This window comes from Ceratotherium simum, chromosome 3 (assembly GCF_057802395.1).
Source record: "Ceratotherium simum simum isolate JZ-2026a chromosome 3, ASM5780239v1, whole genome shotgun sequence".
Classification (NCBI taxonomy): domain Eukaryota; kingdom Metazoa; phylum Chordata; class Mammalia; order Perissodactyla; family Rhinocerotidae; genus Ceratotherium; species Ceratotherium simum.
Genome location: NC_141902.1, coordinates 41,989,851 through 42,061,939, shown reverse-complemented (window position 1 = coordinate 42,061,939; position 72,089 = coordinate 41,989,851). Strand labels below are relative to the sequence as shown.

Sequence of the window (72,089 nt, the reverse complement as noted above, 5' to 3'; positions counted from 1 at the left end):
GCCATTGTACGTGTGGTGCATCGCACAGTGCCTGGCATATGGTGAAAGCTCAGTAATAAACTTCTCTGGCCAATCTCCCCAAATTGGTAAACTAGATGAGAACTTCCCATTTCTTCCTTTACTTGACATTTCTCCATCAGTGATGCCTCCTTCTCTGAAATTTCCCCCATTGTCTTCCAGGTCCCTTCCCTCTCCTGGAGTTTCTCCTACCTCTGAATACTCCTTATGTCTCCTTTTCAGGCTCCTATCTCCCTATGCCTTAAATTAGGACCACTTTTAGTCTTCATCTCTTGGCTGTATACTCTTGCTGGGTGACTCATCAACTCCCATAAAATCACCTATTATCTATATGATCATAAATGTAATATGGTGTCATGATAACTAACAGGTCTATACTTGCGTCCCAGAGCTTTACTATTTTCATTCATTTGACAAATACATTATGAGTTCCTAACATGTGCCAGTTCTCTAGTCCTCGCTACTGGACATCTCCACTGGAATGATTCACAGGCATCTAAACTCAGCATGTCCAAAACTGAAATTGTCTCCCTAAACACACACACACACACACACACACACACACACAATTATTCCTCCCTCTCTATTTCCTATTTAAGTAAATGACACTACCCATCCACCAAATCAGCCAAGTGAGAAACTTAGTAATAATCTTAAAATTGCTTTTCACCCACCCCCACATCCAAAGAGTCACCATGTCCTATGGATTTTACCTCCTAAATTCTCTAGAATCACTTCCTTCCTCTCCAGTCCACTGGCCCTGCCTCAGTTCACACTTCATACTTTCTCATCTGAATTACTGCAACCACATCTTAACGGGCCTCCCATTTTAGTTTTAGTCCCTGTCAAGCCACTCTCCACAAAGGCCTTTCTAAAACATTGTCTAATAATAGCACTTCTCTGTCTGAAAAAATATAGTGGATCTTACTGCCCCAGGATAAAATCGAAACCCACTAAAGTGCCAATGATCTGGCTCCCAGCTACCTATCCAGTATCACATCTCAACACCCACCCTCCTACCCATGTTCAGTGCCTGTGGTTTCCCATGCCTTCTCATTCCTCCATGACTCTGTACATGTTAGTACCTCTACTCAGACCTCTTCACCCTTCTCCTTGTCTGTCCAGGTTTGCTCACATTTCCAGACTCAGGTCTGCTATCATCTCATCCCTTCTGCCCTTCTCCTCACTTCCCCAGTCTGAATTGGGTGCTGTTTTCTTGGGAATCCCAAAGCATTCTGTACTTCCCTCAACCGTATAAGTTATCATACTTTTGTGATTATTTATTTACTTGTTCATATCCTCTACATTTTAAGCTACATTGTAAGCTCCTCAAGGCCAGGGATCATTGATATTCAGTATCAACAGTACCTATCACAGTGCCTGAAACACAGTACGTATTCAATAAGTGTATGTTGAATAAACGTTTGTAGAAGTGAAAGAATTACAGAGCTTCCCCAGGCCTCACCAGCTATGGCACCAATGAAGTCATATTAACAATAATAACTCAAAGTCCAATGAATCTAGGCCTCATCTTTCATGTTAGATCTCAGACTCTGCAAATACCCACTCACACGCACATGCACACACACACAGCAAAATGTGCTCAGGAAATTGCTTACACATGATTCACTTAGCCTGCAGGCGCTCCGTGTTCCACCTGACCTCACCATGGTCTCCATCAGTCACAGATGGCCCTTTCTGGCACCTCACTGATGCCCCAAAGCCTTCATGATGGTGGTCCTTGGCAAAGGAGGAGACGAGGAAGTAAGCAGAGAAAGCCTATCTCCTCCGTTAAAGGTGCCCCCAAATAATACAGCTTGTGCCACAATTTTATTACACATCTGTGGATAAAACATCTTTTTACCACCACTTTGCACACCCCTGCTCTGCATGGAGCCCCAGGAAGGATCAGTAGGTGTTGATGGCTGAGAGAAATCTGAGTGGTAGACACCGAGCTGACTCAGTTAGTTTTCCTTTCCAACAGTTAGGGCATTCTTCACAGAGGAAGCTGGTCTGCCTGGCTCTTCTATCCCTCTGTCCTGCCCCAGTGGTTCCCTGGATATGGCTGATTCTCACCTACACCAAACAGGGACAACTGTCCTCACCACACCATGCATCAGACACTGTGTTGGCATTGGGCACAAATGGTCAACAGTAGACATGCCATCATGGAGGCAACAGGGCATTAGGTGAAAGGCATGGGTGCTGGAGCTAGACTGCCTGGGTTCACATCCTGGCTCTGCCACTTTCTAGCTTGTGTGACTTTGAGCAAGATACTTTACCTCTCTATGCCTCAGTTTCTCCATCTGTAAAGTGGTGATAATATAGCACCTACTTTACAGGGTTGTTATGATGAACAAGTTAATTCATGTTAAATACCACTGCCTGGCACATAGCAAGTACTCTACAAAAGTTATCTACTATTATTACAGTCTAGTGGGAGATAAACAGTAAAATTAACAGACATAAGCCAAATAATTACTGATTGTAATAAGTGCTAAGAAGGAAATAGAGAAGCATAACAGACAATAACAGGAGCTACGAAAGTGGGTATTTTAGATGGGACCAGAGAAGACTCTCCAAGGAGATAATTTAACCTGAGACCTGAAGGTTGGGAAGAAGCCAGCCACAAGAATAGCTGGGAGAACAAAATTCCTGGCAGGGGGACGGAAGGAAGAGCAGTACAGAGTCCCTGAGACAGAAAGGAGTTTGGTGAATCCTAACACTGCAAGAGGGCCAATGACTGAGCAGAGTGAGCCACGCAGAATGGCAAGGGAGGAGAGAGGGAAGATCAGATTGTGCAGGGCTGATGGGCTGCAGGAGAAAATTTAAATTTCATTCTATGCTAAGTGGAAAGCCATTGGAGGATTTTAAACCAGGGACTGATGTTATCTAATCTACGTGTTTAAGATTACTCTGACTAATGGATTGAGGGGTAAGCAAGAGCAGAAACAGAAAGATAATTAGAAGGCTATTGCATCGTCCAGGATAGAGATGATGGTGGCTGGCACTAGGAGGTAGCAGTGGAAATACAATGAACCAATGGTTTAGAGTGTTATCTGTAGAGAAAATGCAGTGGTCTCTGCAACAGGGCAGAGCTGGCTGCAGCATTAAAGGTTAAGAGGAGGTGAACTAACTTCTCTACTATAACCTGAAAGGGAGAGAGGCCTTTATTTGTAAACACGATTTTCCATGGAAGACATACCATCATATTGCGCACAACACAAAGCAATGATTCACTGAAAGCCCACATGGAATATAGCTCTCGGGTTGGTAGAAATGATTTTTTCCAGGATGGATGCACAGACACCTTCTTTTTCTTCCTGATACATGTCCCTACAACCACTGTTTTTTACGTCATCAAAATTATTTTTATAAATCTTCTGAATAATAAAAAAGCAAACAAAATAGGTATTAGCTGTAATAATCATGAAAGAATTAATTGACGTTTTAGGTCATTTATAAAGCAGTAGGTTTATATTTGATAGGTTATGTGTGTTTTGTAGTTCTCTGTGGGCTCCTCTGTAGTAAATATATATGGTATATTTATGAATATTTTTTAGAAATTGGAATATAATTTTATTTTAAATTAGATTGATTTTATAATATTTTCCTTTGTAAATATTGATGACCATATACATGACTGTTTTTTATGTTACACTCTTAGTCAAGAATGTAGGCCCAAAGAGGGGAATGAAATTTCCTTGAGGAGAGTTTTTAGAAACCCACTCTGGCAACAGCGGGGCCTGCCTGTGGTCTCGATTTACTTTTTCCTGGCTCAGAGTCAAACATAGCAGAAGTTTTAAAGTCATCATTTAGTATCTTCCTTTCTCTGCTTCCAAATAATCGAAGATCTCTCTCTCATAATCTCTTTTGTCACTAAAAAAATCAAATCCATCTATGAAATGTATTACCAAAATATTCCAAGTAAAAGAAAAAATAATCAAATCAAATCTACACGTATTTATCAAATAACTAATACTTGAACTCCCTTCTCTATATATTTCATTTCCAAACTCCATTATTTCATCCCAACTAAAAATAAAGCACATGTAGTACTGGGCCACCTAATAAAGTAAATAGTTTCTTAAATAGAGTGGGATAGAGCTATAGTCAGTGACAAACAAACGAAAATAAAAGAAAACCACCCAAACTTAAGGGCTACTGGCTCCCTGTCCGCTTCTCTCAGGATGGCTCTCAAGATAAATAAGCTCAAGGGAATTAACATTTGTTGAGTGTATAAACTTGGGGAACACTAAGCTAATGACCTTCTGAAGAAGGTCATATTTCTTACCATCCAGAGAACAGGCAAATTCAGCAAATGGGAAGAATGACACAATGAAGAGAATAAGCAGATCCAGCACTGGGAGACAGGACAGAGTTTGTGAGAAGTCAAGCCAATTCTAATTTGTTCAGACAATGCATGGATGAAGATTTGCAGATGGGAAGCCAGCCAATGGACTCAAGGTTAAAATGTATACTTTAAGTTAAACATTATGCAAACAATAACACACAAGCATTTGGCTGTTTAAAAATGTCTGAACTAGAAGGTTCTCAAATCCATTGCTGAGCTAGGAATTCTATATACTAAGTTTATAAACATATAAGAGGGAGGACAGAGGGGCAAGGCAGGGAGAGACTGCATGACTCCAAAATGGTCATCCTTCATGTTTATGTGTGGAGGACGATCTGCCTCTTGGCTGGCTGAGTTGATATTGAAGGATCCCTTTCACCCATTTGGTCAATATCCAAGATGGCAGGCCTAACTGATTGTCTCAGACACTGACTCTTAGGGCCAGACTGGAAAATGGCCAAAAGCACAGGGAAATTATCAAATCTAAATGAAAGCGGATTCAAAATGCTATTTTTAAGTGGGACACATGATTTTTGAAGGCCAAGAAAAAAACAGGTTAGGGAAGGAGAGTAGGAGTGCAGAGGAATGTGGCATTGTTAGAAATCCCAACAGAATAACAGGATGCCCTTTCCCCAAAAAGTTTGAAGAAAGACCCAAGTGGTCTCCCTGCTTTTGCTCTTGTGCCCCTGCAATCTATTCTCAACACAGAATCGAAGTAATCCTATTAAACACAAATCAGATCACGTCCCTCATATCCTCTAAACCTTCCAATGACTTCTGACCTCATTCAGAGTAATTGCCAAATCCTGGAGGGCCCCATGTGATGCTAAATGGTGAGGACCAGAGCAGAAGGCTCCACGGAACATTTCCCCCTCTTTTAGCTCCCCAGCATCTGTACACCCTTCTAGGTTGGGGGAAATCCCCCCATGCTATGGTACTTAGCAGGAGGCAGGGCCTACAGCAGTGGAAGAGGAACTGTTTCCTGTCCCCATTCTTTAACCATCAGAGCAATCATACGACCCAGACTAGGCCAGTCTAGTCTGTGTTTTTGCATCACTCCTTCAAGATTTAAAGACAGAAACTATTTGCAATGATGGAATCAAGGATGCAGCGACTGTCATGTTGCAAACGGTGGCGGCAGCACCACCAACAGCAAGTTGTCCGTCTCCATTGATGCCCACAGGAGCATCCCACCAGACCAATCGTGTGCATGACCCTGGTGACATCTGGCCGGCTGAGCTTTCTCTGGCTACTGTCCATTTTCTGAGCCTAGTTCTACAGCCGCGCCTCTGATTCTGAGAGTTACTATGGCCTTCTAATAAATTCCTTTTTTGCTTAGATTAGCCAGAGTCATTTTCTGTTCTTTACAACGAAGAATCATGATCAGTAAGATGAGCTTTGTTGCACGTTGATGAATCTTTGAATATGGAAAGGAAGGACTAGAGTCTAGTAGGGTGCAGAGAGCCAACTTGCTCTACATAATGAAGTGGACGGAACTGAGTTTCTTGGGGCATGGGAGGGGAGGTGGCCAGGGGTGCAGTCTTGAAGGAGAAAGAAGTGTGAGTAGGAGGGCTGAGGAGCCTATGAAAGAAAGGGACCAGGAAAAAATCCCAATGAGCCACAAGATGAACGGCAAAGGAAAGTGAAATGGTAAAGAAATACTTCGTCAAAAATCTTAATCTAAACAGCCTTACTGTTTAGAATCCTACCTCCTACCCTGCATCTTATCTGTCCACAGTTCCTTGTCTTACTGGAGCACTCTTTGTGAGGTTTGCAGTTGCAAAGCCTTGGGTGAGATGTCATTTGCTACAGCTGAATTTTTTAAAAAATCAAAACCTAAGTAAATCTGACAATAAAAAAAAAATGCAGTGGCATATGGGGCATGCATTATGCTTCTACAGGACTATCAATGGGTTTTGTCGTTTGGTTGAGTAATTAATGTATTTTATTGCTCTCTGGCCATTATTCAGAGGTTGATTCACTGAAACATGAAACTCTGGAAAAATCAACAAAGAATGCTATATTGATGAGGTTTATGAGGTGAGTAGTGATAGGAATTCCATAAGTCCCACATGGAAGTCACTGTATTATCCAATCTCACCTCCTGGATTCCTCTCTGTCCTTGTCTCCATCTCTGTCTCTCTTTTCCTAGTCTGTTCTCCATGTCTCTGTCTGTCTATGTGTGTCTGTCTGCATCTGTCTGTTTCTGCTTTGTCAATTCCTCATCTTACATTTAATAGGGTTTTATTGCATCTCACAAATAAGCATACAATAGAGCAAAATAACAGAGACTTCAGGTAGATGAGACAAGAAAGGAAAAACAAAAGAAAGATACAAGGGGTCAGAAATGAGACTAATACAAAAACGCATCCTATGAAGCCCTATTCATAAGCTATGGGGGCCATAAATTCTTTCTACACTCTCTAGCAGTCATTCCAAAGATGGAAATACAATTCAGTGTCCGTAAGTTAAAATTATACCAATTGCTCAAGCCTCCTAAATCTGCATAGTAACATAATTTACGAAAACGATGCATCACAATGACATAATTTGTCAGAAAATTCCTCCACTCACAAATGGCCCTGCCACTCTTAATAAGCAGAAATAACTGGCAGAAAGTTCACTCACCTTCCCTGGCTGGAAGAGCTGGTGCTTGCTTGATGGGAGTATTACTTCACACAGCAGGTAATAAATTTGTGGAATTCATTACCCCCAGGAGAAGGTTCAGGCAGGAAATAGAAATGGATTCAAAAAGGGTTGGTCAAATTTATAAATGGTGAAGCCATAAATGGCTCTTATCTTGTTTGCATTTAATAACATTTTATACCGTGATTGACCCCATCCCCTTACCAGCTATCCAAAAGTGCATCCTTACAGCATCTCTCCAGTGCCTCTCTCCAGTAAGATTTCTGATGATATATATAACACTTAACATATATTTATGTATAGAAATATTATACTTTTTATTCTTTGTTAGTAGAAATATATTTCAAATTTCAGTGGCTTTGTTTAAATATAGATAAGATGTTTTAACAGTCTTTACATTTTCAGTATATTTTATAACTCTACACAACACATAACTAAATTAATAATTCCAACTTATATCCTGCTTTAGAACAGATTAATTATGCTTTGACAACCCTACTGAAGTAAATCTGGCCCTGGGAACGTTTTGGAAACTTTCTTATTGCTCAAGGCCCAAAAGGGAGTGAGGAAGATAATTGGGATTGGATTAAGCTTGAGCAGCACTTTGCACGGGCCAGGATCAGTTGAGGTTCTGTCGTCTTCTGGAGCAGCTGGTGCCTCTCTATCCTATGGTCCTGCCTCCTGAAAGAGGGGAGATACATGGTCAGTCTTTGCAGCTAACCAGCACGGCTGCTGCTGGCACCACTCCAGGGGTCACCCATCAAGGCGCAGTGTGGCAGTTCTGGGAACCAGGCACTCTTCAGCCAGAGCTGGGCACTGGATATCCTCTCAGAAGTCTCTGAGCATAATAATGAGAGACAGGATTCTGCAGAGCTTCAGGTCACTTTCTTCTCATCAATTTGGGGAAATTCTAGAGAATTTACCCAAGTTTGGAGTAGCTAGGAAAAGGTAGCCAGAAGCCACAGCATCACTGGCTTTTTAGGGAAAGAACTAAAGAACTTCTGGGCACCCAGGGAAGGAATCAATACCAGGTACGTTGTTTATACCAGGAGGCACCGAGGCTCACGTTGCTGGGGTTCTTTGGCCCTTCAGAATTCCAGGAGTTATTCGTTGGGATGATTTGGAGTATGAGGGAATGAGGGTGGTAAAAGTAGTTTTGCAGCAATAAAGATCTGCTCTTTGTTGTGTTGGAATTTTTTATAACTGTTACCAACACAGCAGAGGCAGTTCTCATGACATAGGTACAAGCCAAGGAAAAGTAGCTGAGTGCCCTCCTGCTCTACCTTCCCCTTACTCCTGCTGGGGCTTGCTCTGAGCCCCAGTGAATTGGAATATCACCTTGGACAAATTCCTTACCTGCTCTCCATCTTTTTCCCTCATCCATAAAATTGAACAATTAGACCAGGTTATCTTGAAGACCCCTTCCAGCTCCAAGCTCCTGTCCCTTTGGCCTGGGCTCATGGTTCTGTTGGTGTAAACAGCAGTGCTAAGTCTCCTGTAAAGGGTGCTCCTGCCTGCTACCTGCTAAACTCACATGATGCTCCTAAGTACTGATTTTTCTCCTGTATCCATCTCACCAGAATATTCCTGATTAACCGTAACAGCATGTTTATATACACTAACATATGTGCAAAGCAATAATTGTTTGAAGGTTTTCAGGGACCTACCAGGCGAGAGTTGGGAAAGCAAATGCAAGCTACTTTCTCTTTAAAAGAAGGATGAAAAGGACACCTATCTCAAGGCATTACAAAGATCAAATGAAATCATATTAGCTACCACAGTGTCCTGTGTACACAGGGCTATGAATACAACGGTGAGTGCTACTGTGACGTGGCCATGATTATCTTTGCATAGAAGAAAAAACTAAGGTTCAGAGATGTGAAGAAAATTCCCCAAGGTTATGTAATTAGAACATGGTTTTTAAAGATTTTATTTATTTATTTTTTCCCCCCAAAGCCCCAGTAGATAGTTGTGTGTCATAGCTGCACATCCTTCTAGTTGCTGTATGTGGGACGCGGCCTCAGCATGGCCGGAGAAGCAGCGCGTCGGTGCGCGCCCGGGATCCGAACCCGGGTCGCCAGCAGTGGAGCGCGCTCACTTAACCACCAAGCCACGGGGCCGGCCCTAGAACATGGTTTTTAAACACACAAATACTTGACTCTAGAACTCATGCTCTTAACCAGTATATTTATGAGTTGTTTGGCTTTGCAGTCCTCAATGTGTGTGGACTTTGGAGACAGACAGAGATTTAAAAGCTGATTCTCCCACTCACAAGTGGTGACTCTAGACAACCCAACTAATTTTGCCAGGCCTTAGTTTCCTCATCTGTGAGGATTAAATGAGAATATATATGCAAAGCACGTAACAGATGGGAGGCTTTCAGCAGATGGTGGTTTTGGTCCTGTCGGAGTTTGTAAGTCCCTAAAGCAGACCCTGAGAAAAGAGTTTGGATGCAATAGTTTATCTGGGAGGTGATCCTCAGAAGTGCAAATGAGGAAGGGGGGAATGCAAGACAGGGAAGGGAGAAGAGTCAATAAAGGATATTTTAGTGGCCAGGTAACTGCTGAGAGCAACTGGGGCTCAAACCCATCTAGACCATCTGAGAAAACGTGTGGAAGCCAGCTCAGAAGCATCTCACTAAAGCAGCAGTTCTCAACTTAAGGACACAGCAGAAGCTCCTGGAGGGCTTGTTGACACAGATTGCTGGGCTCCATTCCCAGAGTGTCCGGTTCAGTAGGTGCGGGATGGGGCCCAAGAATTTGCATTTGTAACAAGTTCCCAGGTGATGCCATGTTGCTGGTCCAGGGGCCGCACTTTGAGAACCGCTGCACAAAAAGATGGGAGGGTGGGGCAGCAAGCCACTGACCTGTCTCCTACTGATTGAGATGCCCCATTGTTTGAGGATGTAACTCCCACACACACATTTCCAGGTTGGCTTATAGTGGTGAAGTAAATTTGAGCAGCAACAAATCAAATTTTCAGGCAGAGCAAAAGAGAAACAGGTGCTTAGAGGTAGGAAGCACTGTCTCTCACATCAGTTGATGAACCCAGGTAAGCTGAGGGGTAGGGGCAGGGCATCAACAGTATCTGCTATATTTTCTCTTACCTATTGTGGCTACTTTTGTGGCCATTATTAGTCTCCAAGCTGAAGGGCTGTGGTCTCAAGGTCATTGATGGAGGAATCTCTGAACCCAATGGTTGTGAAGGTGGAAAACTCCCTCAGTTTGAAGCTAATAGCACCCATGAAGGCCTCTTCCCTGGTCAGTAATTTCTTCAGCCAACCAAGGGAATGAGGAGGAGAGAAATGAAGCCAAGACCAGAGCAGTTAACAGTGAGCGACTCTGCAGTGACCAGCAGATCCACTGTGACCCAAGGCAAACTCCTGACCCCAAGAAGGCACTTCCAGGCTGCAAAGAGGACACATTTTACATGCCAATCATGCAGAGCACAGAGCTCTCCCATATGCCCTTTGTGCCCTGTGGAGATAACGGCTAACACTGGTGATAAAATGGGACTGCTCCATTATTCTGTTTCGCAGGTACATTTAATTGTCGACATTGCAATAGCTTTAACTGCAAATAAGCACAATCTCATTGCCCATCAATTCTTTGATGGGAGGAAAACAGGCCATTTGGAGATGATTTTGAGATGAGAAACATCGTTATTATGTTTTTTTATGAGATTTGTTTTCATTCTTCACTTCCCTCACCCTCTCCTCAGTGATTATATTTTTCCACAAATTCAACATCAAAATACTACAGCCAATAAAAATATTCCAGCATTCATCTGAGTCCTGAGCATTTCATTTACTAACTCCAGATATCTGTAGTAGTATTTTTTTTCTTTTCTCAAAACACTTTTATATCTCTTAATCCATTCATCCTCATAACAATGCCTTGAGCTTAGGGAGTTGACAGGAACACTACTTGCAAATGAGGAAACTGAGGCACAGAATAGCAAATTGACTTGTCTAGGAACTGACTGGCAGCGATAGAGCTGATTCCCACTAACCTGCAGAGTGTCGTATTCGACTTTGTTCATGTAGTTAGAAAATCTTTGGACACATTAATCAATGAGTATAGAGAATTCCCCATAGTTCCTATTCTCTTTATTCAAGCTAGTAACAGAGCTTCCTGCCCAGTGCCTCAGGGAAGGTATGTGGTTCAAAAAATAAAATTAGCCCTGGAGAATTCCATGAGTCTGGAGGAAGTAAGAAGGAAAGTAGAAGAGCAAAGATGGGGTGTGGAAAGGTGCTGTAGAGACATGAGAGAATGGAGAAACGTGGAGGAAGGAGATTTCCCCAGACTAGTAAAGGACTCCCTGAGACTTGGGAAGAGTGGAAAGAGAGGGCCGTGTCCCAAATCAGCAGCAATCCAGACCCCACTTCCTGGCATTGCCATCAGGGAGCGGGCAAGAGCCTGAGAGGAAGTGCTATGAGGAAAATCTTTGGACACATTAATCAATGAGTATAGAGAATTCCCCATAGTTCCTATTCTCTTTATTCAAGCTAGTAACAGAGCTTCCTAGAGGGTGCAAGACCCTCTAGGTACAGACTCTGGACTCAGTAATGATTTTCAGAGCCCCGGCATGTTCACAAAGTCACGGTGTCCCGACACCCAAAAGGACCATGAGGACAAAGACATAGGATGTCTCAGCTTAGAGACAGATGACCGATCACCAGAGGTCCCCCAAATTCCCCCCTTGCCCTGAACTTGGCCCTGAGTAATACCTGGAACATTGACCCAAGTCCATGAGGCAGAGGCTGGGGGTGGAGGATGTGTAAAGGGAAATCCTCAGAATGACTGAGTATTAATCTATCTGAGGACAAGTGCCTCTGAATTATAGGATATAAAATAAGTGATATTTCACACCTGAGTTTGGAGCTGAACTTCAAACCTGTTATGCTTATTTTGGCACCAGCAACATTCTTGAGCCAAGGAGAGTCTTAGGTAAAAGTGAAGATTTCCCTGGACTCCTCCATCCTGAATGCTGGTGCCCCCTCCAGATCTTTCTTCTGCTGCCTCCTGGCTCCAGGGCTGCATCTTCCTGGATGCTTGCTCAAGACACATCTTCCACTACCATCATCAAAACACCACCCTGTAGAACCAACTAGATTATCTAATCATCAGCAGCAGTCTTCTCCCCACCGAACCCCACACACAGCACAACTTCCATCAGAAACAGCAGATCACTGCAGAAATTCTCAGATGAGGAAGTAGGAGTGGGGAATGCAGGGATCTAAATAGAACGTTAGGAAGAGAGGTGAGGTCTGAGCTTCTTACGTTTACCAAAATGGACCTGGGTTTGAATGCTATCATCCTAGCACAAGAAGAACACCTTCAAAATCTGAGCATGGCTGTTCGAGTGCTGCAGACCTATGAGCCATGAAAGACAAAACGTATAGTACCACCGCATTTTGTTAACTCATAAGAGGCTCTGGACCTATGGAAAGCCAGAAGAACAGGGTAGATCCAAGTTCTACCACTTACATCTGTGCGAGTTAGGACAAGCACCTTAGAGAATTGTTATCTCACAGGGCTACACTAATAGTAGCAGCAGCAGCACCTCTTCGTCATCATCTCTACTACCAAAATTTACAGCTAATACTTACTGCGAATTTATCATGGAACAGGTATTGTTTTAAGTGCTTTTCAGCTTCACACAAACTGTTTGTAGTATTATTTTTATCCCTAGTTTCATAAGAGTAAACTAAGGCACAGAGAGGTTAAATGGCTTGCCCAACAAGATAGTCAGTTGCAGACAGACAGAGCAAATGCTGTAGTGTGAAGTGAGAGCTCTGAACCACTCTGCTATTCTGTGCATTGAGGTTTTAGGAGGATCATAGGAGACAATCCAGGACTGTGTTACATATGTTACAAAGCCACGCAGAGGGGATATAATCATGCGAAAACCAGGTTCCTTCCCAATTCATGGTGTACTGGTCAAGGTTCTTGATGGCAAATAGGCAACATATCTCTGGTAAACCTCGCCAGAAAGGGAATTTACCCAAAGGATATTGAGCGACTCAGAATCATAGAAAGTTTGGTAAACAAGACTTGGGTGGACAAAGGACGGTGAAGCATGGTGAGACCCTTGCATAAGAACAATCCACTCAGGAGCCACCTCCAGTTGACTCCAAACATTGACCGTAGCTCTGCAGGGCTTTGCCACCCCAGACATTCTCTGCCATGCTGCCTGACTCTAACTCAGTCACAGTCACCATGAATAATGTCTGTCTGACCACCCCCCATCTTTTGCCTGTCCTTCAAGTTCTAAGGGCTCCATCAAAAGCAGTTGATTGGCCACAGTTAGGTCACAGGCTCACCTCTATCTTGCTAGAGATCTATAGTAGTCAGCTATTGCCACAGTAATGCTGCATAACAAACTACCACAAAACTCAAGGGCTTATAACGAGAAGCATTTACTTTTCTAGCTCTCTACAGGCAGCTGGGGTAGCTCTGCTTCAGACTGCAGGTCACCTGGGATCAGGTCTGCTCCACGAGTCTGTCATCCTCCTTGGACCAGAGGCTGTAAGGGGCATGTTTTTGTTGCGTACAATGTTATCAGGGCAACAGCGTAAGCTGAAACACATGATGCCTCTTGAGACTTTGGCTTCAAATTAGCATTCTGCCACTTCCACCTATACTCCACTGGCCAAAGCAAGTCGGTGACCAATCCCAACATAATAGAGTAGGGAAATACACTCTCCTCACTCTAATGGGAGGGACTGCAAAGTCACACGACAAAGGGCATGGTTGTATATCATTCTAATGAGGGAGAGTGTAGTGAATTGTGAATTCACTCTATCACATGACCAAAAAGAAAGAATGTGTTTCCATTCCCCAAAAAGTAGAAAGAGTGTTCACCTTCTACTCAGCCAAGGTCAAGCAAGTCCACTACTCGTTTCAAGGGAGAGGCCTCCTGGAGACAAGGGGATCAGACTGAGGAACCTCAGAAATGAAGAATCCTCCCACTTCACATAGTGAGTTACAATCACAACACAAGGTCCAGCTTAGGGTCAAGATTCTATTTCAAGTTTTTGAAGACGTGTACTTAATCGGTATGTTTCAGCCTGTGATATCCATCAATCAGGTTATTTCCCTGGATGATTTTTTTCAATTTTTATTAGAAATGACAGCTCTTTTATTAAAAACCAGGAAATATTATATTGAAGAAAAATACAAGCAACAGTAATCAGGTTCTAAAGGATATGAAAGTCCTATCTTGTGATAGAGAAGAACTAACTACATCTTTAGAGGATTTGCAGTTTGAGTGGTTTATTAAACCTGACACCATGCCTGCAATTACCACCAATTATTTGGTCATAGTGTCAGTTCCATTTAAAGTGAGAAAGTTAGTGATGGCAACAGCTTATTTTTAATAACTGATTTCAGAGAAAACCATTTTGTGTCCAATTGCTACTTCCTGACCTCCTGATCTCCAAATAAAAGACTTGCACCTGTGGGGTTACTGGGGCAAACCCCAACCCAGGAGAGCAGTCACAGATGCTATTACATGTTGACAGTAAGTTATATATTCACTCAACTGCTCATCCACCATACAAACACATAGGTGCAGCCACCAGGTGCTAGCCCTGCAATAAATTCCCTCTAAACAAGCTGCATTCAACTAAAATGTTGAACTTGAAAAATCCTACCCACATTACTAAGATGGTCTTCATCCTCTAAGCAGGAAAAGATTTCATAGTTTCCTGTGCTGTGGTGATTATGTGTAAGGAAATGCATTCTTCTAGGTCTATAAATCAACCCCCTCTTTACTCATTTAATAGAGTTAGGTGGATTTGTTTGATCCCTTTCACTTAAATTCATGGTCCTTGAGATGAATGAATGGCTCTCAAGTGCCAGGAACACTGGCAGGACAGCATTTTACCCCTCACAGTTTAGCCCATGCCATTGGGGGAGTAATTCCAAATATAAAGTCGCCAGACTTAAATGAAGTCACTTTTTTTAAATCCACATTTCTTTCTATTTCAAGGCACAATCTCCCACAAATTACAACAAATTTATGTAATGTAGGGACTAAGTATTTTAGATCTTAAATCCTTCTCTTCTACTTCTAGGTACTTGTGTTGAATATTATGTTCAAACCTCCCCCCTCCCCAGGTTTTTTGCTTCATTTGGCTTCTTTTTCTCCGTATTCCCTTAACTTACTATTATGATCCTGGAATCTAAGCAATAGCCACCACAAAAACCCAGAAAGAATAACTTTAAGATGTTTTAACCATCCAATCAACCAAGGTGTCTAGATAAATAAAGTCTTTAGATTCAGCTTTGGCATAAAGAGTGACTACTGGTAAGAGACTAGACTAAGGTCAAATTTTTAAAATTTTGTCAGTTTTGATGGAGTAGGACACATGGGGGAAGAAGGAGTACTTCTTCTGAGAATTCTATATATTCTTATTTAAACAGACAAGCAAACAAAGACTGAGAGGACCTTTAAACCTTTTGGTGAAGGCTTCTCACTTGAGGCAACACATGTCACCGTCTGTCTCTGTCTCAAGCTCTGAGCCTCTCTTCAGCATGAACACAGCTGCTTTAGGAGACGGAGACTGAAATAGAAACCCAGCCATGGTGATGAAATGTGACAACTTGCTCGAGAAAAGACACGTTTGATGTGTTTTCCAACTGGATGTTTCTAAAATTTATGGCAGTTTCAGACAAGATTTCCAAAGAAATCCTTTCTCTTACTCATTTCAAGCCTCTAAATCTATAATGCCCTTATCACTGCTGCAGGGAGGCACCAAAGACAAAGTTCCTTCCCAACCGGTTTCGCAAATTACACTTCAGTCTTCAGAAGACGTGTCTCTCCTCGGCAAACTCAGGTCTCTCTCTCAGATCGCTCTCTGTGTTCCCCAGCGATGCCACCCCTTATTGTAGGTAAATTACTTGCTTCCTCAAGACCTCAGTTTTTTCACCTGTGCAATGAAAAGGTTCAGCTAAATAATCTTCAATGCCCCTTCAACATGTAACATTCACAGATCCAGATTTTACTGCAAGCCTGAAGGCACTTTGAAGGGCACATTGCATAATAGTGAGGAGAGGGACATTCTAAAAACATGACGAGGAAAAACGAAAAGATGTTTTAAAACAAGGGCTGAGTTTCTAGTAATAGCCAAGTAAACATCCTGATCCGTGCAGGATAAAACCTACACAGGTAGCTCTATGAAATATGGACATATACAAAGAGCAGCTACATGGAGGCGTAAGAGTGTGAAGAAAAGTAGATTCCAGTGAGGTGTCGTCTACATATGAGGGAGGGCATTATATAGAGTTAGTACTCCATTTTGCTGCTTCTCTTCTAGCCTGAGAGCAGGCTCAGTTCTCATACACAAAGCATCAAGCATGGGTGGAAAATCACAATTTTTCTGGCCTAGGGAATCAGAGTACTGAGTCCAGGGCAACTACAGTCACTGGAAAAAGGGAAAATTTTGGGAGGAAAAGCCCCAGAAAGGTGACACCCAAATTCTGCTCCCTGCATGTCTGTCTGACTCCTGAACCATGCATGCATGGAGCAGACTCAAAGCTCCTCACCTAAAGGTAAAATATCTGAACTGAATTGAGTTTGGAACTGGGAAAAAAAAGAGTTTGGAACTCATATCCAACCAAGTTTGCTAGAATGGAAAAACATGACTCATCAGAGGAAATTAACAGCATCCAGGGTCTCTACAACATGACGATCATAATGTGCATGACACAACCCAAATTACTCAAAATATAACAAATCAGGAAAATGGGGAGCCTTAATATGACAGAGTGAGATTGGAAAGGAAGGCTATGATATTGACTTCCTCGTCTCCCTTCCTATGAGGTCTGGCTGTGTCAGACCACCCCATAATATTTTAAATTTTCACCCCCTTCATACTCTTCAATCCCAAGAGCCATTTTATTTCTCTAAACTTTGTATCCAATGAACTCTTCATTCCAGGTGATAATAAGGGATTTTTTTCACCACCGCATGCCCTGAGCTGCCAGAAGACTATCCCCTAATACAAAGGGATTTTTACTGCCTTTTTCCCCAATTAGCAAGCCCAGATTCCTTCATCTTCCTTGAGGATCTGTTGCTTACAATCTGCTCCCAGTACCAATATTTTACCAGTCAAGGTTCTTGATTACAAACCATAGAATTAACCTCTAGCTGATTAAACAGAGAAAGAAATTTACAGGAGTGTGATAAACAACAACAAGAACAAATAAACAAACACATAGATACAGAGACTAGATTGGTTACCATAGGGGAAAGGGGGAGGGGGATGGCAAAAGGGATAAAGGGACACATTTGTACGGTGACAGATAGCAACTAGACTTTGGTGGTGAACATGATGCAGTCTACACAGAAGTTGAAATATAATGATGTACACCTGAAATTTATATAATGTTATAAACCAATGTTACCTCAATAAAAAAAAAGAAGAAGAGGGGCAAAAAAAAAATTACAGAAAGGAATAAGGTAGTTCAGAAAAGTAACAGGAAGGCAAATTCTGCTTCCAGCCATGGTAGAGTATCAAGAAAGCCACTTTAAAAATAAAGATACAGATAACTTAAAATAAGAGGATGAGAAAATATACCATGCAAACACTAAGCATAAAAAAGCTAGAGTGATCACATGAGGACACAGCAAGGAGGCGGCTGTCTGTGAGTCAAGAAGAGAGGCCTCAGGAGAACCTGCTGACACCTTGATCTTGGACTTCCAGTCTCCAGAACTGTGAGAAAATAAATTTCTGTTGTTTAAGCCAGAAAAAAAAAAGTATTTTAAGATGGTGACAGCAGAGCGTGAAACCGCAGAAACCTCTGTGACTACACAGGTTGCACACCCACAAAGCACATCTACAAAGCCGGCATGCCTGTGAAGACATATGTCCATGAAGGTTACTTGTCAATCATAAAAGCCATTCTGCACAAGGAAAGTCCTGTACATATAATTTGGGGGGTTTTATTATAATATTCTTTGTATTATTTTATAGCACTTCTGATGCTATTTCTCTTTGTGTGTTCAAGAATGATTGAAAAGACTAACTCATGCCATTTTTTGTAATTTTATTGAGGCATAGTTGAAGTCAACTAAATTGTACATAGTTGAAGTGTAAAACTTCACAAATTTCAACATAGGCATACACCCAAGAAACCATCACCACAATAAAGCTAACAAATATTTCCCTCACCTCCCCACAAGAAAAGCTAGAGTAACCATACCAATATCAGACAAGGTAGATTTCAGAACAAAGACTATTTCAAGACATAAAGAGGGACATTTCATAATTATAAAAGGATCAATTCACAAAGATGTTACAGGGAGGCTGAAGAACCAGGCTTAGAATACAGGCAGGAACCACAAGAGACTTGGTAGCAAAGAGCAAAGACACAGTCAGCCAGGGCAGCAGCTGGGGCCACCTGCATGAGGTACTCACCAGTGCCACTGTTTCTACTCCCATGGTGACTGCTGCCACTGCACTTGCAATTCTGCCATCTCATTCCACTGTGTGTAATCTCTGTCTGTCACTCACAGCTTCAGATCCATATTCCTCTCAGGTTCCAGTCCGAGACAAGAACGTCCAATGGCAAAATTGGCTTCATGTACCCAAGTGTTTGTTCGTAGGGAGCAGAGAGGAAATATTTGCTTCCTTCATTTCTACAGTGATAAGCAGGGCCTTACGTAACACCAAGATTCAGACTTTTAGGGATACCCATAACAGGAATGACATTCAGATGCTGAGCTTTCAAAAACAAATAGCAAATGACTACCTACAATATATATTTCACATTGGAAGGCAATTTGGATATATATCAATAGACTGACATTATTTTCCTTTCATTTTTGACCAAGTAATTCTATTTTTAGAAGTTATCCTTCTAAAAAAATTCAGAAATTAGTACCAGTATCTAGGCACAAGAATGTTCAACTGAAATATTATTTATATTAATGTAACCCCAGGAAATTATTAAACTGTGGTGTATATCAGTTGGGTTCTTAACAGGAAAAGATGACACACTCAAAATAGGATATTCAAGTGGCTATTTACAAAGGTGTGTGTAGGAAAACCACAACAGATAGTGTACTAACCTTGGCTGAGGGGAGGGAATAATTACTGGATCCAGAAGGAGAGAACCCTGTAGACTCGTCCTTTGGTGGAAGGACACAGCCAACCTGAGGTGACCTGCCAGGGAGAGTCAAAGTAATAAAATACCTTCCTTTTATCTCATCCCTCATTCCCCTCTCTCCCATCTCCTACCAGGGCTTCCCATTGACCAACCCCAATGGTAAGCCAAAGGGCCCAGGAACCCCATGATATGGTCCATGAGATCAGCCTCCAGAGGCAGAGAGTAAGGTGGAGAAGAGTAGACAGTGGATCTGGAAGGGCAAATGGAAGATAACATATTCCATATGATGAACTTTTCTGCAGGCTTTCACTTAAAATTATTCTAGAAGAATATTTAATGGTAAGGGGGAAGATTTATATATATTTATATATTTTTATATATATTTATATATATATATTTATATATATTTATATAAATATATATTTATATATATTTATATATAACGACAAGTGGAAAATAGGATCCAAACCGTCTAGATATTATGATACCAAATTAAAAAAAAAAAATAAGCAAACAGTGTTAATGTGTGAAATTGTTTTATTTCCTTTTTAATTTTTTCTGTTTTTCAAAATATCTATAAGTAATACATATTTTTGTAATCAGAGAAAATGTAGTTAACTAAAACTATATCTCAACTAATAAACCCACAAACAATGATAAGAACGAAGACTCTTATGAAAAGGGAGAAAAATGTAAATAGCATGTTTTCATGGATGTACCAGACTTGAATAAACAAGCAGCTATTGACCCTTTGCCACATGCCAGGCACTATTCTGGGTCCTAAGGACACAGTGGTGGAAGAATTTGTCTTCAGGGAGCTCACCTTCACTCAGGTAGTGAAACTGAGCTGGAGTGCGGAATTGGGAGGGGAAGGACAGTGGCTGGAGCGTGGCTGTCCACAATGGCATTCAATGCACGTTATGGAGGTTTATGGTGTGCATAAACCTCACTGAGACACACAGAGTCAGATAAGAGCTAGGGGCAGCTGGCTGGAGCATGTGCTGAGGCTCTGCCTCTTAGTTGCAAAAACAGAAGGATTGGAAATGTTTTCAGCACTATTGCTGTTCTGGGATCTAAACCAGAAGTGTTACATCTGACCACAGTATAACAAACAGGGCGACCAATCTTCTAGTAGAGATTCTTACAGAATGAGTACATGATATCGGGGGAGTAGGGGTAGACAGACAGGATTAAATTTATGTACCTCTCACATAATAGGTGTTCAATATATTTGATATTGAGAAAAACAGCAAATAAACTAAACCTATTATACTTGTTTTTGTTAAAAAAAAAAAAAAGGATGATAAGTATAACTGTTCTCCTAGGATTAAGATGTTCTATAAATGTGATTAGTTACCTGAAAAGTTTCAACACCATGAATTAGATATATTTTTACAAAAATTATAAGCTATAGAACCTTTATGGCAAAAGCATCAGGAAGAAATTAAGCAATGAGTCATAGCACTGTGTAAAGACAATCAACCAGAACCAATTTTCAGGCTTCTGTCGGGGTTGCATTTATGGTATGTTATAGCTGGGTCAGTCCTCTTAGAATAAGGGCCATGCGCTAAGTCCTAATTACCATTCCCAAATGCCTTGAGCAGGACCCAGATCAGCTTGGCAATCAAGTGATGCCATGATTATGTTGAAGAGCTGGTGCAGAAAAGGCCTGAGGAAATGAGGGCAGGTTTGGACTTTAATGAAAGGAAGGACACGTGTCTGTCATTTCTGCTGGGTACCGCACATCACTTTCAGTCTTTAAGTCAAGAAACCAATGACACAAGGCATGTGGCTTCAACTGAAAGGATGCTTAAATAGGTCTATAATCATACCGAGCACAAGAACTTCACAGGTATCTTTTCTATATTGTGTGAAGTTTGTTTTCAATCTGGATTTTTACACCATTAACAAAAAAATTCCATAAACAATGTAAACTTTTTGAAAACTATGTGAGTTGATAAATATTTCTTAGTAGGCTCTAGATTTTTTTTTTAAAGAAGACATATTTTTTAAATCTTGAGTTAATTTTGTTTAAAATATAGCATAGATGTGTTATAGCTCTGGAGCCAAACCAACTGAGGTTCAAGTCCATTTAAGAGTAGCGGTGCAACCTTGGGGAAATTATGACTGCTCTGTGCCTCAGATTCTTCATCTGAAAAATGAGAAGCATAGTAGTAACCTCCTCATGGAGTTGTTATGAGGACCAAATGAGTGAATACATTTAAACTGCCTGGCATATAGTAGGTAATTTTAAAATATCAGCTATAACTATTATTATTTAAAAGTCATACGCCAGAGAAACCACAAGACATCAGTATCTCAAAATATATTTTTATATATAATACAGTCTTTATATTAAAAAGCATTATCTTTCATATGTCTTAGAACATTTTAAAAGACCTCAATTTTCAACCAGGTTGAGATTGGCTTTCATCATCTTAAAGAGCCCAGCAAATGATAACATTGTGCATCCAAATCTAATTTGATTTGAGAAAAATGAGGGAGGAATTCCTATAATTAATGTTTTATAGGACTTTTAAAATAGATTTTAAGCTACTCCTACTCATAGGTAATAGAGATAATAATCTGTGATAAAATTCAAGAGACCTCCAAAAACCTGTCTTCAAAATGTCTCATACATTTATTCAAAAGCATTTACACAAAACTGAATATGATGTGGCCTTGCCCTTGAGGAAATCATGAGCCAGGGGAGCCCAATCTACAGGGCTGGTGGTCATTTCCCCAGTGCCAAAATTATAGTTAGAAATTGGAGTACCCCAATACACAAGGGGACATGGGGCAGGGAAGGTGGAGATTAGTGCTACTCCTAAAGATCTAAAAGATCACGGGGTAGTTGCCCCCATAATATCTCCATTTAATTCACCAGTCTGGCCCCTCAGAGACTGAATTAGTGTATTATTAATGTAAACCAGGGGTCAGCATACTTTTTCTATAAAGGGCCAGATAGTAAATATTTTAGGCTTTGTGGTCCATATAGTCTCTATCACAATTCAACTCTCCCATTGTGATGTGAAAGACAATATGTACGTGAGTGGGCATGGCTATGTGTTCCAATAAAACTTCATTTACAAAAACATGCAGCAGGCTGCATTTGGCCCACAGGCTATATAGTGTGCTAACCCCTAATGTAGACTACCAAAGCCGGGTAGCTGAGGGTCACTGTAGACATTCAATAAGAATGTGGTTGCCTTCCAACCTTGTTCCCAACACAGACATAGATGAATCTTGTCAATTTGCTGTTTTCTTGTTCAACTTGAGGGGTGGCTCAGAGATCACGAGGATTTGTGAGCTTGTTTTGCAGAAGAAAGAGATTGCCTTTGGGGAGGTTGCTATCACCGGATGGCCGGCCCCCCAGCAGCCATTGATGCCCAGAAGTCAGATTGCCCAGGGGCTTATCGAGAGTGACCCCTTTATTTCTCTGAAGCACCTCCTGCCAAGCCCCTTAGCTCTATAAAACCACCCTCCTTTCTGCTCTTGTTAAGGTGGATTTGAGAGAACCTATGCTCCCACCTTCTCATTTTGGCCAATTCAAATAAAGCTTTCTCCATCTCCAAGCACCGACGTCTCAGTGATTGGCTTGCTGTGGATCAGGGACACAGAACTTGAGATTAAGAGGTTTGGTATCAATACCACAAGTTCTACCAAACAGTAGCCCAACTGGAGCGACTATATCTGATGTGGTATCCTCTAGAGCAAATTAACACAGCCTCGGGTACATGGTATATGGCTATTGATTTAGTGAATGAATCAGAGACGAGAATCATATACAATCTGCATTTGTGTGAGATGGGCATTATTTATTTAGTTTTCCCGAGGACTATGTTAACTGTCTGTACTTTGTCATACTATAATCCAGAAACGTCTGGACCCCCGGACATCCCATATTACGTTGATCCACCACATTAATAAAATCATGCTGATTGTACTAGATACACAAGAGGTAGCTATCACTTAGACCTTGTAAGACACACACAGTCCAGAGGGTAGGAGATAAACTCTATGAAGATTCATAAAGTGATTTATAAAATGGGGCTGCCACTTTAGTAAAAGTTTTAGGGTCTAGTGGCCAGGACTGTGCTGGACATCCCCTCCAATAATTTATTTAAAAAGAAAGTATTGTTGCTTGGACTTCTTACAACAAAGAAGAAAGGACAACACATGATGGGCCTTTTTGGATTCTGGAAGCAGTATATCCTACATCTGCAATGTCCAGTACAGTAGCCATTAGCCACACATAGATACTTAAGCTTAAATTTAAATTAGATTGAAATTTCAGTTCCTCAGTTGTACTAGCCACATTTCAAGTGCTCAATAGCCACATGTAGCTAGTGACTACCATATTGATAACACAAGTATAGAACATTTCCACTAGTGCAGAAAGTTCTGTTGGAAAGCACTGTACACCTAGGAATAAGGAATATTGTTCTGATCCATATACCTGGTGGCCAAAAAGCAGTCAGCTTCTGGAGAAGCCCAGAGTAGGAAAGAGTTCTGCAGCAGGTCCAAGCTATAGTGAAAGCAGCCTTACCACTTAGGCCATATGAGCCAGCAGACTATGATAATGGAAGTACCAACGGTGGACAGATTCTTGTTGGAGTTTGTTGTAAGCTCCAGTGAGAGAATCACAATCCTGGAGGTGAGTGGTAAGGTTAGAGTTGGGATATGAACTGGGAAGGGGTACTGTTACAACAGTGGTAGGTGCCGTGGTCTGGGGTTCTTCAAGGCCATGCCATCTGCCATGGAGAATTAGATGCTATTTGAAAAACAATTCCTGGCATGCTACAGAGCCTTGGAAGAGCCAGAATGCCTCTTAGACCTGCTCATGCTCATTCCTGGATGTACTACTTCCATATCACAATAGATGGCTGGGCCCACTTGGTCTTCTTTTGGTAGATCTGATAGGACCCACTCATGAAAGGAAAATCCAGATTCATGGTCACTTGGTGTTTCATGGTAAGACTTTCCTTCTGTGCCCGGATTAGGAGTGGGTCCGTGATCACAAAATATGTTGGTCATATCCTATTCCACAACACTCAGAGCTGCAGACCTGATAGTGTTGGATAAGCCTACTGAAGGCACAGAGGAAATGTCATCTCAGAAGCAATGCTCTGACAGAATGAGATGCCATCCTCCAGGACATAGTACAGACGTTGAATGAAACATCACTTGGCACTGTGTCCCCAGTAGAAAGAATACATTGGTCTGGGAACCAGGGGGTTGAAGTAGGAATAACCTCATTCACCATCACTCCCAATGACACACTTAGGAAATTTGTGTTTCCTATCCCCACAACTTTGTGGGATAGAGATCTGGTCCCCAGAGAGGGAACTTCTACCACGGAACCAGCAAAATCCCCATTGCACTGTAAGCGCTGCCTGGTCACTTTGGCTCCTTGTGTCCAAGGGCCAGCAGGCAACAAGAGGAGTCACCATCTCAGCAGAGTAATTATTCCCAATCATGAGAATATGGTAGGACTATTGTTACACAATGAGGGCAAAGAGGAATATGGGTGGCACTCAGGTAATTCATTTGGGCACCTCTTGGTCCTCTCTTGCCCAATTAAACTGTAAATGAACAGATACAACAACCTTGCCTGAGAAGGGCATGGTTACCAGGGTCTCAGACCCCTCAGGGTCTGGGTCAAGCCACTACTTAAGCCACTGAGACTAGCAGACCTAGTCACTGAAGGTGAGAGGAATCTAGAATGGACAGTAGAAGAGGGAGACAATGAATGTCAATTGCAGCCCAAGACCAACTGCAGCTACAGTTCGTCACACTAACCTCTCTCTTCTAAGTTTTCTATTAGGAAGAGGGTCCCATTGGTATCCTGGAGAAGCTGCCCCCCAAAGATATATGGAGAAGTGGAGCCAAGGGAACTGTGGACTGTGGTAGACCAGAGATGCACCACGCAGATCTCTCTTCAGGGAAGGACTTGCTGCCCAACTTCAGGGAGAGTGAGGACTCTTGCAGAGTGTGTCTCAGCTATGGAGAGCTGCCTTGCTCAAGGTCATGTCCTTCCCTGGGGCAGCCCACATTCAGGGACTGAGTGAAACAGGGATATAAAGGCTCAGCCATTTCAGCCCAACATGGGACAATCCTGATGGGCAATACTCACTCCAGAGCTCCCCAATGGGCTGGCTGAGGCTTTGTCAGGCCTGCACCACAGTTCAACTTCTCCCTTTCCCCAGTACTCCTGCTTCTTACACCTTTCTTTCCCAGGGGTTGATCCCCAATAAACATCTAATATCCCATACTCCTTCTTAGTTTCTGCTTCTAAAGATCCCAGCCTGCAACTGTGTCTGTGTGTGTGTGTGTGTGTGTGTGTGTGTGTGTAGGAGCCCAGGCCAATGGTACAACCTCAGCTGAATGTAATAATGTAGGAAAAATACCTTCCTCTTTTGCTTCAAACAGCATCCTGAGAAATTATTCCTGAACTAGCATGTGCATCATTCCAAAAAGCACTTTCTTCAGTGGTCAGCGACTATCCAGACTGCAGGACCAGCAGTGCCAATGACAAGTGTGCCCACATCACCACAGATCTTTTGGGAGCACTCAGGAACAACACTGAAACAACATCAAGTGGCAGCAAGAACAACAACAGCCAAGAGAATGGGTTGTTCAGCTGACTACACAAGTTTTCTAGTCCTTTCTCCATGGCAGGACAGTGACCAAGACTGAGTCCTAGGGTTAATTAAGTAAATACTCTCGGGTTTTTTAACTTACTGCGTGAGCTAAAATTCTGAGACAATAGATAGATAGACAGATAGACAGAGAAAGAGATGAGAGATATTCTTGTGTATTGGAGCCACAAGTTAATTTGGCTTGAATACTAAAAGTAATGTGAACTCATTTTGTACCTCCAAATGGGTGAAACAAAACATACTGACTATAACTATTATATGAAAAAAGCAGATTATAGAATAGTACACTTAATATGAACCCACTATTATGAAATATATATCAATATGTTCACAGGAAAAAAAGATCGAAGACCAAAATGTTGTTAGCAGTAGTTACGTCAGGATGGTGGATTTTTATTGCATTACATTATTTTCCTTATCTGTATTGTCTGAATTTTCCATGATGACTTTGTATTTTGGTAACAAGGAAAAAAGTTATTGTTTTAAATTCGCTGAAGTAGTGAACCTATTTTCCCTCAACAGCCTTTTTTTTTTAAGGAGTGATGTGCATTCTTTTCCTAAGAAATACAAACATTTCCTCTTTCTTTCATTTTAGATCATTAGAACAGGGCTGCCAGGTTGGAGACCACTTCAGATGTCAATCTACAAAGCAGTCTAGAAAGGCAGGAAATAAGCCATGGAACATTTTAATTGCCTTCATAACCTTGATTACAAAAAGGAGACATGTCCTTTGTGATTTCTGCTTCTGAGAGGAGGGTGTTATGGCCAAGGGCTCAGATGCTTACAGGATCTCCCATCCCCTTCCATTAGCATTATTAAAGAGAAGGTATAACACAGAGGAATTGTGAGAATAAACATGGTATCATTCCTGTGTTCTGTGAGCTCATCTAGCCCAAAGGCCAATCCCTTCTACAAGATCACTAACAGCTGCCTGTGCAATGTCAGCTTGAACATCTCTGTAAGGAGAGTTCAACCCTACTGGCAGTCCCACTGGATATACTACAGGTACCCCAAACACAAAGAATCCAAAACTAAATTTACCACCGTTTCTCCCCCCAAACAGTGCATTTTTATGTGTTCTACTGTTGCCCCTGCCCTGATCACCACCCCACTAGACTGTGAATAGTTCAGTGACCCTGTGTCCTTTCTCTATATTACCAGTGCCTAGAAGAGCACAGATAATACAGTAGTTGCTCAATATGCGCTTGATAATTACCATTGAAGGAATAACAGGTACCCCAATGATTTTCTTTAAAAACCCAAGTCCATTTCGTCTTTGATGAGCTCGTCTATTCAATTTCTGCTGCCTTTCTTTTGATTGTGATCCTGTGCTATCTTGGAAGCAGTTGATTTCCTTCAATTTTCTTTTGCTAATTATCTCAGTGCCCAAATCCAAGGTCATCTGTTTCAAGGGTGTCAACATTCTACATATAGTCTTATTCTTCTGTTAACCTTCCTAAATAAGATTTGACAGAAAAAGGCATTTTTGAAATTTAAGGGTAAAAGAGTAGCTCAATACAATAAAAGCTCAGTAATTTGAACAAAGTGCAGGGAAGGTCAGCCTGACAGTGAAAAGTACAAATTAAGAAATCTTTTTTTTTTTTTTTTAATAGAGAGTGACTGTTCTCACATATAGGAGGGTTATAGATGAAAATGTACCTTTAAAAATTTGATGATATATTATGGTTGGGAAGAGAGAGGGAAAGGCAAAGGCAACCAGAAGCAGAAAGAGGCAACTGGGCTGGGGACACAGGACACCCGGAAAAAGCTAAACATTAAGACCATAGCCTTGGGGCCGGCCCCATGGCTTAGCGGTTAAGTGCGCTGCTGGCGGCCCTGGTTCGGATCCTGGGCACACCACCGATACACCACTTGTCCGGCCATGCTGAGGCGGCAGCCCACATACAGAAACTAGAAGGATGTGCAACTATGACATACAACTATCTACTACTGGGGCTTTGGGGAGAAAAGGGGAAAAAAAAGGAGGAGGATTGGCAATAGATGTTAGCTTAGGGCCAGTCTTCCTCAGCAAAAAGAGGAGGACTGGCATGGATGTTAGCTCAGGGCTGATCTTCCTCACAAAAAAAATAAATAAATAAATACACAGACTGATGAAAACAACCAGCTGGGCTGCTGCATTTCCTTACAAGTCTGAGTCAGCTGGCAAGATAGGTGAATCCAAGTCAAAGAAAGGAGGAGGTAAAAGGTGGAGAAGAGCCTCCAAAATAATTACACCACTTTAAAGAGACCACCAAATCAGAATAAATATACTATTGATTCTTTTTTTGAGAAATGCTGACTCATACCTTAAATTATATCTCTATTTACTTACAAAATAATTAATATGTCCAATATTTGCAAATCAATCTAGTTTCTAGGAAGAATTTCAAATTGAATGTTTTCTCGTTTGCATGGAAAAGCTCTTCATAGGATAAACTAAGTTGAGAAGAATAATATGTCTTTGAATATTTTTATTCCTATCTATTCCTTTTCTTCTTACCAAAATAAAGACAGGTTCATCTCAATTTGCGGATGCAAATATTATTTTAGAGAGCTGCCACCAAGTGTAAACATCTTCATTCACTTTCCCTTAAATTGCACTATTTTATTGAATAAATTATTCAGTGTCAGGGACCTAGACAAGGGAGCATATTACTTTGAAAGAAGTAGAAATATTATATTAGAGGCTGGCAAGCTGTCATGGCAAAATGGGCATGACCTACCACCCCCACTCCCACCCCTGGCCCCTACCATGTTCCTTAAGCTTCTGTGACTGAATCGTAAGTCTGGAAAACTCAATTTGGTAAGTGTGGGAAGACAGATCTTAATTGAAAAGTTCATTTCTAATGAAATGCGAGGTGGTAAAAGGTTGGGCTGGCAGGGTAGATCATTTGAGTCTTTGTTAATAACACCAATTCATTTTAATTCAGTGAAGCACATAATTGGCATCAAGCTTTTCAAGTTCACCACACATTCCTGTGCCTGGAATCCCTAATATTTTAAAAACTTTTCTTATTTAGTAATAGATGTTTTAATAATATGCATTTTAACAAGAGGTTACTTGTAGCTGGCTTATACTAATTATAAGTGTGTTGAGTTTTACTAAGCCAGTGGCACCCACCGGCCAGTGACAAATCTTCCTAAGACTTAACTTGAATTCTCTGTAATTATTCTGCAGTCAGCTAAGACTCCAGCAAAGAGATGAATGAGGCCCCTTGAGATTACTGCCCCTTGAATAATCAGAGGCCAACAGTGGGGTCAATTACTGTCTCAGTTTGCTCCATAGCTGCTGTATGTAAATCCCTTTACTAGGAGCTTAGAGAAAGCCTTGACAGCATTTGTTTTATTGCCTTTATCTCTGCAACTGCAGCCATTCCGTGATGCAAGACTCCAAGGGCTCCAATGGACCATCTCCACAGGAAGCAAGGGTGATGCAGAGGGCTGTGTTTTTGAGAAGGAGACAAAAGAAAACTTTCTCTTATTCACAGGATGGAAAAGAGGCAGAATTGTTGGCTTTGTGAAAAGGACTTAGGACTAAAAGTCCAGAGACAAGAGTTTTCTAATCCTCCTTGGCTGAGATAACCAACTAGCCAATCACACCAAGACGAGTTTCTTCTTCTGACTTGTACTGTCATGCAATTCTCTACAGCAAGAAATACAAGGTGGAGTAGCAAAGGGAAAGAGGCAAGAGGAAGAAGTCTATCATGAAAGTAACAGCAAAAAAGTAAACAAGTAATCCATGAAGCTCTTATCAGTGTAAAATCTAACATACCGGCACCTTCACATGGGCTGAGTATATGTGCTCAATGTTTCTAGTTTAATTTAATGATAATTTTTTAATACCCCCTGGATGTTATTGAGGTTATAAAGACATATAAGAATAGCCACTGCCCTCAATCTTACAAGCTTGTAGAATAAAAAGACATACACAAAGAACATTATTAGTAAGAAAATGGTGTGGATAAATATTGTTCACCCATAGGGTTCAATAATCTTGCAGGATTCAGGAAGTAAACTTTAGCACTCAGAGGTGTCCAAGCCTGGCTGTGCATTAGAATGATAGCACAAAGCTTTTTTTGAAAATACAGATGCCTGGGTCCCAATCCAAACTTCAGAAGGTAAACACCCGGAGTCTGTATGTTTAACCAGCCTCTTAGGTCATTCTTATTCAGTCACCCTGGAACCAGAAAAAGTTTAAATTTTGAAACAGTGCAGCCATTGTCATAGCTTTCCCGATCCTAAAGAAAGAAAAAGCCACCTTCATCAACCTTCCAAAGAAATGGAAAAACTTCCTGAGTCAATCCAATGCACTTCAATTGCATCTCAGGACAGCTGGAAACATTTGGGAAGTAAAAGCAGCTAGTGTGTCTCTTAAAGCCTGGTAAAATGATTTTGCTATAAATGAGGAGCTCTACACAATGACCATGACTCTACTTGGTAATAACGACAGCACTAGGACCCTGATCCCTGAGGTCCCAGTAAGCTCTTTCCACAAGGCCTTCCCCGTCTCCCTTATTGGCTGCTGGCTGCCACTAATGGAAGTAAGGCACACACAGTCTAGTTCTCCTTCCAGGACACTTTTATAGGAAATGGATGACTATTAAACAGAGCATTCTCACTATGCACTTAAGATATATTGTCTTAAGGCTGTTCACTCACTTATCAGCAACCAGAAAGCTAAGAGTTCACATTTAGTGGTTCCCTTTTCCCTTAAAAATGTGCTTGTGGCTAATGAATACATACTGAAATAGTGAGTCACCATCCCTGGCCTCTGAATCAATTTAAAATTGGGGGAGACCAAGCCTGACACCCTGGGCTGCTGATGGCCATGGGACAGAATTGTTTAGCACCTCACAGTGGGACCAATATGGAAGGCATAAGCTGAAAGAGTCCTTGGCCCAAGAAAAACAGGCAGAAGCAAACAGGCACATGTCCTAGGTCTGTGTCATCGACAGGGTGACAATCAAGATCAGGGGAAGCTCAGTGTGACAAGGCAAGGTGGATGCAGGGGCATCAAATTGCTGTGCTTGTATTTCCATTTCGTGGAAATTGGAACTCTCTTACATTGCTGGTGGGAAAGTAAAATGGTGCTATCACTGTGGAAACCAAGCTGGCAGTTCCTCAAAAAGCTAAACATAGAATTACCACCAGACCTAGCAATTCCACTCCACTTCCAAAAGAATTGAAAACAGGTACTCAAACAAACACTTGTACACAAATGTTCATATGAGCACTACTTGCTATAGCCAAAAGGTGGAAACAGCCCAAATGTCCAGCAATGGACAAACAGATAAACAAAATATAGTGTGTGTATATGTGTATATATATATATACACATATATATATAATGGAATATTATTCAACCATAAAAAGGAATGAAGTACTGATATGTGCTACAACATGGATGAACCTCAGAAACATTATGCTAAGTGAAAGATGCAGACACAAAATGTCACTCACATATTACATGACTCTATTTATATGAAATATCCAGAAGAGGTATATCCATAGAGACAGAAAGCAGATTAGTGGTTACTGGGTGCTGGAGGGAGGGAGGATGGGGAGTGAGATGCTTAATAGGTATGGGGTTTTCCTTTGAGGTGATGAAAATATTGTGGAATTAGATAGAGGTCATGGTTTTGCAATAATGTGAATGTACTGTTACTGAATTGTACACTTCAAAATGGTTAATTTTATGTTACGTAAATTTTACCTCAATAAAAAAAATCCATATGACCTGAGGGAAACCTAACTCTGCAAGTCTGCAAGTTACTGAGCACCGGATGTGCTGAAAGGGCAGTGTGACTTGGGAATGAGGACTCAAGGGCGAGGGTCTTTGGGTGAGGGTCGGGGCAGGAGAGTAGAGGGCAGAGTTAAGAAACTGGAGGCTTTCCAGGAGCTGTGTCTCTGAAACAGCACATGGTCTCTCCAAGAAAGATTCCTTTATAGAAATGACCCAAGTAGCTGACACATTGCCACAACTGGCAGGGGGAAACATGTAAGACAACATGTCATTAAAGGAACTAGATGGGGACAAGCAGTATGTTACTGAAGCAAGGTCCACCTTAAGGACTTTCTGTCTTTTCACTTTTGCTTAAAAGATTTTAAAGGAAGGACTACAGTCTAATCTTGCAATTCCATAATAATTAATTAAGAAAAGAGCTAATCAGGGCTGGCCTGATGGTGTAGTGGTGAAGTTCAGCGCACTCTGCTTCAGCAGCCTGGGGTTCGCGGGTTCGGATCCTGGGAGCAGACCTACACCACTCATCAAGCCATGCTGTGGTGGTGTCCCACATACAAAATAGAGGAAGACTGGCACAGATGTTAGCTTAGGGCCAATCTTCCTCAAGCAAAAAGAGGAGGATTGGCAACACATGTTAGCTCAGGGCCAATCTTCCTCACCAAAAAAAAAAAAAATAAGAAAGAAAAAATAAAAGAGCTAATCTTTGGTGGAAGCTGAATAAACCACTACTCATCTGAAAATTTTAAGGTCACTAAGAAGACCCCCCCAAAAAACTCAAAAATACATCCTCCAATACTGATTATTGTTCCTGTTTCCCACACATTAATTAGGTGACTATGAGCAAGTCATGTCACCTCTCTGACTGCAGAACTAGATGTCACCCAGTCCTACTCCACCATATTACAGATGAAGAAATCAACTAATTCGAACATTCTACCACGAGCAATCCATTCCTTTTGATTTCGAAGGCATTTTGTCCTAAGGAAACCATTTTAAAATGCAAATGTCCCTGGAAAGTTTGTATTATAATTACATTTTTGTTTTTCTCTGTGCGGTTTTCTGACATCCAGTTGAGAGGGAGGGATGTAATAGGATAGATATAAATGGTCAATTCCCGGAGACAAGAGAGACATTCGAAAAGATGAGGAAAGGAAGAAGGAATATTGACAAAGAAGAGAACATGAATTGTCAGTGACTGACTTTGTTTCTGAAATTTCACTTATAGCTGGGACAACTAGGAAACTTCTCAGAATCAGCCTGACTTTCTGCAAGGAAAGTAGATTCAAAGAACCTATTACTTTTTTTTTAAGGTAGCAAATAAACAGCCTCCTTCAGTATGTGACAAAAGCCTTTTTTAAAAGTCAATATTCTCTAAAGACTAAGCTTCATAGATAAATAGGTCAATGGAACAGAATAGGAAGCCCAGAAACAGATACATACATATATGGACACTGATTTAAAATAGAGGTGGCACTGCAGAGCAATGGGGAAAGGACAACATTGTCACTAAAGGCTGCTGGGACAATGGAACGTTCATTTGGGAATCAATAAAATTTGGACTCCTACTTCATTCTAAGTAGGTACAATCTAGGTAGATTGTAATCCCAAATGTGAACGACAAAACAAACAACAGAAAAAAAAATGTAAAGAGAATATAGGAGCTTGTTGTCCTCCAAGTCACGAAAAGTTTTCTTAAACAGAACACAAAAAACACTAATAGTAAAAGGGAGGAAAGACAGGAATGATACATTTGACTATCTCTGAATTAAGAACTTATGTTCATGAAAAGACTCTATAAACGAGTATAAAAGCAAACTAAAGTGTGGGAAAATACATTTGCAATACATTTTTCAACAAAGGGCTTTATTCAGAATATAAAAGGAACTCGTACAAATCAGTTTTTTAAAAAGTCAGATGACTGGTAAAAAAATGAGCAAGACATTTGAACAAGCACATCTGAAAGAGAATATCCAGATGGCTCAAATAAACATATGAAGTGGTGTGAACTTTGACTTCATTGTTATTGGAGAAATGCAAAGTCAACCACGATGAAATACCAATGCACCCACCAGAATAGCTAATTTTTTTAAATGCCAAGTGTTAAAGAGAATGTGGAGCAAACAGGAACTCTCATGTACTGCAAGTGGGAGTGTCAATTAGAACAATCATCTTGGAAGAGTTTGGCACTATCTACTAAAGAGGAACATACACACACTTTATGATCCCACAAGTCCACTCCTAGGTATATATGCAACAGAAATGTGCACACACACACACCAAGAAAGCACATACACTCATGATAATAGCAACATTATCCTTAGAAGTCCAAATGGTAATGACCCAAATTGTCCAACAACAGTAAAAAAGATAAATTATATATTTATACCATGAAATAATATACAATGAAAATGAGTGTACTATTCCTATGTTATACAATATGGTTGAATCTCACAAACAGAATATTGATTGAAAACAAACAGAGACAAAAGAACCTACACTATGAATCCATTCATACAAAATTCAAAAACAGGCTAATCTAGAGTATAGTGTTGAAAGTCTGGATGGTGGTTACCTTTGGGGAGCAGGCAAGGTTGATGGTTGAGATGGGACACAAGAGGAGGGCTTCTGGGAGCTGGCACTGTTCTGTTTTCTGAGTGGGGTGGGGATTACATGAATATTTATGATGATTTGCTAAACTGGACACAGATTTTGTATCCTTTTCTATATGTTTTTCATACTTGACAATAAAAAACATTTTAAAAAGTAAATATCCTTTAACCCAGCAATTTTACTTCTAAAAATTTAACCTAAAGAAATAAAGTTGATATAAGATATAAAAAGATATTCATTGCAGTGTTATTGATATGGTGGAAAATTGGAAGTAATCTAAAGATTCAACAATAGGGTACTGGTTCAGTAAATTAGACTATACTCACACAGTGGATATAATACAGCTATTAAAATTGTTGCTAAGATCTATATTTGTTCATGTGGAAGGGTGTCATGTTATATTAAGTGAGGAAAATGGTTTATAGAATAGGATAAGTAATCTAACCCTTATTTTGGAAATATACGCATAGAAAATTATGGTAAAATAATCAATATGTTAGCAGTTATTAATTCTATATAGTAGAATTTTGGTCATTGCTTTTCTAATTTTTCTACAAACATAGATTACTAAGGTTATAAATAACAGTAATAATTTATTGAACACTAACTGTGTGACAAATATTGAGAAAGATATTTTCCTTACTTAATCTCCACAAAAACTCAACAGGATTATGTGCATTTTGCAGCTAAAGAGACTGAGGAGAAGTAAATTTACAAAATCAAAGAACAGAAAGTGGTCAAAGTATTTAACCAGGGTCTGGCTCCCCAGCAAACACTCCTTTCCACCACATGACACAGTAAGGTTGCATTAAGAGTTAGTTCCATAGCCAGGCTTTGAACCCAAAACTCTTCATTCTGTTTTAAAGCAAGAATTCCTATAAGCTCATAAAGTAGCACACAAAGACCAGCTAAAAAAAATAAAACCTTGATAGATGCTAGTTGTGATGTAAATAGGGTATTATAATAATAAAAATAACTGCTACCATTTATTAAACAATCACAATGTGGTGAGTACTTGCTGAGTGTTATCCTATTTAAACTTCATTATCCTGCAGTAGATCGATTGTATTAATGGCCCCAACTCTTCCTCACTCCTTTTATCCACATTCTCTGCATGTAAGTTTGTTGTGCCCTCCCATTCTGGAGGCTCAGTGCCCTCCCATTCTTAGGGCTCAGCTGTGTGATTTGCCTTGGCCAACAGAGTCTTAGCAACCATAAAGCAATCAGTGGCTTGAAAAGTGCTTCTGTGTTCCTGCTTGCTTGCTGTTCTTGCCCTCTGCCATCACCATGAGACTATGCCCAAGCCAGCCTGCTGAAGGAAGAAAGACACATGGAGCACAGTCAGTCACTCAAGTCATCCCAGATGAGGCCATCTTAGATCAACCAATAGCCAGTCGACACCCGGCCGAGTGATCAAGCCCAGTCAAAATCAACAGAGCTGCCTAGCCCACATCCATGTGACTCCAGACACACGAACAATAAACACTTGTTCTATGCCACTGAGGTTTTGTGATTATTTGCTATGCGGCATTATTGTAGCAAAAGCCAACTGATACAAATCCCAGAAGGTGAATAGTACTATTACTAGTCCTATTTTACCTAGGAGGAAACTGAGGCTCAGGAAAATCACATAGAGAGTAAGTGGTGGAGCCAGGATTTGAACTCAGGTCTGTCTTAATCCCGAGGAATCGCTTTTAATTACCATACTATAATATATTGCCTCTACAAATGCATACTCAGCTATAATTTTAAATGGAGCTCCAGCAATGTGTGCGTGCATGCACACATGCACGCATGCAAGTATCTTTCCACAGCTGCTCACTGACTGAAAATTTAAAATTTGGAAGAAGTATTTCTAACTCAAATATCTGAGCTACATTTAGCACTTTTAAAAAGCTGACTGATCATAGTCCTTGTAGTTTAAACCACCAATTTTGTGCATGGGGACTCTGGTATTTTTCTCTCTCTCCCACATTCTCTTCTGTAGTCCATAGGCATTTCATTTCTCATAGATGTCTTCAGTGCTGACATGCATCCCAATATTAATTTGTGTGCTTCAAAGATTTATCCTAAAAATGCTGAGGAGACCAATAGAAGATGTAAAATTTGACCTTCACTTACACAGTGATTGACATTGACTATAATTCCTTACGAGATTTCACATAATCAACATGCTGATGTGTGTAGCTAGGGTACATAATCTGTGGTTCTGTATCAAAAATCATCTTGCAGTTGGGGCGAGGAAACAAATTCTCATATTTAATGGTCAGTAGAATGAGTTATTAGATATAAAGCTAACTTTCAATAGGCCATATTAAGGATGTGCAGAAGTAATAAATGGATAAATGATATACCCACCCAAAGTTTTGCTTTCTAACCAGAAACCCTTGAAATAGAGGGATCACATAGCAGAGAGTTTGCTGGTGGTTTGGGGCTAGATGCTGTGAATTCAACTCTCTTCTCTGGAGGAAAGCATGGTATGTGGACAAGTAGTGAGAGAGGAATCTGGAGATGTGACCTCTAGTCCCAACCACACCTCAGACTGATGGGTGTAGCAGACATTCCTCTTTGCTTCCCAGATCACTCTCCAGCCTTGCCCAACCTACTCCATGCCAGGGGATTGACAAGTATAGACTTCCTTGCCACAGGCTTCCTGATGGTTTTGCTGGATAGTGAGACCTGGCAACAAATCAAATGGATGGAGGAGAAGGAAGAGGAGGTATTTATTCCCCTGCTTTTCCCCTGTGGTGTCTCAAAGGGGTGTTTATGTCCCCCCACAAAGGTCTCAGCTCTTTCAGGTGGCCCCCTCCAGACATCCCTCCCTACCTCCAGGTTCTGCTAATTGCTTCATGCCTTCAGATCTAGAAGTAGTAGCAGCCCTACTGTTTACAGCTCTAGGATTCTGCACTCTCTCTTATGACTATTCCCTACACCATGTGCAAACCTTTGTAAGTAGTCTCTTCATTAAACCTTCCTTGAATTATCCTGCTTTGAGTGTGCTGGGACTGATCCAACCTGTGACCCTAGGAAAGTCCTCTCACCATGTGTCATCTTCCTGATCTACAGAGTAGAGAAAATCTCTCCTTTTATGGAAGGTGGGCAGATTCAATACGAAAAGAAACAAGGAAGGGATGAGAAGGAGCAGAAATTAGACTTTCTCTGAACTACTAATCTTTGTAGGATCAGTTCTGATAGTGAATCAGATGTCCTACCCACCTTCTTTCATCACCATCTCCTACTAAAAGTCCATTCAGGGAAGTCTTCGATTTGTTAAAAATTAAGGTATGTTAGACTTGCTGACATAAAAGATGGATATACTTGATGCTGAAAGTCTGAATGAAAAGTGAAGACTTCACTCAGATCAACACTTGTTGACACTATGCCCCATACTTCCTCCTCACACTCCATCTGACCTAGGGGCCTGGTCCATGTCCCTAAAATTGTGCCCAACTGGCTTTTCACATCATGATGTTAATTGACAGATAAGTTGTTAATTTTTAATAACATTTATTTCCTCATTTGGCCTTGTTTATTAAACACCCTCTCAAAGATAGACCATATGTTGGGAAACAAAACAAGTCTCAATAAATTTAAGAGGATTGAAATCATATCAATCATCTTTTCTGACCACAATGGTATGAAACTAGAAATCAACTACAAGAAGAAAGCTGGAAAAGTCACAAATATGTGGAGACTAAACAACATGCTACTGAACAACTATTGGATCAATAAAGAAATCAAAGAAGAAATGAAAAAATACCTGGAGACTAGTGAAAATGAAAACAGAACATACCAAAACCTAAGGGATGCAGCAAAAATGGTACTAAGATGGAAGTCTATAGCACAGGCCTACCTCAACAAACAAGAAAAATCTCAAATAAACCACCTAACACTACACCTAAAAGAACTAGAAAAAGGAAAAATGAAGTCCAAAGTCAATAGAAAGAAGGAAATAATAAAACTCAGAGCAGAAACAAATGAAATAGAAACCAAAGAGACAATAGACAGCATCAATGAAACTAAGAGCTCATTCTTTGAAAAGATAAACAAAATTGTCAAACCCTTAGCTAGACTAAGAAAAAAAGAGAAGCCTCAAATAAATAAAATCAGAAATGAAAAAGGAGAAATTACAATGGATACCACAGAAATACTACAAAGGATTATATGAGAATACTTTAAAAAAAACTATAGGCCAACAAATTGGATAACCTAGAAGAAATGGATAAATTCTTAGAATCATACAGCCTTCCAAAACTGAATCAAGAAGAAATAGAGAATTTGAATAGACCAATCACCAGTAAGGAGATCGAAACAGTAATCAAAAACCTCCCCAAAAATAAAAGTCCAGGACTAGACGGCTTCCCTGGTGAAATCTACCCAACATTCAAAGAAGGCTTAATACCTACCCTTCTCAAACTCTTCCAAAAAATTGAAGAGGAGGGAAGGCTTCCTAACTCATTCTATGAAGCCAACGTTATTACCCTGATACCAAAACCAGACAAGGACAACATAAAAAAAGAAAATTATAGGCCAATATCACTGATGAACATTGATGCAAAAATCTTCAACAAAATACTAGCGAATTGAATATAACAATACATTAAAAAGATCATACACCATGATCAAGTGGGATTTATTCCAGGGATGCAGGGATGGTTCAACATCTGCAAATCAATCAACATGATACACCACATTAACAAAATGAAGAATAAAAATCACAGGATCATTTCAATAGATGCAGAGAAAATATTTGAAAAATTCAACATCCATTTCTGATTAAAAACTCTCAATAAAATGGGTATAGAAGGAAAGTACTCCAACATAATAAAGGCCATATATGACAAACCCACAGCCAACATCATACACAATGGTGAAAAACTGAAAGCTATTCATTTAAGAACAGGAACAAGATGAGGGTGCCCACTCTCACCACTCTTATACAACATGGTATTGGAAGTCCTAGCCAGAGCAATAAGTCAAGAAAAAGAAATAAAAGGTATCCAAATTGAAAAAGAAGAAGTAAAACTGTCACTATTTGTGGATTCTATAAATAGAAAACCCTAAAGAATCCACCAAAAAACTATTAGAAATAATTAACAAATACAGTCAAGTTGCAGAGTATAAAATCAACATAGAAAAATCAGTCACATTCCTATACACTAAAAACAAATTAGCAGAAAGGGAAATCAAGGATACAATCTCATTTACAATCACAACAAAAAGAATAAAATACCTAGGAATACACTTAACCAAGGAGGTGAAAGATCTATACACTGAAAATTGTAAGACATTATTGAAGGAAATTGAAGAAGATATAAAGAAATGGAAAGATATTCCGTGCTCACAGATTGGAAGAATTAACACAGTTAAAAAATGTCCATATTACCTAAAGCAATCTACAGATTAAATGCAATCCCAATGACACTTTCCAGGAAATAGAACAAAGAATCCTAAACTTTATATGGAACAACAAAAGACCCTGAATAGCCACAGCAACCTTGAAACAAAAGAATAAAGCTGGAGGTATCATACTCCCTGATTTCAAAATATACTACAAAGCTGTAGTAATCAGAACAGCATGGTACTGGCACAAAAACAGACACACAGATCAATGGAACAGAACTGAGAGCCCAGATATAAACCCACACATCTATCAACAGCTAATTTTCAATGAAGGAGCCAAGAACACACAATGGAGAAAGGAAAGTCTCTTCAACAAATGGTGTTGGGAAAACTGGACAGCCACACGCAAAAGAATGAAAGTAGACCATTATCTTACACTGTACATAAAAATTAACTCAAAATGGATTAAAGACTTGAATGTAAGACCTGAAACTATAAAACTTCCAGAAGAAAATACAGGCAGTATGCTCTCTGACATCAGTATTAGCATATCTTTTTGAATATCATGTCTCCTCAGGCAAGGAAAACAAAAGAAAAAATTAAAAAATGAGACTACATCAAACTAGAAAGCTTCTGCATGGCAAAGGAAACCATCAACAAAATGAAAAGACAACCCATCAACTGGGAGAAAATATTTGCAAATCATATATCCAATAAGGGGTTAATATTCAAAATATATAAAGACCTCATACAACTCAACAACAACAGCAAACAACCCAATCAAAAAATGGGCAGAGGATATGAATAGACGTTTTTCCAAAGAAGATATACAGATGGCCAATAGGCACATGAAAAGTTGTTCAACATCACTAGTTATTAGGAAAAGGCAAATCAAAACTATAATGAGATATCAGCTCACACCTGTTAGAAGGGCTATTATTAAAAAGGCAAGAGATAAGTGTTGGCGAGGATGTGGAGAAAAGGGGACCTTCCTACACTCCTGGCGGGAATGTAAATTGGTCCAGCCATTATGGAAAACAGAATGGAGATTTCTCAAAAAATTAAAAATAGAAATACCACACGATCCAGCTGTTCCACTTCTGGGTATGGAAGTGAACATAAGTAAGGCCATCTTGTAAGTGAACATAAGTGACGCCATCTTACTTAGTTGAAACCTCTCTAGAATGTGATCATTATAAATTGCTGCACGCTCTCATGATTTTACGGCCCTGGTCCCGTGCACATACTCCTGCTGAGGTACTCTGATAGCTTTGTTCTTAACAATTTTAATGAATTTTCCCAGGGAATGAGAAGGCCTCCAGGAAGAAAGAGCACCTGTAGAATATTCATCATCATCGACAGAAGAAAGGAACAATGAGAGATCCTGGAGTCTGTCATGTGCATCTCTGAACCTCCTCCTTACCGCCCATTTTTCCTGTATAACTGCCTCAAAATCCTGTAATCTTTGAAGATGCGTTTTTGAGACATTAGTCATCTGTCTTCCGATTTGCCAGCTAATCTAATTAAATTTTGTTTCTTGATCTCTAACTCGTTGTGATTGATTGGCTCAGATCACGGCAAGCAGAGCGAGCCTATTGCTTGGTATCAGGTATTTATCCAAAGAACGTGAAAACAGTAATTTGAAAAGATATATGTACCCTATGTTCATTGCAGCATTATTCACAATAGCCAAGACTTGGAGGCAACCTAAGTGCCCATCAACAGATGAATGGATAAAGAAGATGTGGTATATATATACAACTGAATACTACTCAGCCATAAAAAAGATGAGATTGTGTCATTTGCAACAACATGAATGGACCTTGAGGGTATTATGCTAAGTGAAATAAGTCAGATAGAGAAAGACAATTACAGTATGACTTCACTTATATGTGGAAGATAAATACACAAACAAAGACATAGATACAGAGAACAGATTGGTGGTTACCAGAGGGGAAGGGGGCGGGGGGAGGGCAAAAGGGGTAAAGGGGCACAGGTGTATGCAACAGATAAAAACTAGACTTTTGGTGGTGAACATGATGTAGTCTATATAGAAGTTGAAATATAGTGATGTAACCTTAAATTTATATAATGTTATAAACTAATGTGAGTTAAATAAATAAATAAAATCCTTTTTTGTGAATGTTAGTAAGAAAGATTTTACTTTTCTTTTTCTTCCCAAAATCAGGTTGGCAGTTGGTCCAGCACTTCATGCTGAAGAGGCCTGTGCTTTTCTAGGACTTTAAACTCGAAGACGAACTTGGGTCTGGGTCTATATGTTTCATGACCTACCCCTGCTTCATTCCTCACATCTCTACTTACTTTAGTATATGTATTGACTCCTGGCACAGTAAATTCCATTTTGATGCAAAAAAATGAAAAAACACTCACTATGTGCCAGGAACTCTCCTAGGCTGTGGTAAACAAGAAGGACGAGATTCTTGTTCTCTTAGAGTCTATATTCGCGTGCCATAGCCCAAGGGGTATGTATACTTTTAAAAGAAAATCTTAGAGAGGGAAAATAAAAGCACTAATATTAGTTTACAGTACCCTTTACATACATGCACAAACATAAGAGACTATTGAGTATTCAAAAATAGAATTTCAGATCACTAAATCCAACCCCAAAGCCCTCAAACTCCCACCCCACTCCACTCCCCACACACAGAAATTACAAATGAGAATATAGACTGTGTGACCTTGAACAAATATCACAACCTCTCTGTTCCTTAATAAGTGGCAGAACCAGCACTAGAATCCAGGCCTCCTGAATCCCACCATGCTAATCTCCCGAGGGCTAACTTCTCTTGGTGTTTCCTGCTGTTGCTACTCTGGTGACAGCTGGGAGATCATCTCAGAAAGGCATCTCCCCTGGGAGCCTTCACACCTGTTGTTTTCTCTACCAGGCCATCCTCACTCCTCCTTCCAGGCTGGCCAGGGAGACTTCTCAGAACTTCCAGACCCTGCTGATTCCCCAGTCACATGCATCTGAAGTAAGTCAACCTCCCCCGTCAGCATTGCTCATCACTCATAATGACTAGTACCTGACTGTCTTCCCCTACTAGGCTGTAAGGTCTGTGCAGCCCAAACCTGTCTCTGCCCTGTGCCCTCAGATGGCAGGCATGCTGAAAGGATTTGTGAATAAATGCAACTCTTATTTAATTCATAAGGGAAGCCAGTGAGAAAACTGAAATGTGTGCACAGAATTTTACATGGTAGAAAACTCCTAAGAATGCAACAGCTCTACACCTTAATTTTTTTAAGTAATAATAATAAATTTAATCATGGTTTTGAATAAGAGAAAATAGAAGGCTACCCTCTCTGGTCTTACTAAGTGAAGAATAAGGTTCTCCTTCCCACTCTTTTATTCCATTCCCTTATAGTGGCCCTGCCAGACATCACTCCCTTCTCCTGTGCCAATGGTAATTAACACAAAACAGTCCCTTTCCTTCTCTTTACCCAGAACAGTGCAGAAAATGTGTCTTCCAGCTTAGGAAAAAGCAATTTCCTCCTGGAGTCTAAACAGGAGGAGAATAGAGGATTCAAAGGGAGGGAGCCTTTTCTCTATAAGCCCAAGGATTGCACAGTCCTCGGGGTGGCGGAAAGACTACAGAGAAACACAGATGGCATGCTGGCAGTTAGGTGAATTAATGTGATTGCATCAGAGTAATGTCTCAAGTGAGATATTCATGTAATTCATGCAAATTCAGAAATAATTAAGGCTCATGTTTCTAGGATAAAGTCATGGCATTTTGCTTTTACCTGAACCACCCCCAAAAAGGGTCATTTTTATTATTCCATATTCAATTATTCATAACCACACACTCATGGATTTTAGAACCATGAAAGGTCAGCCTCTTCGATTCTGCGATTGTTTTCTTCTGAAGTCAGGAAGCGGTCCATGAATATGCACGCGCACACAATCCTGACACTTCCCTCACTGTTCATTAACAGTGTGTTCACTGTATATTTCAAAGTCAAACAAATAATACCTGTCATGAACATGAATTTTTAATACCTCCTATATTTCATTTTAAATGAAATGTCAAAATGATGGAAAATATTTCCACGGAAGTTTGGAAAGGGCAGCGTCTCACCAACGCTGCCTTGTGAAATTGGGCACTGGTGCAAAAACATCGTTGAAACAGTGCCACTGCCGCTGGAATCAGATTATTTTTTAGTATTTTACTGCCTTTGTCATTCCCGGGAAATGTCAATGTGAAATCTGTTTGCCAAGTCAATATGCTTTTGGGGGCTGACGGGACCCGCCGTTCTCTTCAAAATGGATGCCGTTTGTTTACAGCCTGTTTCAATTCCCTGCTTTTTGCCTTGAACTGCATTTTATTTGCATGTGATGCCCCTCTTAGCATATGTGCCCTTTGTCCCTCTTCATTCTTTAAAGGCTACTTCCCATTCTTAATGGTGGGGAAATCAAACAGCTCTGACCTCCCTTTTCTCTCCAGCCCTCAATCAGAATTTCTTAATTTCAAGCTCCCATCTACTCTCCCAGAAAATAGCCTATTTCTTTCCCTAGAAATTGTTCCCTGGAGATTGGGATAGGTCAAGGTCAGAACACAGCTAAGATGGGATAAGGGAGTAAGACCTTGTGGTGGCAAGACATGACCAGGAAGGTCTACAGCAGTGTCTCAACCTCAGCACTATTGGTATTTGGGGCCAGATAATTCTTTGCTGTGGGGCTGTCCTGTGCGTTATAGGATGTTGAGCAGCATCCCTGGCCTCTACCCACTAGTGCCAATAACACACACCAAAATGTGTTTCAGCTGTGACAACCAAAATGTCCAGGAACATGCCAAGTGTGCCTGGGGGTGGGGGTGAGAGCACCCCTAGTGAACCACTGATCTAGGAGTACGACCAGAAATGATCATTTCCCGGAATTGTTTTCTCTTCTCAGTGCAAAAGAAGGCAAAAGCCCCAGGAACTCCCGCAAACTGCACCAGAACTGAAATGTGCAGCTCTCTGATACCCTGAGAAGCAGAGGTTTTCTCTTCTCCACCACTTGGAGAGTTTCTAATTTGGCCAGGAAGACGTGGACTGAGACTATGGCTGTGACCATCTGCCACCCTCACCCTTTTGGCCAAAAGCAGCTTTCTGGTCTCCCATCTAGGAACGTTTACCCCAGCAAATAAGAGACTCTTGTCTTTAATGTATTTGTGTGTCCCTACCCTTCCACTGCCCCGGCCCTCTAAAGAAGACTTGTCCATCCACAAGCTCTTCTGCCTGAGTCACGGGGAAGGGGTAAGGTGGGGTAGGGTGAAAGCAAGGAAACTGAGAACAACGAATTTGTCCTCTTCGGGGTGTTCAAGATATACAAGCAAAGGACCTAAGTTGGTCTCTCAGTTGTGTGGACCGTGTTTTTTCATCTCAATGCTGCTCTAGAACTGAACTACATGGGTTATGGATTTTATAATTACTACACTTTTATTTAGAGGGGATTTAACTTATGCAAAGAGTCTCTGCAAGGCATTATCTGAGATGGAGTAGAAAAAAGAGATATTGTAATCCCGATTTTACTGATCAGGAAATTGAGGCCCAAAGAAGTCAAAGGACACACTACAAGTAAACTTCAACACCCTTGTTCTCATTTCCAAGTCTGCTCTTTCCACTTAAAGCACCATATTGGAGCCAAATGTTTCTCAGGCACACAGCTGAGCTTGTGGTATCTTTTTGTGCTTTGTAAATGATCTGTTTATGTACGTTAAATAAGCATGTCTAATGTGCTGGAAAAGTTCTCTCTTCATAAGGAGAGAAGACTCAGCCTCAGCAGCCTCAGTTTACCCATTAATAAGCTCCTCCATGAGGGACAATGTGTTGGGAAGCCTGCTGCCGTTCCACTGGGCAGTTTGCAGAGCCTGGACTCTTAAGGAGAGAAAAGGTACCGATGCGTGTGGTGGTGAATGGGGCTGGGACACTGAGCCAAGCCTGGGTCTCCACACAGCAACACTTCTTCATAGCAGTAAGCCTGGGGGGTACGAACCCAGCCTCGCCGCAGGAGATGCAAGAGAAAAGAGAGGTGCAAAGAGAAAAGGCTGCTTGTTTTGTCAAAGCATCAGTGAGCTTACCCCACAATAACTGAATGTGATTGTCAGACACAAAATAAAGGGAAGAGAGATGGGTAAGAATAGCATTTTCAAATTATTCCACAGCAGTGCATTGCTTTCTGAGAATCAGGAGGACATAGATGCTAGTCTAGCCTCTGCAACTGACTTTGATCAAATCACTTCTTGTACACATTCCACAGGTAAGATTTAGAAAAGGTAATGCCCACCCCAGTTGTCTCACAGGGAGGGGCTCAAGTTAGATATCAGATGTAAAAGCCCTTGCAAATGGTAAGGTATTTTATAAAGCATGATGATATTGTTAAGGGGATGAAGGATGGACTTTCAGAGGAAAGGAGGCACATGCTAGGTTGACCACCCTAGCGGGTTGAAGAGTGCCCCACAAAATTCATGTCCACCCAGGACATCAGATTGTGACCTTATTTGGAAATAAGTTCTTTGCAGATGTAATTAAGGTAAGGATGGAGATGAGATCATTCTGGATTAGAGTGGGTCCTAAATCCAATGAGAGTGTCCTAATAAGAAACAGAAAGGGGCCCGCCCCATGGCTTAGCGGTTAAGTGCGTGCGCTCCGCTGCTGGCGGCCCGGGTTCGGATCCCAGGCGCACACGGACGCACCGCTTCTCCGGCCATGAGGCCGCGTCCCACATACAGCAACTAGAAGGATGTGCAGCTATGACATACAACTATCTACTGGGCCTTTGGGGGGAAAAAAATAAATAAATAAAATCTTTAAAAAAAAAAAAAAAGAAACAGAAAGGACACACAGAGACACAGAGAACAAGGTGATATGAAGATGGAGGCAGAGATTCAAGCAGGGCTTCTATAAACCAAAGAATGCCAAGGACTGTGGGCAAGCACCAGAAGCAAGGAGAAAGGCCTGGGACTCCCTCGGAGCCGCCAGAGGAATCAGCCCTGCCAACAATTTGATCTCTGACTTCTGGCCTCCTCAACCGTGAGAGAATAAATTTTTGTTGTCTTAAGCCACCTAGTTTGTGGTAATTTGTATGGAAGCCCTAAAAAACTAATACAACCATTTTGTATCTAAGGGACTAGGACTTTAATTTTTCCTCTAATTTGGGAGGACTGGAGCATCTTGGGCCAAACTGTCCCTACCCTCATAGTGTGGATTAGGGGTAGCCACTAACAAACCCCAAACCCCCTAAAAGGAATCAAGCACATCGAAGAAGGCTTGATCCTTCAGCCCAGGAAGGATCACAATTAGCCACAGAAATAGTCTGAGGATGCTAAAGGTTTCACTGGGAACCCAGATTTTTTTTTTTTTTTGAGGAAGATTGGCCCTGAGCTAACATCTGCTGCCAATCTTCCTCCTTTTTTGGTTTTTTTCACCCCAAAACCTCAGTAGATGGTTGTATATTATAGTTGTACGTTCTTCTAGTTTCTCTATGTGGGACACCACCTCAGCACGGCTTGATGAGCAGTGCATAGGTCCATGGCCAGGATCTGAACTGGAGAACCCCAGGCCGCTGAAGTGGATCACAAGAACTTAACCCCTATGCCACCGGGCCAGCACCACGTGAACACACATTTTCAGACAGGGTTTCTCTTTCCACTTTCTAACTTCTAGATTACCGGCATGTGGGAGTCCTTCCCTAACCGCATCAGACCAAGGGGTCCAGAGGGAAGTGCCCCAGCTTTTATAAGAGAGTTAAACTGCCAGCAAAATCCCAATTGTCCTTTGTATGCTGCCACCCACTCACCTGTGGACAGACACCTTTAGGAATGCTTAGGACGGGTCCGCAAATGTGTATGTGCCTATTTTCCCCCATCCAACTCCCACCATAGCAGAAGACTGTGAGTAGCTACAAGATTATTCTGTGCCCTAATAACATGACCTCACATGGAAAGACTGAAATGAGATTTGTTCTGCATGGGAAGTCAGCGTGAAAGGTAGAAAGAGATAAACATTTACTTAGCAACTAGTCTTTGCAGGGAACTTTGCACGTGAGCCAGCACAGGGCCTAGAACATCGAAGGGGCTCTGCAGTAGTAGAACCATTGTAAAGGAGAAACACTGACAGAGCAGGGCTGGAGGGGAAGGTTGGGAGGCAGAGCAGCAGGAGCAGGAGCCATGGAAACGCATGTGGAGGGAGAGAAGCAGATCACCCACAGATGGCTGGAGAAAGCAGCAGATGGTAAATGAAGATGATGGAGAAAAAAGCCAGAGACCCAAAGACTCCTGTGTCGACAAAGCTACAGGGGGACTGGTCCACGTTCACTTAATGAGAACCTGATGATTAAATGTTCATCAAGGAAAATTAAAATATTCTGCTCTTCTGAAACAAAAGTCTCCCTCTTGATTTAATGATTTAAAGAAGAGCTCCATCAGGAGGCAGCCGGCTGCCACCCATCTGCACAGCCCACAGGGACAGATGCCATTTAGCTGGGCAGTGAGGCACAGGGAATGAGTGGCCACCTGGTTTCAGAGAATGTGGGAGACAGAGTCGTGTCCACAGGGGTTCCCAGTCTATTTCTAAGGACTTCTCATAAATCCCCCCTACCCAACACTATGTTTGGACAGTATTTTTGGCCACCAAGCAAACTACATTTGTTGGGTCATCAATTACTTGTTTCCCCCATTTTTCTATTAATTATTGATACACCTTAGAACCACACACAGCTTCTGATCAATGTTGGATATTCACTGTTCTCACACTCAAGCAATAGAATCCCAGGCGAAAGCAAAGAGATGTGTGTTCTTGCTAGCCCATACAGCCATTTCAGAAGGAGATGCATGATCTCCACCTGACCTTCAGAGATTCAGAAGATTGCTCACGGAGTTCCAGCACAATATGCATTGACCTCTAGGGTCAAAGGATCCAAGGCTGGAAACCACTGATTCACTATGATTTTGTCTATAGGCTGGTTGACCCCCTGGTAAACCTGTAGAGTGGGTTCCCTCTAAGTTTCTATGGCTTTTTCTCTTCCTGTCAGCTCCCCTCCAACCATCATTTAGACATCTAATATCTCCCAACCATGTCAGAACTTTGATCAAATCAATTTATTCTTTTCCCTTTTTGATAACATTATTACATAGGTCAGATTATACTACAGAATAATCCAAGAGACATTCAAATTCTTAAAACTTGGAGATGGTTGTTTTCTGTATCATAATCCTTTTTTTCAGTTGTGATAATTATAGACCGTGCCTCAGTCTTCAGATGTCAGGAATGTCACATTTGTTTTTCTCAAGACTGGTCCAAGTCCAGCATTACCTTCTAGGAGCTCCCCATTCTCCCTTGGATGTTGCAGGGCCCCCAGGAACTTACACAGTCCAGAAAGAAAGCCCTTTCAACCTCCTCTCTGGGCAAAGAGGAACCCTGGTGTCTGTTTCGGCGGCCTTCCCTGCCCTCACCCCTCTCTGCCTCACAGTGGTGCTGCGAGCCTTCTTCAGCCACTGCTGGTCCACGTAGCTTTGCTTATCCCAGCTCCACACCCTCCATGGTAAGCAATCTGGGCTCTAAACACCACCACAATTAGTTACCAATCACTTGTAACTGCTCCTCCTCTCTCAGGGGTGTCTTTTTCCCCCCGACCAAAATGTCCTACCATTACCTTAATAAGATTGTAGAAACACAGAGGCTTGTTTATCGCTGTGAATTTCAAAGGGTGCAGAGAGGAAGAGGAGGTTGGTGGGCAAGGAGGAATTCCTTCCACCTCTTCCTAATGAGGTACCCACAGACAGGAGAACACACACTAGGTATAGATAACCTACTGCCCCAAATTTGTGAAATTATAAATATATATTCACTGTAGGAATTTAGAAAATAGAGAAAATTAAAATAGCCTTATGTAACTCTTATGATTCAATAAAACAAGGAGGCATCGATTAGCATCAAGAAGATCAAAATGGGGTTTGCCATTGAAGCCATGCTAAGGAGATGCCACTGGACAGCAAGAGGACTATGATTCATGTATAGGTTTACAGTCCCTCGTCCAGAATTCTGACATCCAAAACCAGAATCTTTTCTGTAATTCATTTGGTAGCAAAACCTGACCTGAACTGACATGTGGCTCTTTATGGTCTTTATTTATCCCAGTTAGTCTGAATATTAGTATTTTTCTATAGAAATACATATTGGTATAGTTGGTTATTAGACAGTACTGGAGGTGTTCCATAATATATATGTTGCATTTCCAAAATTCAAACGATTCTGAATTCTGAAACCTATCTGCTCCAAGTTTTGGGATAAAGGATTAAGAGCCTATAATATCCTAGTCTTTGAGTAATAACTTCTGCCAGGAGAAGTAGGACAAAGAACACTCATTTCTTTAAGATCTTAAACAGGATATTTTGTTTTAACATTGGGTCACTTCACAGGCCTAAAATTTAAGCTATTAAAATGCAAGCCTGGGCCGGCCCCGTGGCTTGGCAGTTAAGTTCACGTGCTCCGCTGCTGGCGGCCCGGGTTCGGATCCCGGGCGCGCACCGACGCACCGCTTCTCCAGCCATGCTGAGGCCGCGTCCCATATACAGCAACTAGAAGGCTGTGCAACTACGACATACAACTATCTACTGGGGCTTTGAGGGAAAAAATAAATAAATAAAATAAATTAAAATGCAAGCCTTTTTATCACCAAGATTTGTGCCCTATGGACATTCTTATGTCATCTCTAAACTCCTCTTACCTCTGGGGAGTCTTGGGGATAGGGTAACATTCAGGGATAGAATGATGATGGGAGCTTGAAAGTCAGGGATGGAGTGAGGGTTAAAGACATCACTTGATTTTTTTTTTTTTTAAGTTCAGTAGTTATTTTTTTAAGGTCATAAAATAGATCTGAATATCACTACAGCAACCAAATGGCTATATCAAAATGTCACGAACCCCATGAGAGAAAGAAGGAAATCTTTATAGCTACTAAAGGAGAAACTGTAGCTGCTCCCAGGAGGCCTAAGACCCCTGAGAGATAAATGGCACCCAGAAATCCAGCCAATGAAACACCATAAGCACATAGGTCGGAGCTGGAAAGCACAGGCCTGCTTTGTTTAGATGGCGTGGCATTGATCTTCACAGGCTTTATTTTATTTTGTTTAATGTGAATAGCTTGCCACCATTAAAACTTAGAAGTTTTCATATAAATACCTGGTATCTGTCTTCTGTTGAACAACCTAAAGACCTGGCAACACCGGGCCCACGTTCATAACGGCAACAGTCGTCTTGAGCTGAGGATAAGTTGTTGCACCATTTTAGACAGGCGTGACCTCTCCATTTCACCGCAGCCCCCACATTCTCCTGGGAGCTCCACATGGTCCCTGCCAGTACTTGGGAGTGAGACACATGCTTTGGCCACCCCAGGACCTCTGGGGTACACACCTTGGATTCTGAGACGTACCAGTGACACGTTGGGTCACACATGAGTGTGGACAAGCTGGGAAAAAGGGTTTTCTCTGCAGGGAGGACTGACAGCCTTGCTCCAAAACACTCATTTGTAGAATAATAAGTAGTAAAATGATCCAGAGAAATCCCAAAGGGAAGCGCTGAGTGGAACTGAGAAGTCCATGAAGATTTTTGCCGAAGTAAAATAACAAGACTGGGGAGCAGTGGATGCAGGCGCTCTTAGCTGAAAAGACCCTCAGGGAACAACTAATATAATTATTTTCACTAATGAGCAATTTTTTGCATTTCTCCCAGGCAGATACAAACATCCCTGATATTTATAGGATACCTACTAAGCACAGGTGTTTTACATACGCTGCCTCATTTACTCGTTAAAACAGCCCTGGGAGGCAGGTACTATGATGTCGATTTTAGAAATAAAGAAATGAGCCCTAGAGATTTTAAGTAACTTACTCAAGGACACTAGCTTATAATTGTTATAACCAAGATTCAAACTTAGGTTTTTATGACCCCCAAATTAATTCACTTTTCGTTATACCACTAGACCAAAAGCAAATGTTTATCTTCGCCACCAAGAAAGTAATTACTCAAATAGTAGAGTATCATTTTAACTATTTCCTCTCTTCTTTTAATAAAAATTACTCTCAGGACCTAATCTAGGCCTGTTATACCTTAATGTGAATTTAAATCATTTTGGAGTCTTAATGGAACCTGAAAGACTTTTCACCCAAACAAAAAGAGATAAATACTGTAGGGAAGAAGGGCACTTGCTGGTCTCAATAAAGTCCGACAGCCTTTTTAACCTTACTTAAGCCCTCTCCAAACTTGCAATTATGATCTGGGAGGCATGCTCAGAAGCCGTGTGTTTAAGTTTTCTCTATTAAGCCCTGATGGGTGCAGTCACAACCTCCTGGCAAGGAGACAGTATGGAGAAGGATGAAACATTGATTTTTCAGGCAGTGCAAAAATCTCTGGCATCCAGGTACCTACCGCATGATCTCAGAAAACTCAATTATTAATATGACCATATGAACATCATTTTATTGTGATTAGATTTCACTTTAATTTAAATTTTGTTAAAGCCACAAGGGAGCAAAGAAGCAGTCTCGTGAAATAAATGAGTCAGTCTCAGTTTTATTTTTCATGTTTGCAAACCAGGGTTATCGGCAAATCTTATCAGTCAGGCAGCAAATTACCAAGAACTGCATTAAAAATGTGTATAGTCATTTTCATTTTTGAAAGATTCAAGACTATAAATAATTAAATGCGTTAGACATCTGTTATTTATGAGCTGAAATGACAGTTTTAATTTAGTTCTTCATTTAGCTGAGCCTGACGTATTGTGACTCTAAAGGAAAACACAAGAAATATCTAAAAATGACATCTTCCAGAGCCTACAGTGACCATAGGTGCAAATCAAAGCCTGGTTATTTTCACTTCCCTTCAAGGCCTGTCAGGACACAATCTTCCTTCGTGACCTTGTGTTGTCTGTCCTCGGGAATTCTGATTGGCTGACAGACCAGCCTGCGTCTGCTAGTTTCATAGTGTGAATCAGGCAGCTTAGTAAGAGCTATAAACACATTCTCAATTAATTATACACACGGAACTAAGTCACTAGATGAGATCTACGGACCACTTCAGGGAAATGCTAAAGAATTCACATTGCCTGCCCTTTCCTTTTCTCATGCTAGAGAAGGGTTGTTATTTGGGTTTCCCAAAGATGTGCAAAACCTCATGGATTATGGAAAGGAAGAGGCAAGAAACAGATACAGGAGTCATGATTCAGAATCCAAGGGACAATATGTTAATAGTTCAGATGCACTGCAGTTGCAAACTCAAGTCAGAAAATGACAGAATCATTTTTGGAAATGAAGGATCCCTAACCACACGGCCCCACAAACTCACACACATCAGCCATGTGCCCCGTGATGACACTCCTTTGGATTCCTGGCTCAGAGGAAGTGTGATTTTCTGCAGCTTGGAGTGTTCCGGAACTGCGGTGAATCCTGAAGTGACCCCAGCCATAGGTGATGGGGAATCACAACACCTAGGCCCCTGTCAGAGCTGCTGCAAGTGTGGCAGGTCACATTACCTGTGCTCAGCCAGCTAAGAAGTGTGACATTTGATTGAGCATGTCAAACATTGGCCCCAGGCTAGGCTATAGTTTGGAAATTACTGCAATATTGAATGTTTGCTAACTGATTCCAATCCATAGGTTGATTGATTGATTTGCAGTTTGTCGATTTTAAACAATTGGCCTTGTGAATTTTTGTCTATGTGTTTGTGCTTCAGGCGTGTAATGCTTAAAGCACTCGGACTCCTGAGGAAAAGGACTTCTGAGGAAAATTCACCTGCAGAATTAGGTAATTCTGAGTGCCTAGAATTGCTTAACAGGTTAACATGGATGTACGGTTCAAGATCATTTGCAACCACATTCTCTTTGGGGAAAGGAGGACCAATATGTTGTTTTTTCCAATACAGAAAATATAAATCAGGGAGCAAACCAATGCTTTCCAGCAGAACTGGTGCACATAAGGTAAAGACTGCTGTGTTCCCCACTCCTGCGTCTTTCCAAACCCCCAGCTGGGGCCACTTTGCCCTCCCTCAGCGCTGGGGCTGATCCTGCAGTCAGAGAAATAGAAGGACCCCTGGAGCTCAGGGACTTGCATCCATAGAGACTGGGGTGCTCCTGCCCTGACCCTGGATCCAGTACTAGGACTCCTTCTTACAACAAAAACCTGTCTTATCTACCATTGTCCATGATGTCCCCAGAATTCCCAAGTCCTTGCCTTGATCTCCTTTAATTCCTCTGGGAGCTGGAGTCAGCCTTGCTTGACCTTCTATGTTAGTTCCCTAGAAACTACTGTCCTATCCTTTAAACCTACTGCTAATACTCAGGTCAGACTCTGTGATGCGGCCAGTCTAAATGCCTACCATGACATTCCTGAGGCTCCCCAGGCCACCAGCCAGGACAGCCACCGGTTGCCTCTGCTGAAACTCCCCAGCATCTGTTTCATCTCCTTTCTTCCTCACCTGCTCCACCCAGGTGGGCCTCCTAGCCTCCAAGGCTGGCCCATTCTCACAATGGCATCCTAGATCTGATAACTAGGCGTTTATCTTTTCCCTCTGCTCCAGCCAACAAGCCTGATTGACAGCTTTTTGGGGATTTCTGACTTCCCCCAGCTGCTAATCCTGCTCCTCACCCAGCTCTGTATTCTCCTGCTCAAATTAATCTAGGCAGGAGCTGATTTGGCTTGTAATGTGAGGTTAATTACGGAAGATGATAACATTTCTAAATAAAATGAGCTTCTTGATTTTAAAAATCCAAATTAAAATAAAACCAGAAGGAAATCATTTTTGGTTACAAACCACAGCCCCAGTTCCCGACTCTTGTGAGCACTTCTGCCAGCAAAACTTGCTCTTTTCAGCCTCGTGGATGTACAACCTGAGCATCACACAGGGCCGCACCTTCAGAAGGGCCCTGCACTTGGTTTAATGCTCTGCTGTTCCTGCCGAGCTTAATTTTACCTTTGACCTTGTGTTTCATAAATGAAGCCCAATGAGACAATGAGGCATGCACATGAGCAGAGGCAATATGCTTGGTATGCATATTCCCCATAGTTCCTTGCTGCCCCGCTGGCATAGAGCGTTCGATGCCCCGTGAGCCTAGAATTCCAGTGGACCCACGATGTGTTAGCAGGACTCAAAGGGACTACAAGGTACCTGTTACATCTACAACTGAGTGTGCAGGGGCACTGACAGCCCCAGGAGGCCACACTCTCCGTTCAGTCCAGAACTTGCTTCGAACACAGAAAGAAGACAGTGGTGTTCTAAGACACATGAATGCCCAAGGAGCCCCATCACATCCTTTCTTACCTGCTTGTGTTCCTGCCGGGTACTTCCAACCACTTCCATTGAAAATGATGATGTACGAGAAAAGACAGAGCAACCCATAGTTCCCTTCCTTGCAGTCCTTCCTTACTCCTCAGTAGGCAAAGGTAGAGAGTGTTGGTAGAACGTGCACATATCAAGAAGTGAAATAAAAACAGCTGAGTTAGTTTTGTGCAATGTTTCCACTGTTCTGGTCAGAACAAAATACATATGCATGTGTTTTATATGAAATACAAATTTTGTAATTTCAGTGATTCTACATATGAGTAGAATGTTCTTACATTTGCATTTAAAATGGACATTGCACAATATAAAGTTGAACAGTAAAATTCATGCTACTAATCTAAAATTTCAATTTATCTTTATCTAGAATGACATTAAATAACAAATAAAAATCACCATGACAAGTTGTGAGAGAGACCATAGAAGAGAGGAAAAAGCTTTATATTTTAGCACATTTAGTTTCAATTTTTCCTGCTTTTTGAACAAGGAGCCTCACATTTTGATTCCTCACTAGGTCCCACAAATTATATGGCTGGGAGCACGCTCGTTGGGCCAGCAGGGAGGAACTTCCTTGTGCAGCCCAGACTGGCCGGAGGGCAGTCCAGGGGCGGCCTGCCTCTCCAAGCCTATGTGTTCATCTCTGTGTTTGCATCTTCCTTCTGAGACCCCAGTGCTGTGGCTCTTCTGCCCCAGAGTTGGGTTCTAATTCTGACCTGATGGACTGACCTTGAGTCCTACATAGCTGACATGGGTGTGGCACAATTTTGGCCACTGACACCTGAGGCCCAAGCCCCTCATCACCTCTCCACCTCTACTCACCAGGATATTCCTGCTCACCTGCTCAACACTGTTCTTCCACGTCCTCCAGCTTGGCAACCTCACTCTGTCGCTCTGCCTCCCCCAACAGTTCTGTCTTCTCACCAAGGTCCTCTGTCCAACCAGCTGGGCCAGTTCTTGGCCACATGAAGCCCCCTTTATTGGTTCAACTCCTCTCTTGGGTTTCCCGTCACCAGGGATCTGCCACTTGGTACTGCCTGGCTCTCTATCAAACGGCTGACCCCTGCAGATGATTGGAGTGCAGAGGACCAAGGAGCAGTGCTGGCTGAGGCCAATTACCACGACGGAGGGAGGGAAGCCCTGCCCCATGAAAGCAACCTCATAGCTCCCTCAGATGTTACTTGGTTGTCTGATAGAACCGAAGTCCAATCATTCAAGACCACATACATCAGACATTGTCCGTCTCTGTTCATTAAAACCACCTGAGGAGCTTTTAATAAAAACCGATGCTGGTGGGCCGGCCCCGTGGCTTGGTGGTTAAGTGAGCGCGCTCCACTGCTGGCGACCCGAGTTCGGATCCCGGGCTCCCACCGGCGCACTGCTTCTCCGGCCATGCTGAGGCCGCGTCCCACGTACAGCAACTAGAAGGATGTGCAACTATGACATACAACTAGCTACTGGGGCTTTGGGGGGAAAAAATAAATAAATAAAATCTTTAAAAAAAAAAAAAAAAAAAAAAACCGATGCTGGACACCCAAACCGAGTTCTAGTTGGATTGGTCTGGTGTCCAGCCCAATACTGGTATATTTTTTACACCTTCTTCAGAGGACTTCAGTGTGAAGCCACACAGAGATCCAGCCATCACATAAAGAGCTGAGCTGGGGCTAAGGAGCAGAGCTAAGAATGGATGACAAGACCAACGTGGTTACCTCGAGATCACCTCCTACTTCCACCTCTTGAGTGGCTCTGGATGAATCACTTTTGTCACTGAATATCGCTTTCTTCCTGTGCAAAACAGAAATAATTTTATATAATCCTGCCATCGATGCTGTAAAATAAGATTAGAACAATAATACATTCCTCACATTTGCCTAGTAATTCACAATTTCTAGCACTCTTTCAGTCATCAGACCCTAAGATAATCAGGGCACACTTGGGAGACATTGCGTGGTGCTCTAGACTGAATGTTTGTGTCCCCCCAGAATTCATATGTTGAAACCTAATCCTCAGTGTGATGGTATCTGAAGGTGGGACCTTCAGGAGGTGATTAGGTCATGAGGGTCCCGCCCTATAAAAGAGACTCCAGAGAGCTGTCTTGCACCTTCAGCCAAGTGAGGTTATGTCAAAAAGACCTCCATCTATGAATCAGGAATCAGGCCTCACCAGACACCAAATCTTCCAGCACATTGATCTTGGACTTTCCGGCTTCCAGAAGGTGAGAAATAAATTTCTGTGATTTATAAGCTACCCTGTCTGTGGTATCCTGTTACAGCAGCCAGAACAAATTAAGACAGGTGGGGAGGTGGAAGCACGTAAGCAGGCACAGATGACATGGTTAGTGTCATGAAGACACCTGGCTGGTGTACTTTGCTCCATCTCTGAAAACTTCTCCAGTGTGACTAATATTTTGATAAATGAATACGTTAATAAGACACAAACCCAAACTTATCAGCAACATTCTCAATTATTTATATATTTTTTTATTTATCCACTTATTTTTTCATAGAGAGATGTTTCTATCAAAGTAACGATCTTTTAAGTGGGCGAACTGCCCGATCCTGCTCTTTAATTTAAAACATCCTGGTCAAGAACTTCAAGGAGACTGATTGTGGAAGCAAAATGTCTTCTATCTTGTCAGTGATTCTCACTTTTTCTCTCTTTTTCCCTTTTCCTCTTCCTCCCTCACCTACATTTCTCTCACTTCAGCTTTCTTTGCATTCTCTTTCATTTTCTCTTAATGACTCACATGAGAAGAGACTTTTCTCAAGATGTCTAGTCCAATTCCTTGGCTGATTCCACTATTAAGTGACTCTTCTGAAGGTGACAAGTCGGCCATCCCCCGAGGCAATCCTGTCGCTCAGCCTTCTCACTCATCAGCAGGAGCCTCAGACTATACAACACAAAAATCTCCCTGCAGCACCTATTATGTTGGCTTCTCTTTCTTCCATGAGGATAATTGGTTTCCAGCCTGCTTATAATATCTTGTTTGATATCTAGAGAAAGTTTTCCCATTTCCTTTCATCTCTTTCTTATAACTAAACACTGTGTCTTCAAAAAGTGGGCAGTTTTCCTCAATGTCCTCACCTGTCATTTTCATACAGCCATCTCATGGGTGGCGGAGGGGCTTGGCTTTCCCAGCCCTTACCCAGCAGTCACTATCTGGAGCTGGCCTGGTCCCTGGCTACTTCTTGAAGTTGGTTGCAGGTGGTGCAATTACTTTGAAAGTAATTGCAAAGAGCACGACCTCAGGGCCTTGTGCCTCAACATCTTGGGCCTTGGCCTGCAGTTATGGGTTCCTCCTGGCGGCCAGGAGGAAACTTGCACTCTCAGAGGCAGTGCATCCTAGTGAGCCCAGACTGCCCCTAGGCAAGAGTCAAAGAGCCATTCCTTCCCTTTTATGCCTGCAGTTGAAAATGCAAGATGTTATTACCAGAAAAGGCCACAGGAAGGATATTTGTTTTTCTTGTTGTGCTTTTTTCCTAATTCACAAACACACACACACACACACATATGCCAGACCCACACACTCTCTATATCTATCTCTTTATAATTTTTCCTCCTCAATTTCCTCTATTCTTTTTCCTTCCCATGTCTCTCCTTCCTTTAGAAATAACCACTGACTGGGCCAGCCCCGTGGCTTAGCGGTTAAGTGCGCGCGCTCTGCTGCTGGCGGCCCAGGTTCAGATCCCGGGCGCGCACTGACGCACCGCTTCTCCGGCCATGCTGAGGCCACGTCCCACATACAGCAACTAGAAGGATGCGCAACTATGACATACAACTATCTACTGGGGCTTTGGGGGAAAAAATGAAAGGAAGGAAGGAAGGAAGAAAGAAAGAAAGAAAGAAAGAAAAGAAATAATCTCTGACTTTAATAAAAGAGAAGTATATACATCTTCATTAAGTAATTGGTGAGACACCTTGAGATAATTAATTGTGGTCACTGAGGAAAGTAAAAACACTTAATTCTATCAGGATCCACTCTTCTTTTTTAATATACTTTATATTTTAGAGCAGTTTTAGGTTCACAGCAAAACTGAACAAAAGGTACAGAGTTCCCATTTACTCCCTGCCCCCACATAGGCACAGACTCCCCCACTATCAATGTCAACGTCCCCCACAAGAGTGGTACATTTGTAACAACTGATGAACTTACATTGATACATCATTATCACCCAAAGTCCATAGTTTACATTAGGATTCACTTTTGGTGTTATACATTCTATGGTTTCGAAAAATATAATGACACGTATCCACCATTATAGTATCATACACAATAGTTTTCACTGTCCAGGGGTAGGGCCCCTCCCATATCCACACACCCAACTAGTTCCTATAAATACAAGGACAACCATATAAAGATGCAGCCTCCTCCAGAGCAAGCACCCAAGGGTCACGGTGGTTTTCTTTATTCCCCTTTTGGCCTATGGGCATCTGGAGAACCAGAGTCCTCTATCACCTATCTTCATCAGGCTCTGTGCTAGACCTTAGGAGACTTACAGCAAGACTTCAATAGGTAACATTAATAGTTACTCTTTTTTGAGTAGCATATATAGATTAAGCAGTTTATGTTTTACCTCATTAAACAAATCATAATGATCCTTCAAGTTGGGTATTATTATCCCCACTTTACAGATAATGAAACTGAGGCTCAGGTAAGTGATGTGCCCCAGGTCACATGCTAGTAAGTGATGATGCCAAAATTTGAACTCAGATCCATCAATTCCCAAATCTTTACTATTTCTACTATTCCCCTCCCATGATGTCTCATGTTTGTTTAGCAGATAGAGTCAAACAAGGCAAAATCTTTGACATCTCTTTTGTTATCTAATTCCCAACTCTTTCAAGCAATTAACAAGCTCTGGCTGCAGCTTGTATATTTCCTTAGAACCACCATCAGAAACAATCCTTGGGTGTGGACACTACTATGGATAACCCTGGCCACCAAGGCTGAGCATCCCAGTGCATCATCGCTGTCTAAACCTACACTTCATGTGACAGCAAACGACAGACTCAGGCCTAGATTGCTTCTGAATGTCTAAGGGAATCGATCTCAAATAGCAGGGGATGGTGAATGTCCTAAAATGCCCAGAACCATGTGGAAATTCATGAGATCTCACATAGAACTTATATGTGCTCCACGTCTTAACTGTGAATTGCAAAATAACCAGGCCATGCTTAATAGTGAAGGTAACATATTAACACTGGAAGCTTTGGAAAGAAAACCATTATTCTCCTTGTGCTTCAGATGCTTGTCTGTAAATATTTTCTCACCTCAGAACTCAAGCGACACAAGGCCATGGCTGATGCTGTGAAAGTTGTTGACTATCAGAATCTCATGAGAGCTAAATGTAAAACAGTAAAGCTGTCGAAAGATTAATTCACACCAATGGCAAAGAATATCCTTGCACTAGGCAGTGGCTTATAGTTCTAAAAACACTAACATGGGCAGGCAAACTAGAACATTCCACTCCACTACAGCCTTCCAACAACCTCTCTTCAATGAAGGTGAGCAAGTGCATCTGCATTAGTTATCTATTGCTGCATAACAAAGTACCCCAATATTTACCAATTAAAAAAACACATACACATTAATTATCTCACAGTTTCTGTGGGTCAGGAATCTAGGAGCAGCTTAGCTGGATCCCCTGGCTCAAGGTTTCTCATAGGCTGCTGTCATCGCAAGGCTCAACTAGCAGAGGACCACTTCCAGGCTCATTCACATGGATGTGGGCAGGATTTGGTTCCTTGAGGGCTGTTGGACTGAGGGCCTCAGTTCTCACTGACTGTTGACTGGAGGCCTCCCTCAGTTATGTGGGTCTCTCCATAGGGTCTCTCCATAGGGCAGCTCATGGCATGGCAGCTGGCTTCCCTAAGAGCAAGCAAGCCACAGAGCAAGAAAGGGGAGCTAGACGGAAGCCAGACTCTTTTTGTAATGTGATCTCAGATATGACACCTTATCACTCTTGCCTATTCTATTAGTTAGAAGCAAGTCACTAGGTCCAGCCCACACTCAAGACGAGGGGATTACCCAAGGGCCTGAATGCCAGGAGTTGGGGCTCATTGAGAGCCAACTTAGAAGCTGCCTACCCCAGTGTCATTGGACTTGGTACAACAGAAGCATTCAGGTCAGGCCTTAGGATGCCCCTTTCCCACTCTTGCTCCATAAACAGTGGCTCCCACTCAGCTCTGGATGATGTTTGCATACACTAGCGGGACCTAGTGTACCCTAAAGGAGGTGGGCTTTTGTTTCTGTGGGGTTGGTTCTATGTTGTAATATTCCCTGATAATCTCTGCTTCATCCTAATAGAGTAATATTCAGAAAAACACATGCATTTGGAGTGAGCAGACACACACACACAAAAATGACAACTTTTTCTCATTTTTTTTTAATGCAGACTGAGTAACATCCCTAAAAAATGAACCTCATGAAAGTGGAGAAAAAGAAAAGGCTCTCTAAGTGTCAGAGAAGAGGGGCCGGTCCTGTGGCCTAGCGGTTAAGTTCAGCGCATTCCACCTCGGCGGGCCAAGTTTGGTTCCCGGGCACAGACCTATATCACTCGTCTGTGGCCATGCTGTGGCAGCGACCCACATACAAAATAGAGGAAGATTGGCAACAGATGTTAGTTCAGGGCGAATCTTCCTCAGCAAAAAATATATATAGATATATATATAGATATATATATATATCAGACAAGAAACCTGAGTTCAAGTGTTGCTTTCAATGGGAACTAATTGTATGACCTTTGGCTTCCTCACCCACCAAAAGAAAAAAGAAAAGGAAAAAAAGATGGTTCTAATCCAACTCCCTCAAAGGCCTCTATCCAGCTCCTTTCCAAGGAGAATTCTCACAAGGGCTCCTTAGGAGCCCAAGGTCAAACAAGGTCATTTACCCTATTTTGACACACCCCCGGGCACCCCGGAACCCTGGTCAACTGGTCGCCTCTATCAGTGCATCTAAATTCACACAGTAGCCAAAGGCTTTTTTTTCCCCCATAAATATAATTTTAATTGTATTGATGATGAAACTAAAGCACTGAGTGATTCAATAGTTTGTAGGACCACACAGTAGCAGAGGCCAGGCTATCAATAACCCCAAGAATTGTGCTGTGATGTGTCAGGTCTCATAAAATGACAGGGACAAATAATTCCAAACGTGGATATAGAGCAATCTCATTATTAATGAATATTCTGAACTAAAAGCTATTTTCTAGAGAAACTGGTTCGATTTTTAAAATAACACACCATATACAATCAGCACCATTCCATTTAGCTTGTGTGTAACTTTGGGTAAGTTACTTAACTTTCTGGGCCTCAGTTCATTCATGGTAAAATGTGGGAAAGAAATAACTCTTTGACAATTGTTGTGAGTACTAAATTAGATATACTTTCTAAGGTGCCTGTCATAATATGTGGTTAAAACACTGTACCTGTAATTATAATATATTTTATAATTATATTTTTTATTGTAATTATTAATTCTCTTGACTGACTTAGAAAGAAAAATTCATGTAGTGTGTTTAAGGTGACAGTATTAAAGTTTGGGGTCATTATGGACAGACTTTGAGTAACGTCCCTTCTCAGATGAGCATCTATCTGTTCTTCTTTCAAGGATCAAAGAGTTAATCTGGAAACATTTGAGATTGGTCCCCAGCAGATTCCAGGGGCTAAGGAGCCTGGGACCCCATTAAGAACAGGGTTTTCTGAGAACCTGAAATTCCCCTCCCTTAATATAGGTCACCTTCCTAACCTTTGTATTCCTCTAAATTCTACAAGTCCTCTCTCCTTTTTTTGTCACCAAAATCCTAGATGCATATTTTATGTTTTCTCAGGCAAGTTGACATAATTTCACTCTGCACTTAATAATTAATTTTGTCTCTTAATCTTTATATGTAATACTTTGAATGTATCTCTAGGTCTTCCATATTATTTTTATTTCATAGCAAGGAGACTTCTGATAATGAATGTATGAAATATGCTTATAACAGTGCCTGGCACAAAATTTTCAATGAACACTGGTATTAGTGTGGCTGGACCAACGACAGCTAGCTAATATTTATTGAGGACTGACTCTGTGCCAGGCACTGTTAGCCAAAGGCTTTTCTGTTGGGGCCAGATTATCCAGGACCAATGCATTAACCAGGACATTTTTAAGCCATTTAATTGGTATTCAAATTGATGGTCCAGATTCTTTCTCCCTCACAAAAACAGATGCTGAATGATGCACAGGACGCTGAGATAGTCCTGTGGAGGGTATACTTTGAAAAAGCTTTTGCAATCTCATCATTCCCAGCAGCCTCACACATAAAATTTTTGATAGCTGACAATTTAACACATCCAACCAGAAACAAATCATCATCGTTAAGCATCACTGATAGGCCATCCACTAAACAGATGTGTGAGAATTTGTGTTGTAATTACCTACAGAAGAGTTGCCAGCAGCTATTGCCCCAGAAAAATTTTTCAAGCACACAGGAGTATTTTAGATCTATTGTCTAATACGCCAGGAATCGAAGGTACTTTAGGAGCAGTAGTCACAATCCAACTATCCGTCATGACCCCTTTGGTGCTCTGAGTCTCAAACCAGTACTCTCCCAATTACTCTTGAACCCTAAAATTTCACTGTTCATCTTCGGTGGCAACTGTATTTCTGATCCATCAAAACTTGAAGTGGATATTAAGTGGCCCACCTCCCTGCTTCTACTGGTAGCACAGCCTCCCATAAAAAACAGCAATAAAAGCCTACCAGGGTAGGCAGAATCCTCCATATCCATATCGAAACCTTGGAATGGGATAAACTACACTAACTCATCCAATGGCAAATAAACTCCCCTCAACACTATCAGGGCCTGCTTCTTTGCCATATGACCCACAATTACTGTCCTACACTCAATAATTGTGTACATTTTTCTTTCAGACTCCTTTAGCCCTATCCAACTCTACACTCCCACTCCCCTGGCTAAATTAAGCCTTCTCTTCTCTTCCACCATGTTCAAATCAGAAGAGAGATTCTTTGAGTCCATCTGCCTCTCATCCCCCATGTCTTCTCCCCTTCTACTTTATCTCCTTAATTGAAACATACTTTCCTCATTCACCATGCTCTCCAAGGAAGACCACAGCTTCACATACTCACTCCAATTCAAGGACCCAGAAGGAAGGATCCACATAGTCCTCCTTTCTTAGTCCACTTCACCAGTTCCACTCACATCTTCTTGAATCAATTATTCCACCTTCTCCCAATTCCTATCTCCACTGTATACTGACATTCAGAAGACTCCTCTGCCTTCCTCAGGGACTTTTCAACCTTGCTCCCATCCTTGTAGTCAATATCCCCTTCCATCATCCTCAGAGATGTGAACATCACCCTGGTCTTTAAACACCCAGTGGCCTTCCTCCTCTCCTTCAAACACCCTCATGCACTGTGTGAACATGGGCCTGTTTTACCTCCCGAACATCAAAGTAAGTGCTGTTGCTCTGAAAGTCCCATCTGACTGCTACCTCTCTCCCCAGGCTCCAGTCGCCTCTCTCAGTGAGCCTGCTCTTTGCCCTCATGCAAATGTTCAGTCCCATTCTCCACTCAACCAGTCCCCTCTGGCCTGGCTAGTCCCCAAGCTCAACTACTTAACTCTGCTTCTACTAATACCACAGGATTTGGCTGCTCTTGATCTTCCGCCCACCTGCCTATCCACACACTTGGATGACCCCACACTGGAAAAGAATCAGCATGGAAGTGTGATGTTGCCAGGCAACACTCAGCAAAGTCAGGCTGTCCAACCATAGCTGGGCCCCAACTAGGGGTGAAGTATTGAGTGACAGACTCTTCCTCCCTACTCAGCTGCACCCAATCATTTCACTCTACTCATCCTCGGTCCCACCCTTTCCCTCTTAACTCCTTAACTCCTATTTCACTGAGTAGAGCTACTTTTAATTCCTTCTCCCATCCACCCCCATCTTCCTCCATGACACCACCTGTGAAATTACTTCCCCATGTGGTTTTTACCCAAGATGTTTCCATAGTTTGGACTGGCCACTGCTTGTGCCCCACCTCAATCCCAGCTGCTTGAGTTACAAAGCAACTGCCATGTCATTACTGCAAAAGAAACTGTTGAAGGCAGAGAGTGCAAACTTCTAAGCAAAAAGTAAAGGGCATCTCATACTGTCCTGCCTTTTCTATCTTGCCATAAATGCCGCTGCTGCTACAATGTGGGATTTTCCAGTGCGGGAAGCCAGGCCCACCCTGGGGATTTGTAATAGATACACATTGTTAGATACATGTAATAGATACATGGCTGTTGGGTATTTGTTTATCAGGGGAACCTTCTGGGTTTATTATATAGCTTTTCAGTTTTTTCTTATTATTGCTGAGAATTTTGTTGTCTCAATTTGTACTAATTTGAATTTCCTTTCTTTTCCTTCCTCTTAATTTATTTCATTATCTGTCCCTCTCAGTTCAAGCTTCTTTCTTTTATTTTCTTTTTAAAATAGTTCTCTCTTAATCCTCTTTGTTAAAGTAGTAGCACTCAAAAGAGCATTCTTAATTCCTTAGTCTCGCACTTAAGCTTCAAACCCATCTACTTTTATGTTTTTAACATTTTTTTCCATAAGTTTTAGCCTGTTATCCTCTTAATCTTTTCTCTTTTACTTTGATGTATTTAACCTTTTACTTTGTTGATTTATGTTATTGTACCTTTACCTTAAATCTTATTATCTTGTCATTACTTTTTAATTCTTAATCTTTACTTTTTAAATTTTATTGATAGCTTGCTAGGTTTATTTTTTAACTTTAATCTGATTCTAGCTTTATTTTTTCACTCCTCTCACTTTCTTTCAATGATTCCATTCTCCTATTTCCTTTATCTTAAACCTTATTTAATTTATCTCTCACGACTATTTTAAGTCTTAACCTTTTATCTGTATTGGGCTTTTATTCTCTTATTCTACTCTTTTTCTTTCAACTTTCTCTTACTGAGTCTCAATGCTTTCATTTTAATGTTCTCTTAGCCTTCTACCCTGCTTTTATTATTTTACTTAAGTTTTCTCTCTCTCCTTTCTTCTCCTACATTTTTATTTATTTTATGACTCGGTTTAAAATCACTAGCAGGAGTAGTCCTGAGAGAAAAATCCCCCCTCCCTCAGGCAGAGATTAGAAAACTCCCCCAGGGAGTTCTCCCTACAGCCACCCAGAGACCCCACACCTTGTGCATCCCCCAGCCCTTTTGTTGTTGTTGTTGAGGAAGATTCGCCCTGAGCTAACATCTGTGCCAATCTTCCTCTATTTTGTATGTGGGTCGCCGACACAGCATAGCTGATGAGTGGCGCAGGTCCACGCCTGGGATCCAAACCCACAAACCTGGGCTGCCGAAGCAGAGCACACTGAACCTAACCACTACACCATAGGGCCAGCCACCTCCCCAGCCCTTTTAAGGAGACTTGAGAGACCTTCGCTTACCTCTCTCCAAGGCTAGCAGTCTCTGAGAGGTTGGGGGTGGGGCGGTGGACCCGATGGGTTTCCTAAAGGGCATTGCTTCCTGACATCTTATGTTATCCCACATACATATTTTTTTAAATCCATGTTTGGATTTGGGGCTGCCCCAAGCCCTGGCCTACATTGAAGCACTTTAAGAGACAGCCCCATGAAACCAAACAATGGCGGTTGTTGAACATGAGGCTTGTTACATTTTTGAGGGCCCATGAGAGGAATGTTTCCCTGAGCTTGGCATCAGGAACAAGAAGAGCGACACCGGTTCCTCTCTCTCTTGTATGAACTGCTCACATTTCCTTCACTGTGTTGGCCACTAGATGTCTCAATGCCGAAGGTGTGGCCAACCCCTGGCAAGTTCCAGAACCGGAGGGAAGCCCTGTGTGCACTAACCTCCCATCCCACTTCATCCTCTCTTTCTCTCAGCAACTTCCTAACCTACTTATTTTATTCTATTCTGCAGTTTTATACGTATTTTCAAGCATCATATATCCTTTCTGAAACAAGGCCAGTTTGAGTTCCTACCTCAGTGACCTTAGGTAAGATTATTGTTCTCCCTGTACTTCATCTTCCTCATCTGTGAACTGGAGAAGACAGAATCAACCTCCTGGGTGATTGTGAAGATTAAATGAGATAAGGCATTAGGACGTTAGTACATTAGTACAGTGCCTAGCATACACCAAGTGCTTAACAAATTGTAGCTAAAATCAAGAGATGGGGCCTGAGAAAGAACTGGAGGCACCTCACAAGCTGAATAAAGGGTTACATGAATGAGTTGCAACAGACTGTATTTTCCATCTCACCTGCTCTTCTGTAGTGTGAACTTGCTACTCCCCCCTCAAGAGAGGAAGTCTATGTCCCCCCACCTTGAATCTGAGCTGGCCGTGTGATTGCTTTGACAATAGAACACAGCAGAAGAGACTATGCCATTCCAGGTAAAGCCCTTAACTTTCCTGGCAGCTTCTGCTTCTTGCCTTTAGGGGACCAGCCACCATTAAAAAGTGCTACCACCCTGAGACCAACATACTGTGAGACTCTCAAGACATGTGGAGAGGCCCTGAAGGATGAAGCCAGGTGGAAAAAGAGAGGCCAAGGAGCCCCCAAGGCACCAGACATGTGAGTGAAGAAGCCGTCTTGGAAATGGATCCTTCCAACCCGCAGCCACCCAGCTGACCCTCAGCCAAGTCTTTCCCAAATTCCTGACCCACAAAATAAAATGGTTGTTTTAATTCACTAAGTTTGGGGGTGAACTGTTATATGGCAATAGATAACTGAAACGGAAATGGAAGCTCTTTGTAAAATATATAACCTCATTGGATTCTCAAACCAACTCTTTACAGGTGAGTAGAATCAAATTAAACATATGTTATGGTCATATGCTAAAAGCCAACCTCCCAGTGGAAAAAGACCATGCATGACACTTCTTTATGATCCCTCATACATTCGTAAATTCTGAGGAATTCCTAAATTTTATTACAAAGGCTATATGTCCAGTTACTCAGGATATTTATTCATTCATTCCACAGGTGTCGAGTACTTACTATGTGTCCAGCCCTGTTCCAGATGTTGGGGATACAGCAATGAACATGGCAGATCAAGTCCCTGCTCTCATGAAGTAGGCACAGATACTTCTCTGTGCTGATTCCTCATCGTCCCACCCACCAGATCCATTCTCCTCCCGTCTGTCTACCCTGGAGGCTGATCTCTACCATCTACATCACCTGAGCTCCTCGCCGTCTGGCTTCTTCATTAACCTGCAGAGAATTTACTGAAGGGGCTGTTCAGGAAATAGGGTTCAGACACGGGAAGGCCCCTAAAGCTCAAACAGAGGAGGAGAGAAGAGTCAGGGTGTTCTCTCCCCAGCTCCCTCCCTGCCTCATCTGCCTCCATTCTGGCAGCAGGTGCATTCCTCAGCCTAAGGCCACAGTTCCTATAGAGGGGCCCTCTGCCAGGCGTCCAGTTCTTCCCAGGATCCCTAACACTGTCCCCTCTACTTGCCCATTCAGGCCAGGGGATGAGAATGGCTCCTCACTTTAGCTAGTACCTGGGTGCTTCACCATCCCTCTTTGGTACCCTTGACCCGCCTGACCTCTGTCAGGAGCCCCCGCAGTAAAGTCTCTCCAGTTTCATTACGTTGGATGTGCCTTCTGTTACCAGCCCAGATCCTGACTCATACATTCTCATTTCAAACACTCACCTCACTAGAACCTTTGTGTATGCAACACAATTCTCATTTAAATCTGAAAAATGTGGTCAGCATGGCCCTTGTGGGCTTCCAGATGTACTAACCACTGAGTTACCAACTTCACCACAACTTTAAAACCCAGCATTCAAATACACAGATAAATGAACCCCAATTATTATTGATCGTGCATAAAGATGATAAAGGAGGTCTCATTTCATATGCTAACCCCAATTACTTGGAAGAGGTTGCCTAGAGCACTGCATTGAAAATTGTAGGGCTGTATCTAGGCTCTGTAGGAATGAGTTCTGTGATCAACTAGCAATGTCTGCTGTGAGCACAGGACAGGAAGTGGCAATGTGTGAAACACATAAATGCCATTTCAGACCATGGTTTTAGTATCACTGTTATATCACTGTGTGCCATTAATGTCTTCCATAAATACATTTTTAAAACATATATTAATATATGAAAACCCACAATAAGTAAATGCTGTACTTTGTACAAATCTATTACCATGAGTCAGAGATTGTTTTTCAAGTTACCTGGAGAATCAAAGAACTGAGCTGAACTGGGGCCTATGACCTTTGAACCTATCAATATAGAACTCTGGCTGACTCTAAACTTCAGGCTATAAGGACTTCATATATCCATAAAATCTGTATTTCTTTGACTGTGGAACTATCACAGTGATTTTTAAAATTTCTTTAGCAACAGAACTCTTCATTTAAATTAAATTCCACACAGAACCCTAAACAGATAAAAGCAGAGTTGCTCTGATTAAAGAGAGAAAAGCCAGAGGCCCACCTTGTCTTTGATCTCTACCTGAAACATCTTAGCAGATCTCTGAGAACTGGAGAGCACAGCATGAATACTAAGAAGAAGCCTCTTAGGTGTCTTGGGGTCCAATGTAATTGTAGTGATATAATATTTTGATGTATTAACCAATTTCACCTCCATATTCCCAGTTACCCTATGAGCCAGCGCCATTCATGTATCCAGACATGAGGCATCCATTGCCTCAAGAAGGATTTATCCCTCGGAACTGCAGAATGAAAGGGTCAAATGCTCAGTTTTGTTTTCAAAAGGCAAGGTCCAGGTTGAACTAATCTGCCTGATTAGTGTTAGGCTATCCTGCAGCAAAAATTGAACCAGAAATATCAGTGGCTTGACACAAAAAAACTTATTTGGGTTGGGCCTTCCTTCTCCATCTTTTAGCAACATCATCTGGAACATACGGCCTTGAAGGTCATCACAGCAGGGGAAGAGAGAAAATGGAGAGCTCACACTCAATTTTAAATGCTCTAGCCTGTATATTAGTCTGTTCATGCTGCCGTAACAAAATACCACAGACCGGGTGGCTCAAAGAACAGAAATGTATTTCTCACAGTTCTGGAGGCTAGAAGTCCAAGACCAAGGTGTTGGCTGGTTTGGTTTCTCATGAGACCTCTCTCCTTGGCTCACAGATGGTTGCCTTCTATGTCCTCACATGCCCTTTCCTCTGTGCATGCACATCCCTGGGGTCTCTTCCTCTCCTTAAAAGGACACCAGTCATATTGGATTAGGGTCCCACACTTTTGACCTCATCTAACCTTAATTACCTCTTTAAAGGCCTTCTCACCAAACACAGTCACATTGGGCATTAGGGCTTCAACATACGAATTTGGAGGGGGCAGTCCATAACTGCCTAGAATAAGTAACTGCCACTTCCATTCACATTTATTGGCTAGAACAAGCCACATGGCCCCACCCAACTACAAGAGGGGCTGGAAAGCTTCATCTTCACATGCGCCCAAGGAGGGAAGGAGAACCAGACACGGGCGAGCACTAGCCATCTCTCCCTCACAGGGTAAGACAAAAAGATTTAGAAAATCTGTGATTGGGCACACACAGTCTTCCCCGCCCCTAGAGTGAGCGATGGGGAAGGAGGAGGGAAGGGTGATGAAAAGGAAGTGATAAGGGGACTGGAGAGACCACGCGGACAGAAGCACAGCAGCATCAGAGATATGCCCCCAAACCCCGCCTGCATTCAAGCAACGACACCAGGAAAACAAATGGAAGCTGAGTTGGTGCTCACAGATGGCCCAGACTCCATTCCATTCGAGCAGGCACTCTGCACCCCCAGAGCTGAGAAGCCATGCTCGTCATCCTTCTCTCCGGCACCTGGGAGGATCTTCTGTCAACAGTAGCCGGCACACTGCCCACTGACCCTCCAGAAGGACTGCTGCCCACGTGCCCCAGACTTGGTGTCTAAACTACTCCATCATCTGACTACTCCAGTGGACAACCTCCCCTCCACACACTCACACATAACCTGAGGCTCTCCAAGACCCAGGTGCAGTGGCTGGAGATGGTGATGAAGGATGGGGAGGAGGCGGTGGAGGCGGAGAGAACTTTGATCTGCTATTCTCCTCACTGTGGGACTGAATAAAACAGCTCAAAATTTCCCCACTGGCCCAGGCAAAAGTGAATCAACCTCATACATTAAGTGGCACCAACTACTATGCATCAAATCAAGGAAAGCCAGAGAGCCATCTACTGGTCACAAGTAAAAAGAGACGTCATCTGAAAACAATAAACAGGAAAAAATGAAATAGTCAAATTCCACTTTAATAACTTCATTATAGAAATGTGATGGGAAGTGTCATCTCATTCTCTTCAGTGTAAGAAAATATAAGAGACACCGGAAGTTAGACATGCGTTTAGGGAACTGGAATTGTAAGATACTGGAAGGTCATCTAGCATACGGTTTTAAGGTGTTTTTCAATTCTCTCAATTTTACGTGTTCCAATTCTGTAAAAATAAGACACACATTCATTTTATGAAAGCTGAAACCTCCAGGTTTAATTAAGGAGTTTGCAATCCTGCAGCTCGGCTGACAAATGATACACTGAGCACCCTGCCATTAGGTGCTCAGCAGTACAATCACAGAGCCTCCGTAGCGTCCTGAGACGGAGTCTCCTGAACAGTCATGAAGGATTTTAACAAAACAAAGCTCCAAAGACTTGGGGACAAGGTGGGGGCAATAAAGGCCTCATTCAAGTAGGTGCCCACCACTAAGGGCCACGTTGGATTTAGAAACTGAGCTATGTCGGCTAAAACACCAAGCAGCTTGCTGTTTAAAAGGAAACTGATGAGTTATGTTCAGCCCAACTCGCCCACCCTCACAGGTTAGAATGTGATTCTACTGTAGTCTCTGCTACCAAGTACCAAACCCAGAAAAGACTCCCCAGGCAAAGGGTCAGAAGAAACACATCAGGGTCATTTTCACAGCCTGTGGGCCTAATTCCAAAGCCCAGCCCGGTGCATGATCCAGCTTACAGAGAATGCTACATCTGAGCACAGCACGGCTGACCTTCCGTTTAGGGTCAGAAATCGGCTAATCTGTTTCTCAGACTAGCTCCACAAAAGCTGAGCAGATAGATTAAGTTTAACTAAAAAGATGCCAGACGCCGGCCCTTCTCCAAACAGAAATCTTGAAGACACACCGACCACCGTGCACCGAGTACACAGCGCCACCTACAGCACTACTGGGGCAATTCGTCACAGCCCTAGTCAAAGGCAGCCCTGGAAAAGCAGAAACAATCTGGGAGAACACGTACAGGATAGAAA

At 41.8% G+C, this 72,089-nt stretch overlaps 1 long non-coding RNA gene across 1 annotated transcript; it reads right to left on the bottom strand.

The window, feature by feature from the left end:
• Window positions 1–18,097: 18,097 nt before the first annotated feature.
• Window positions 18,098–56,339, bottom strand: LOC147917542 (uncharacterized). The gene is made up of 3 exons (XR_015551717.1): window positions 54,805–56,339; window positions 19,097–19,190; window positions 18,098–18,664 (listed from the first exon to the last, which is right to left on the bottom strand). It is a non-coding gene; the product is annotated as an uncharacterized LOC147917542 (long non-coding RNA).
• Window positions 56,340–72,089: the final 15,750 nt, after the last annotated feature.